This window comes from Ambystoma mexicanum, chromosome 3q (genome assembly GCF_040938575.1).
Source record: "Ambystoma mexicanum isolate Mex_15411 chromosome 3q, UKY_AmexF1_1, whole genome shotgun sequence".
NCBI lineage: Eukaryota > Metazoa > Chordata > Amphibia > Caudata > Ambystomatidae > Ambystoma > Ambystoma mexicanum.
The window spans coordinates 979,754,040-979,826,128 of NC_090926.1; positions in this window are offsets into that span (position 1 = coordinate 979,754,040).

Sequence of the window (72,089 nt, forward strand, 5' to 3'; positions counted from 1 at the left end):
CCACTTGGAGCCAATGCAGAGATTTCAGTGCTGGAGAGATACGATCCCTGGGCTTGAGGCCAAGGACAAGTCTTGCAGGTCTGTTCTGGATGAGTTGCAGAGGGCGGAGAGTAGAAGCATGGAGATTTAGAAAGGGGCTGTTGCAATATTCCCGCCTAGAGAGAACCAGAGCTCTGGAGATTGTGAGTTTCTGGGGGAAGGAGAGGAAAGGAAGAATACCTCTGAAGAGGTGCAACTGTTAGTGAGCCTTCGTAGAGATGTCAGAGATGTGAGGAGAGAAGGAGAGTGAGGAGTCAAAGATTACCCCAAGGTTTTTGGCCTCACAGTTGGGAGTAGGAAGAGGGCCAAGAGAGGCCGGCAGAGAGTGACAGGAAAGGAGAGAGCGGGTGCGCTGATGGGAGAATCCTCGTCTTACTGGCATTAAGGCAGAGGTCATTGGCGGCACACCACTCCTGGATGGCGGACAGACAGTAAGAGATGGATAGAGCCATGTTCACCAATGCCATCTGATTATTGGTGAACATGACTCTATCCATGGGATTCTACATATAGGTTGAAAAGTAGTGGTGACAGCAAGGAGCCTTGCAGGACCCTGTATTTGTCTGGTGTGGGATCTGATTGATAAGGAGGCATGTAGGCAAAGTGTATCCTATCAGTGAGGAAGGAAGGCAAGCAGTCAACAATGGTGCCTGTGATTTTAATCCCGTGGGTTAGGATGTTGAGTAGAATGGTGGGGTTGATTATGTCATATGCTGAAGTGAGGTCAACGAGTATGAGTAGTGCTGTGTGTCCTTTGCCATTGATGTTATGGAGTTAATTGATGATGTGAAGTGTGGCTGATTGTAGTTCTTGGAAGTAGTGGATGGCTTTGGAATTGCGTATGGCTGTTTGTATTTGTATCAGCAGTGTTTGAAGGATGTCCTGGTTGTGGCGACTGGGTTTATTAAACAGGCTCTTTTTTAGGTGTCTGGCTTATTGCTTGACAGAGAGAAGGGAACTTTTGAACCCTGGTTTATGGTGGCAGTAGTGGAATTTTGGTAATTTAAGGGGGCAATATTGCATTGTTAAGTGCCTGTTTGATGATGGTGTTGTAATTGTTGAAGAGAAGGGAGGGATGTGTGCGTGGCGAGAAAAGGTTAGGTATTAGTGGTGCTAAAGCTGTATCTGTATTGTGTTTGCTTTGTGTAGCTGGGTGTTGATGGGAATGTGTGGGAGATAGGGGGATTTTGTGTGGTAGAGTGAGCCTGAAGGTTATTGCAAAGTGGTCAGATTAAGTCACCCAGATTTGATTTTCCAAGGAGATATGTGTTTTTGCTTGAAATCAAGAGAATACCTACACTTAATTGGAACCTGCCCTCTATCAAACTTCTCGATGATGACCTTTAATAAGCCTGTTTTCTGGGAAACAGAGTCCTTTACGTTATCGTGTGTCCTGTCAGTGAGGAAGCAAGGGAACCAGTTGATAATGGTACCTGAGTGTTTCATCCTGTGGGTTAGGAAGTTGAGCAGAATGGTGAGGTTGATGATGTAATTTGCTGCAGAGAGGTCTATGTGTCCTTTATGTTATTGTATGTCTTGTCAGTGAGGAAGAAAGGGAACCAGTCAATAATGGTGCCTGAGTGAAATTAAAAGGTCCAAGGTGTTACCAGCTGTGTGTGGTATGTAAGTTATGTGAGTGATGAGTTTTGTGAGGTCATAGGGGGGTGAGAGGAGTGAGTAAACTGTTTAGTATGCAATTGCTGTCTGGATGGGAACTATCAGGGTAGAAACCTCCAAAGTAGATATCGGTACAGTAAAGTCAGTCCAGTCAGTGTGGAAGTTGGGATTGTCTGTTGGGGTGTGGTAAATGAGTTGGAGAAAAGGGGGGCTGATAGAGGGGAGCAGGTGAAAGAGTGCTACAAAGGAAGTGCATGGGGCTTGTGGGGTTGCTATGTTTGAGTGAATCGTTGTCTAAGATAGCAATGCCACTCCCTTTTTTGTGGACAGTTTCTGTGGTTGATGAGATAGTGTGGTGGAAGCCTATCAGGAATAATGAGTGTTTGGTGGGGTTCCAGATATATCTCTAGTAGTAAAAGTATTCTGGTGAGTGAAGGTTAATTAAATTATTTTGTGTGTGTGTGTGTGTGTGTGTGTGTGTGATAGAGAGAGAGAGAAAAAGAGAGAGAGAGAGAGAGAGGGAGAGAGAGAGAGAGAGAGAGAGAGAGAGAGAGAGAGTGTGTGCAGGTACAGAGTGGCAGTTGGGCAGCATGCATGTGGTTGTGATTAGTTGGGTGAGTAGAGTGATGTGATGAAGTCTGATTTCTGATTTCATGTTGTTGTTGCTTGAGGCATGTTTTGTAACACCCAGTGGCAAACAGGGGCTCACAAGGGACAAATAATGAAAGAGAGAAAATATAGTTCCAAGAGCCATGAGCTCTATTTTCCCTTAACAGGGACAAGCAGGGAACAAACATAAACAGGTAAAAGGAATTAATTCCTCTTTTGGCAGTGAAAGCAACTGCAGCAGAAGCACAGGAGGTAAGGGGCTGGAGGGCGGACTGTAATGGGAGCCTCAGGCTGCAAAATGGTATCCCTGAAGTGGGATTAAAAAATCTGCCTGTGGATACACAGCAAATAGATATAAGCATAACATTGAAAATTAACTCTAAAATGAGCAGGGAAGAAAGTCTGGCAGGGCTATACAATTGGTTCAACAGATAACGCTTTAATAAATATTTACTAAAACTATAAATGTGTTACATATTTTAATGCAAATAGCCAAGTTATTGTTATAGTTATTTTTACATCTAAAATCTCTCTCAAAATGTCCATGTGGGTGTGGGTATCTAGTGTTTCTACTGTAAGTAGTACCTGATCGGCTAAGATGTCAGTAGGATATGAATAGATCTGCAGTATGCAGTTTTTTGGGAAAGGTATACATTTTATTTCCACATCAAAAGAGAAATAAGGCCTCTGCACATCAAAATGTGAACCCTGTTGTCCTGCGTACGCGAGAAGTTTTCTGCAGTCGGGCCCAACTCAGACATTCCGTTTTTTAATTGCTAGGTACTTTTTTGATGATGGTTTCGTATTCAGGGTTTTCTGTGCGCACTCACCCTGTCATGTCTTCCGCGCACACCTTCGGGGACTATGCAGGACATTCATCTAGTCTGTTCCTAACTCCATGAAGTGTGAATATGTGAAGTAGCCCATACCTCGCTTTTTGTGCAGCAGACTGCAATACAGGCAGGGAAAGGGGTATGGCCCCACCATCACAGACTGAGAGATGAATGACACGCAGCCCACAGGCTGGCCCTGCTCCACTTCCCAAGATGTCCTATTGATACACTGCATTGATTCTGACTAATGGGCCTGGTATCAAGCACCAGGTTATTGGAGAGACTCCCAGGCCGCCATCCACAGTTCCTGCTTGTATACGGGACACGGTACTCCTGCAACAATGTCTGGATCAATCTGGTGTGGTGAGCGGAGCATGACAAACTGGACAACTACACTGTCCGAGTGACTGCATGCGAACATCAACCTAGTCTTTATTTACGTTGCAGTGACACACATATCTAGGAGGGTCACTGCTGTCAGATGCAGTAGGTGGAGTGACAGTAGCACGCAACTGGTGCACTGCTGTCAGATGCACAGGATGCAGTAACAGAAGTCTCTAGCGAGGGTCACTGCTGTCAGGTGAACATGGTGCAGTACCAGATGTCCCCAGCCAGGGACACTGCAGCCAGGTGCACAAGATGTAGTGAAAGACATCTTCAGCAGGGGTATCTGCTCTCAGAATCATAAGGTTCAGTGCCAGAAGAGCTCAGCCTGGATCCCTGCAGCCAGATGCACAAGTTGTAGTGACAAGACGTCTTCAGTAGGGGTCACTGATATCTGATGCATAAGGTGCAGGGCCAAATGTGCCCAGTCAGGGAGACTGAAGCCAGATACACACAGTGTAGTGACAGACATCTCCAGCAGGGGTCACTGCTAAACAGTAAGAATGCCATGCTCCATGACCAGCTGCCAGTTTCTGAACCATTTTATAATATTGTACTGTATGCAGTGCCTTGAAAAGCATGATACAAAGCATATGTGCTGCTTTACTTGCGGTCTGCTGTAGAATGAAAAGTCTTAATGACCCCCATATACCTAATGCGGAGGAAAAACAGCTGACTCTACACATGCATCCTGAGTCAAGAAACCTGATCATTTAATACACCTGAAATGTCTCTAGCCATTAATAGGAAAGCCAAAGAGAGTAGTCATTGTGCCAAGCCACCAATGTAGCTCAGTGGGTTAAAGTAGCCGCTGCAGCCTGTACATAACCGGCGAGTCACAGAACCCATTCACAGAAGGTCCAGCTGCCTTTCATCATCACAAGAAAGATGAAATTAGTGCTTGTGGGGTAGAATATAGCCCCTGAATGCCAGAGTGATATATAAATGCCCATTTATATATAAGGCCAGCACATAAATGGTGATGTCAGACATGATGCCTATTTAACCAAAAATAGGCCTAAATCACAAAGGAAAGAAAGAGGGCTTGGATTTCAAAAGTACAAATATATACGCAATGCATTTTGGCAAGGAAAAGAAAGACATGAGTCTGACAATGCTGTTTTGACTCAATCCATGGAGAGCTGCACTTTTACTTAAAGGGACAGCGGTGCATACATTATCTTCAGTGTAATACTAGATGGTGCTCTAGTCATTGAACCTGAATTCAAGCTCATTGCATTTACAAGAAATAAAAGAATTTCCTTTTTGTTTTTCCTCATCCAAATGACAGTATGCAGAGAAAAGTGCTCACTAGACTTTCAGAGTGGGAACATGGTTTTCTCATATAACTGCCCTATACATATGGACAAGACCCAGGTGCTTTATGTCATGTATAATGCATTGTGTGTGAGTTTAAAAGGCCATTGCTTGCAGGGTACATCTCCATAGATGAAACCTAACCTCTAAGACCTTTCCTCTGCTGCCCTGAAGAAAGAGGCCTGGTTGTCAACCACAAATCAGGGCCATAACTTCAAAATATAGAATGAAATACAGTGCTTAGATGTAAACCACAGTAAAGAAAATAAGATCATGCCTGTTCTTTCAGCAGAAGTGACCTTAAGATCACAATTCACATAAAATGTCCATTATAGTTGCTATCAGCTGTTTTCCACTAGGGTCCAGCTAAACGCGGTCCTCGCATGCATTCCCAGAAGCAGCATTCAGCAGTTCCTCATCAACAGTGATCCTCGTGCCATCGGGCGCATTCCTGCAAAATCGGATCAGCAGTTTTTGATCTGTTGAATCTCGCGCTCCCTGCGCGTACCTTCTCCCTCGTGAACCCTGATGTTTGGAGACAGCGCTGATCAAGCATCCAGCTGCAGCTCCTCACTGTACAGAGGTAAGCCCTGGGGCCCCCTCGCTTTGCCACAGCCCCCCCCTATATATTGAGAGTTTTAGTGATGAATGAAAGTACTGGCTGCCAAAAAGAAGATCCTGACTTTAAAATGGAATTGACATTTCAATAACTTGGAAAGTTGCATTTAGTGTTGTTGCACACGTGTCCCTGCAGCCCCTTCTTCGCTAGAGAAGCACATTCAGATGCACGTGTTTTTCTCTCCAGACAGAGCTGTTGTGTGCCCCTAACCTACTTTGCTGAGTGGCCTGTCCTCCATTTTGCTGCACTTGGAAACCATTCAAAGATGGCTGCCTGATTTCTCAATGCTCCCTTTGTTGGCTGAACTGAGCCTTGCTGATTGGCTCACCCCTTCTAAACCTTCCGATTGGTGGGCCCGGGAGGCGTAGAGCCGGCCTGTTTTCAAAGGCCCATTTCTGGCCCCTTTACTATCCACAGCAGTTCTACTGCACACAGCTTTCCCTGCGCCCCTAGATGTGCACTCTCTTACATAGGCCTGCTTTTTTCCCCTTGTCCTCGCGCTCGTGCATGCACTGCCTCTGCTGATCAATTGTTTTCCACCAGGGACCATCTACATGCACTCCTCGCCCTCGTGCGCGCACCATCCCAGCTGATCAGCTGTTTTCCACCAGGGTCCAGCTACACGCTGTTCTCGCGTGCATACCCGAAGCAGCATTCAGCAGTTCCTCGTGCCATCGGGCGCATCCCTGCAAAATCTGACCAGCTGTTTTTGATCCGTTGGATCTCAGGCTCCCTGCGCGCACCTTCTCCCTCATGAACCCTGATGTTTGGAGACAACGCTGATCACATGCCCAGCAGCAGCTCACCTCACCCTGCAGAGGTAAGCCATGTGGTCCCCTCGCTTTGTCATGGCCCCCCTATGTATTGGGAGTTCTAGTGATGAATGAAAATACTGGCTGCCAAAAAGAAGATCCTGACTTTAAAATGGAATTGACATTTCAATAACTTGGAAAGTTGCATTTTGTGTTGTTGCACACGTTTCCCTGTAGCCCATTGTTCGCTAGAGAAGCACATTCAGATGCATGTGTTTTTCGCTCCAGACAGAGCTGTTGTGTTCCCCTAATCTACTTTGCCTAGTGCCCTGTCCTCCATTTTGCTGCACCTGGAAACCATTCAAAGATGGCTGCCTGATTTCTCACTGCTCCCTTTGTTGGCCTTGCTGATTGGCTCACCCCTTCTATACCTTCCGATTGGTGGGTCTGGGAGGTGTGGAGCCGGCCTGTTTTCAAGGGCCCATTTCTAAGGCCCCTGTCTGCTTCCCTGTCCACTGACAGGCCGCTACAGGGAACCTCTACAGCAACCCAACCCTCCTTGAGGTTTCAAACCCTGGACTACCATGCCTCTGCTACCTCACTCTGCATGGGTTAGTTACCTCCTCCTGACTACTCTGTACCCTCATCTCTGCCTGTACTCTCAGCTTCTCCCAGCTATATACTATTCAAGGCAGCTCTGTACCCACCTCTAGTCTCTTACTCTCACTTCATTTCCTGAACAACAGGGCCATATATGAAACTTGTGAATCAAATCTGGCTGTATTTTGCATTTAATTTGATTGTCAAATCTGGCTCTATTTTGCCTTTAATTTGATTATCGAATATGGCTGTATTTTGCATTTACCTTTGCCCATTGATTGTAACCTGCTTGCCCAGTGACTGTTGCATAACGCTGTACTTGCACACTCCACCCTCTCCCTCCTCTCTCCCACCCATGGCGCTTTTGTGTTTCACTCATCTTTTCCAACTGCTTCTCTATCAACTATCCTTCACTTCTCTCTAAGTCTGGTAAGAAGAAGTTTAAAAATGATATCTTGGCCTCTAACCCAGGTCTCCTTATTGCTGATACCTATTCCAGTGCCTCTTCCAGACAGACCATCAACAACATCCTCTTTGTCATTCCTTCGCTGGATCTATGGAACCCACATATGATCTCTGTGCTTTGTCCTGTATACTCCTCTCCCATTAATGGTTGCACTTGCTGGGATGTCCTGATGGCTTACTTTGACTCCTCCAGAGACATCCTTAATGTCTACCTTAATGGCACTGTCATGGCCCAAGGCCCTCAGGGCATTCTCCTACTTAACGATGGGCATTTCCCTTGCCTAATCAACTCCCTTTCCTCTCCGGCTGTACCTTTTTTTCATTCCTTGGCTACTTTGCCCACTCCTCCCTCCTCCTCTGCCTCACTTCAGACTACCTCCACTCCTCCACAGGGCGTACCTCTGATTTGTTACCCTCCCTGGAAGGTCTTTAAGGCTGCAACCTTCTGTATCTTGCCACTCTCAACTCTCGCTCTGCCGTCAAACACCCCTCTGACATCCCTCGCCTGCTCGAAGAACTGGACCTTGAAGTCCTCTGTCTTAACGAGACATGGTTCATGGCCAACTCTGTCATGAGCTTTGACACTCTCCTCCCTGATGGCTACAAGATCCTCTCAATGCCCAGATCCACCCGGCCCAGTGGTGGTGTAGCCCTGATCTTCCCTGAGTGGATTCCTGCCACTATCATTCCCACTGAGATCTACTCCTCTTTCGAATGCCTTGTCTGCAGGCTCTCAATTTCTCCTACTCACTCTCTTACTGTGGCTACTCTCTACTGGCCACCTGGTCAAATCACCTTCTTTCTCTCTGAGTGGGCGGTCCTTTCCTCCTCCCTCCAGGCTGCAACCACTCGACTCCTCTTCCTTGGTGACTTTAACATCCATCTTGATTCTGCCTGTCCCTCTTCTTTGCTCTTTCGCGACCTAAGCCATTCCATCTCTCTCTCTATTCTCCCATCTGGCATGAATCACTCTGTTGGTCACACAATTGACACCTGGATCTCCTCTGGCCTCCCCCTCTCGATCCCTTTGAGCACTCCACTCTCCTGGAGTGACCACTGCCTCCTCTCCTCTCATCTCTCACTCTCTTCCCCAGAAGCCAAGCCTATTCCTACACTGCCACCTACCTTCTCGGACATTCGGCCGATAAGCACGTGTCAGTTGAGGCTTTTGCTTCTACCTTCTCTAGCCCCCTCCTCCACCGGCTGACTCACACCCAGACACAGCCCAATTCCTCCTCTATTCTTCCATTACTAATACTCTTGATGCTCTTGCCCCTGTAATGGGGATCCGCTTGAAGTCCAAAGCCAAGTGAAATTCTTGGTTTGACTCCGACCTAGCTACATTCAAACGTAAGTGTAGGGCACCTGAGAGGAAATGGGGGACTTCATGCTCATCCTCAGACAAAATAGCCTGTCGCCTGCTCCAAAGGCAATACCGACTCTCTGTCCGCACCAAGAAGAGAGTCCACATTAAAGCTTGTGTCTTAGCGGCATCAATCAAATCGGCCAAACTCTTTAAAATATGCAAGGAGCTAGCTAACCCTGCTGCAGTCTCTACCCCTCCTGTTGCCTCCCAGGCTCTTTGCGATGCCCTTGCCTCTCACTTTATCTCAAAAACCCAGGACATCCTGTCAACACTCTCCTCCTCTTCCCCTCCTCTCCCCTTTCCATCTTTGAGTGTAGAACCTCCCTCAGCCATTCCCCCACCCCCTTCTAATCCTTTCCTCTTTTCTCCACCAATGAGGTCGCTAGACAAGTCCGATCTATGAAAGCCTTGTCAAAACAGGTTCATCCCTGTTCCTCCAAAACCATCAAGGACCACATTGACACCCTCGCTCCAGCCCTTGCCAATTTCTGCAACCACTCCTTTGCCTCGGGATCCTTCCCCTCCCCTCTAAAGCACTCCCTTGTGCATCCTCTTCTCAAGAAACCCACAGCGGATCCTTCTTGTCCTGCCAATTATCGCCCAATTTCCAATTCTCCCTTTCTGGTCACACTCCTTGAAAAGCTGCCCATCTCCCAGCTTAACCTTCATTCTGATTCTGTTGGCTGTCTCCACGACCACCAATCTGGCTTCAGAGCTGCCAGAAGCATGGAAATTCCTCTCCTGAACATCCATGAAGACCTGCTCACCAACCCTGACTCTAGCATTCCCTCTGTCCTCATCCTACTCAATCTCTCTTCTGCCTTTGACACGGTCAACCATACCATCCTGCTGAACCGCCTCCATGATAAACTGGGTATCACCGAACTGGCTCTGGCCTGGCTGACCTCTTTCCTCTCTTATCGACCCTCCCAGGTCATATTGGGGTCCTTTCTATCATCTTTCTCTCTCTCTACCTGTGGTGTTCCCCAGGGATCTAATCTCTCGCCCTGGCTTTTCAACCAATACCTGGCAACTCTTGCCCGCTGCATTGCCATTTTCTGCTCAAATTTCCAGTGTTATGCTGATGAAACCCAACTCATTTTCAGGCTGCCCTCGACCACCTCATCTCCCTCTCTCATCACTGACTGCCTTACTGCCATTCAAGATTGGTATTCAGCCAATGATCTTTGTCTGAACGCCAGCACGACTGAGATCCTCCTCATCGGCACACCTTCTCCAACCTTTCCCCTCAGTCTCTGGCTGGCCTCCCTTGGCCCTCTCCCTACACCCACCTGCGTGGCTAAGAATCTCAGAGTCATATTTGATTCCACACTTTCTTCTCTGCCCAGATCTCTGATGTCTCTAAAAAATGTAACTTCCTACTGCACCTCCTCAGAGGTACTCTACCCTTCCTCTCCTTCCCCCAGAAGCTCACTGTCTGCCAAGCTCTGGTTCTCTCTAGGTTGGACTATTGTAACAGCCTCTTTCTAAACCTACCTGCCTCTACCCTCCGCCCTCTGCAACTAATCCAGAGCAGAACTGCAAGTTTTGTTCTTGGCCCCAAGCCCTGGCATCATATCTCTCCAGCTCTGAAATCTCTCCATTGGCTCCCAGTGGATGCAAGGATTACATTCAAAACCCTCTGCATTGTCCACAAGGCCTTCTGGGGCCTGGGTCCAAAATAACTTCAGCTTTCCCTCTGCAAATACCTCACCTCTCAAGCTCTTCACTCCTCTACCTCAAACTCCCTCTAGGTTAGTAGTTTTTAAAAGAAATGAGCTGGGGTAGATCTCTGTCTTTGGCTGTTGCCTCCCTCTGATACAGTCTTCCTGCCACTCCAAACCTTGAGGAGAACCATCTCTGGTTCCGCAAACACCTTGTTACCTTCCTCTTCACTTCTACCTTCGCCCACCCTCTCCCCTGCTAATCTGTTCTCTTCTGGCACTGTGCACCTGGCCACCCTCTTCCATCGGGCCCAGGATCCGGATCACCCTTCCACCCATACTGCCTCCGGCCACCCCTTGCACTGGGGTCTGTATCTGTACCCATACAGCCCCCCCTTTTTTCTTCCTGCACTTATCAGTCCTACCCTGTCTGCTGCCTTAAACCCAGCACTTGGTGGCTGCACTACCACTGTTTGTTGCCTTTATTATCTATGTATTATTATTTATTTGTTTCTCCTTAGCTCTGCACTTTCCTTTTCTCCCCCTTCCATGCACTTTTCCACTCTCCCTGTCCCATGCACTTGCACATTCTCAATGTCACTGGGCCTACTAAGAACATCGTTTTGTTCTCACTTGTTCCCCTTCCTTGCCTTGTCACACTCTGAAACACTTTGTGTACGAGTGTGATATAAATAAAATATCATTATCATTTATCAGGGCCTCACAGGCCTCGAAGGGGGGGGGGCATAAACATGGGCCAGCCTCTGCCTGGTCACGTGCCTGAAGGCAAATGCAGCTTAGGGGAACAACGTCTGCAGTTGAATTAATAGGAAAATACATATTATAGCATAAAAGGGGCAAGAAAATACACCACAACGGTCCTTCGAGACTTTTATTAAAGGTGACAGTCACCCCCGTTGAACCACTCTAAAACGATTTTGGTGTGATAAACATAACTAAAGTTATTCATGAAAATTTGATTTGGGCCTTCCTTTGATTGTGAGAGATTTGAAAGTTGGTGTGAGGGCGAAGGAAATAAGTAACATGAAAACTATTAAGTGACATAATTTTCACTGATACGGCTCCTAAGTAAATGAAGAAAAACTGTATCTCTGCTTAGCAAGGGCGTGCCTACTTCAGACTAGCATCATCTGATTTGTCTTAAAATGTAGTTCTGAAAAATACATTCATATATGTAAAGATTTTAAAATGTAGGCCATGCGGATAGATTTTTAGAGTTTTGAAAATGCTGAGCCCACTGTCAAATTGGGATGTCAAAGCTTTCTCCTCCAACACTTGTCCTAACTCAAACCCCAATCTCTTTGTCCTATTAGCACACAGGTGTGAGGTGGGTAGAGAAAACCAATGGATCCCTTTAGCGGGAATCATGACAAATGTGTGATGTCATTTGCCTTATAAGTAGATCAGTTTGCATTAGATCTGGGCTTTTCCATGTATTCTGGGAGGCAACCTACAGCTGGAATCTTGCGAGAAACATCCCTGCAGAGAGGCCTACATCTTGCATTGGAGACAGGATCCAGGAGACATAGAAGCTAACTGGGTTCCCCTTGGAGGATTAGGAGGAGACAATCCTTGATTGACACCCTTGCTGTCCCAGCTGTGACCTGCTGTTCACTGATGCCCATTCCAATACCTCTCCTGTAAATACAACTATCCCCAAAGCCATAGATTGTGTAGTCCTTGCACTTTTCAAGTATTGCTCTAGTTGTTTCCCCATAGCAACATATCCTGTTTGTTTGTGTAGATCCATAGGATATTTAATTAAAGTAAATTAATTAATTCCCCTCTAGAATTCATGGGAAGTATTGTGTGGCATTTGAAACCAACAAGCTCTTTCCAGTGTGTTTTGAGCTGGTATAGAGATAAAGATTTGCCAAAAGAAGGAATCCCAAAACCCTGTTTCCAAGTGAGTATGCAGGGTGCAAAAAAAAAATTCCTATTTGACCCCCTTCATTTTAAATCAGCAGTGTGAAGCTTGGTATTTTCTTTGCATGTGTGGTAAAAACGAAATTCCCCATTGATCCCCTCCATTTTATATCAGAAGTATGAAGCTTCATAGTGCCTTTGCATGTGCAGGGTGCAAAAAGAAATTGCTCCAATGTTCCCATTCTGCTCTGACCAAAACCACAAAGCCCTGCCTGTTCCTTTTAGGTGTGGCAAAACGAAATTCCCATTGCTTGTCTGTCCCTCATATTGCATCTGGGGTAAGAAGTAAAAGAAAAACGATTTTGCCCTTTCAATCCCTTTTTCCAAAGAGTCCTTTTTATTAGAATCCCACAACAATTTTCCCATTGTGTTCCCACCATCTTCCACTGGCCTTCAATTCAGAGGGGTGAAGTCTAAGTGATGTTTGGAGGGTGGGGGTCGCTGGGAGAAAAAGTATCATAACCAAATCAGCAATCACTGTGTGTATTGAATTGTTCTTTTTCTGTATTGGTGGCTGATTTAAAAATAATTAATTGTGACTGCATATCTCAACGTTATATCTGTGTTGGTGCCATTATGGAAGTCATTTTTGTTTTTGTGTTGCTACAGCATTGGTGGCTGATGTTAGTCTGTTTGTCAAATTTTGTTTAAATAAATTAATAAATCTATATTCTTAATACACACCGGGCTGGTTCCTAGTCCATTGTGGCACCAATATTTGTTGGGGTTGAGTGCAAGACGGGTTGGAGGCCTTACCAAACTGAACCGAATCAAAAGATAGTGATTTATTGTGCGCCACATTCATTGGGGGGGGGGAAGGAAGTCCCCAAGTTGAGTGTGACTGTGTAATAAACCGCGACAGGCTGGGCTCGGCGATTTATCTTAGAGTAAAATCAAGCACATTTTCGGGATATCCATAATACTAATCATTGTGAAACCCAAATTCACTTTGCTATTTGGCCGGCCAAAGAGATCAGCCCTGGATATGCACCATCGATTTGGATAAAATCACTACTGGGTTTTGGCAGCTATAAAAGAGCATCTTATAAGAGGATATTATAATCATAGATAGGCATTGTCATTGTTTTAATTCCGGTTTCATCCGCAGAGGCCTCCCGCCTCTTGTGTTATTTGCAGACTCAATTTTTCAAATGTCTGGTGAAAGTTGCTCCTCCTGTCCTAGCTTTTGACCTGATATTTCTTTGCATTCTGGTACTTGAAGCCTGTATTTACAATAAAAGCGCACACACAAAAATCCAGTTACCAGCATACGAATTAAAGCCAGGTCTGGCTTAACCTTTCACATCCGATGGGACTCGGCTTAGGACCTTTTCGGTTTAATACCGGTAGAAGCCCCAAAACGGGTCCACTGGGCAGGGACGATCTTCCGACCAGTGGCCATCTTTTCTCAGGAGGCCTCGTGCAAGGGCCACCATCTCCTCTAAAAAAGTCCTGCACCCCAATCCTGCTCTGTTCGATAAGAACATCTCTGAGAACATTTACATGTTGTCTGTGGTACTTTTTCACACCTAAAGTCCTTTTCCCAGCTCAATACTGTAGTTATAATGCGTGCCCTCTGTATCTGACATTCTTCTTTTTTGTTCCTGAAGAAATATACATTTTGTTTAATAAATCTCATTTCACTTTGGCTAATACTTCATCCTAAAAAAAAGATACTGTAGGATGTGGGTCCAGTTCATGGTCAAATATTTCCGTGTGAATGAGCATGCCTTTCCTCCATGGTTCATCCTTCAGTTCTTGTGAAACCCCATTTGAACTCTGCATACTACATATAGCATTACATACTTCACTTCAATTCCATTATGTTATTTAGTTTGGCCTATTATGTGGAGATAAAGAACCACCTATGATTCAATGTGATTGCATTATAGTAAAGCTAGGGATATAATGAGCAATACAAAGGTTGTAGGTGGTGTTGTTCGGTTCTTTACCCACCCACTGACGGCCCATAGCTATGCAAATCCATATGACCATGCACACCTACTTCCTGCCCCTCCCCACCCAAAAACATCCTGGGGATATCTTTGAGCTCCCTGTTTAAAGCCCTACCATCAAACTTTGCATTAAAAACATCTGCCAGTGTTTTTTTTAAAACAGTGAAGCTGTAAAGTCAATGCTAGTGTAATAACATTTCTTAACCAGGTCTGCCTTGCGCCACGCGATTTATAAGCACTATGTGTTTCCTTTACTGAAGTCATGTTAAAAGCAAGCATTGGAAAAGCCAGCAGTTTGGGCTTGTGTGTACATATTAGCCCTGTGCAAGGCTTTGCTCTTATCTGCCCCGCTATGTCGACCATTTTGCAGCTACTACCATCAATGGTTAGTTCTTATCATTAGGGTAGTGCCTGGCAAATGGCGTTCACATGTCTACACAAAAGCCAAAACTGTTGGCATTGCCAATGCTTGTTTTAATTGGGGCTGGACCTCAGTCAGAGCCTGACTGACCCTGACCCCGAGCCAGCAATGTGGGTAGCCTGGGGGAGAAAAGGGGCACCAGGGGCAATCCAGGGGTTGTTATTGACCCCCTACCCTAGCTCTCCCTGGTTCCACCACTGGCAAGGAGAGTTGCTGGCACATTGTCTTGCTACAATGCAGCCATTTAAGGAGCTTTGGGTGCTCGTTGGAGTTCTGAAAAATGTTTTGCATGCGAGGGCGACTGCTAGAGAGCTAAATATTAGACACGGAAATTGGTCTGTCTGTATTCCAGACGAGCCCAAGGCAGCGGCCCAGCGCCAACCTTACCTCGGAGCAGAATTTAAAGGCCACCCAATTAAAGGGTGTGATACGTCCACTTCTAAAGCTGCGATCTCCTGTAGCTAGTCCTGCCAGTAGATGGGGCGGCCTGTCCAAGCCCATCAGCACGTGGAAGAGATTGTCTGCGGCGGGCGCCGGTATTACATTTGGACGAAGTTGCCTCAGCTTCGCTCTGTGCCAGCGGCCATTTTGCGAACATTAATGGGGGAGTTTCTCGTGCCAGACTGCCCAGCCTAATGAGGTAAGCTGGCATCCGGCTGGCAGTCAAACGAGGGCTGTGTCTCGACTTCAAAAACAATAGGAGTTCTGAGTCTGAGCTGTTCTTCAGTTTGGCTGATGTGTATCCATACATGCCAACATTGCTAGCAGCTGGAAAAGAGATTTCGTCAGAGAAATAGAGAGACGTAATTGTTCCCATAGGAATGCGTTGGGGCTAGAATTATTATAAGCGGCAGACGCGAAAAACAGCAATTTTATTCACTGAAAAGTCAGGAGTCCCTACCTAAATCGAGAGGGTTGGCATGTATGGTGTATCTGTACAAGCATGAGAGTTTTATTAGACACTATTTTGTGTCTGATTGACTCAATAGGCGCTGCACAATTTAAGTACTATGCCGTCATTTGCAGGTTTGTTTCTGTCACCAATTGTTTTTATGCATATCTATGCAATGGGCCCTCAACTCTATTCACGTTCAAATCACCTAAAACAATTACGGATAAATAAACACTGAACCGAATCAAAACTCTAAAATACATAAAATCTAACGCAAATATCAATCGGGCTGGGGGGCGGGGGCAAACAGGAAAACATCGGATCTTGTTAGAGAGCGGATTAGGTGGCAGAGCAGGACCCCTGACAACCTGCACTCAACATATATATTCCAGAAGCCCCCATCACCTATATTGTGTGAGTGCGCAAGCTGTGTACAATATGTTTGCCGTGTGCCCTGCACATGCCTTGTGAAGGTACACTGCACAGTTTACTTGTGTGTTCCGTTTCTGAATATATGTGTGGGTGTGCATATCTCCGTATGTGTTGTACATGTGTGTTCTGCAGAACTTCTGCTCTTCAGTATTGGAACAGATGCGCGCCCATCTGTCAGAACGGGTTCGCAGGAGGCCTATTAGGGTTGAGGTTAAATATGTAATTTGAGAAATGTGGTTCCATGATTTCAAAGACCTTGCTAATTTTGGCAGATGAACGAACTGCCATAAAAGTAATCGGGCCTAGTGGGGTAGCGAGGATTAAAACGTGACTGACACTGATGTGGGGCAGACACACTCAACGATATTTCATCTTTGGGGTTCAAACTGTGCATATGGGTGCTGCTGGAAATCAGAGCTGTGTAGTTATGTCCAGTGTAACAAGCCAAGGAGATGCCAGCCGTGACATAGTCACTCACATGTGTTTTGTTTTCTATCTGTCCACATATAAGTGGTTTCCTTTTTTTGTACACACGTTTTGTGTGTTCAAAAGCAATAAAGACATTTCTGTGAACAGGTATTCCAACATCTATTGTAGTCTTCGGCTGGCACATGTTTCGCGCTTGAGCGCACTTTATCAAGGCTAGTTGAATTCATGCACATGGTGATGATTCTAAGAATTGCAAGACTTGATTCGAATTACAAATGATCCTTTCTCTGGAAGACTTTGCAGAGTTGAGAGCAAGAGAGGTCCTCAATTAGGGTAGCTACGAGCACATCATAAACTGCCAAATATACAGTAGAGGAGATCCCCTAAAAGTCACTGAAACGTCACTCTGGGGAAACAGAAGTCTTTTCCGCTTTCCATGGACACATTAAGAGGAGGCGGAAGTGTGCGTCTTTCTCGGCAGAGATGGCCTGAAGAGAAGCTTGTCAGGGCTCACATCTTCTTGATGTTAACACATCATCCTACAATCATCTTTTCAGCCAATAGGCTGCTCCCCTACTGGAAAACTCAGGTTATATCTACATTGTCATATGGAAGTGGTGTTCAAACATTTTTATGCCCGAGCCCCCCACCACTTTGAGAAAAAATATTGTTGCTGGGCTCCCCTAGATGCTATATCTGCTTGTATGTTCTATTAAAAACAGTCACTGTACTCCCTTTTGAAAGAACCTCCCACTCCCCAGGACATCCTTCAACCTCCCTCCCCCACGGGGACCATCTCCACATTTTGAAGAGCACTGCTGTAGCGTGACCAGATAACTCCAACTCTCTGGGACATCCCTTTTGAACCATGGGAATACGTTTATCAAACTCATGCATTCCAGGACTGTTTTACCTTAGAGTCAAGCATCCAACGTTCAGGGGCATTCCAGTGAGGGGGGGTGTTTGAGGTAGTCTAGTATCCTCCCGACAACAACCTCCCCCGAGGTACCAAATGTGTGGCCATGGACCAGTGTCCTCGTGACTTGGGTGCCCCCATCATAGTATTCTGCTTTGCTCCCAAATACATTTCCCTTCTGTACGTGTTGCAGAGTGCTGTCATTTAAAGCTGATTGGTCCTTCTGGGCGTCCCAGTTGGCAGCACGTAAAAGGCAAAGGGCCGCGGAGGTAAGGTAAGCAACCCTTTTAGGTGAAAAGATCAAAATCTTTTTGAAAAGTGCTAATGCCGCTTCCATTTTAGCCCTTGATGGGCCATATGCCTTTTTAAAGTCAAATCCCACAACAGCCAAAGTGTATTGCGTCAATGCGACAAAAAGAGGTAAATAACATACGTTTTGGGAAACTGCCTATTTTCGTCACACAATGCACACCAAGCTGAATTCCTGATCCACACACTTAAGACAAAGAGGTGTCCTTGACTTTCTTCATAGTCAGTCCCTATATCCGGATTATATACATCTCAAGCCATCCCATGGCATGTGTGAATTCAGAGAACTCCGCTCTCCTTGTATTCTATCACCTGCAGACAACACTTCAAATGGATAAGGAACACAACAAGTACTGGAATGCCAAGGAAGAAACAGTAAAGGGTGCAAAACTCACAACACCCACAGGGGTTGGTAAGGTCTCTTCGGTTGCCACATTACTGCACAATGTAAACATGTTTTCCTTTGCAATCTTTCAGATACAGCCATGCACGTGCGTTATGCTAGGTCAGGTTATATAATATGATGGACATATTGAATGCTGAAAAATTAACAGCACCATGATCCTCAAATTCTTGACATTATGTCACTGCTTCGTAACCAACATACATCGTTAGTAGGTTGTGGTATTAATATAACTGCTAAGCAGCCAGTCTGCGAGTTTTAGCCCACTTCTAATTTGAGGATATGAGAGTTAGAACATATGGAACATGTAAAACTACAAGTTCCAGAATGCAAACTGATTTTGACTACGGGCTACATGGTGGGTCAAACATGTCATGTGAATACTTGGGGATACTTAAGGTGGTATTAGTATTGAGTCCCCTCGCTGTGGATAATTTATGCTGTCAGATGTCAAGTGTGAGATATTCTGAAAGTCCTGGATTCCGAGCCCAAATACATTGCATATCAACTTCTTGCAATACCGAATAAGAAAGCATAATGATGTCAGTCAAAAATCATGCGACAGGCAGAACATCTAAAATCTGACGTGGGACACCACAGGAGCTCTGTTTCTACATATTGTTTGAGAAATGAGTGTAAGCAAGGATTAGTGGTGAATGCCAATTAATGTCAGTAGTTTAGCAAAAAAACTTGATTCGTTGCTCTTCACAATTTTCTTACTTGGCCGGTAATTCACATACAGAATAACTTTGTGTTAACAAACAAGTGTGGACCTACTACTGCCCCCACACGGCTAGTAGAGACACCTTTTCATAATGACACCCCACAAAGCTTCTGGCCACAACGTGGCACTGGGAGTGGTTTATAACCCAGTAAACTGGGATCTGCCTTTCTTTGCTTCCCTACAAGCTTGGGGGATGAGTTATAGCAGATGGATGCGTGTGGTAAACAAACCATTTCAGTGTACGTAGAGCCAGCATATGTTTCTATTATAAACACGCCCAAGCATTGATTGCCTCAGCATTTCATTAACAGGTCAGCACTTTAAGTAACTATGTTCCAGGCAGCCACATCACCTACAAAGTATTCAAACCCAAAACTCCTCAATACCAGACTGAAAAACTCACAATACCCAGATGCCAGCGCAACACTAGAAGCCACTACGTCGCCAGGTGGAATTCAAGAAACTGCAAGAAGGAACAACTCAGGATACAGGCATTGTCCAGATACGCACCATGCCTCTGGGAAATGTTGACAATGCAGACTGGCCACTTCCACCCTACACCTCAGCAAGGACTTAAGACTTTACGCGTCAAAGAACATCTCACCAACCGCTGATGACACCATTCAGCCTTATTCTACTGTAGCCATCCTCCTCTGCTACCCCTGTACCTTTACTTGCAACACCCCGGGTGTGCCCATTAGGTACAGTGCTACATTGCCTCCCAGCGAGGTTTGTGCTTTAAAAGTCCCATGTATAAATACAATAGGTGATATTATTGTATAATATAATAGCAATTGTTTTATTAGGTCTGGAAGGAAACGCCCATCAGCACTTCAATGATTCATGCCTATCATCTCGAGAGCACACACTTCTCTGCAGCAGGTGCTCCACTTAGTACATTATCTCCTAACCACTGCCTGGCATGTTAAGTTATATGCTGTTGCATAGCTTTCAATACAGCATGCTAGTGAATTGATAAATAATCGGGGTAATTCATAGATTTCAGCGCAGAGGCAGCGCACGCGAGCAGCGCAGAGAGGGAGCGTGCGCCAGCTGTGTGCGCTAGACAGCATTCTGGCGCACCGCGTATTCATGGAATTGGCAAGCCATTTTGAGCGCTGGCACAGAGTATATCCCGCAGTGGCAGTTACGCCCCCAAAAACGCCCCTTGCACAAGGAAAAACCATTCAAATCCCCAATGCAGCGCAAAGGGCCGCGCTAACCCTGGACCAGCTAACAGGGCCGCTACACTGCAATCGCGCGAGCGGGGAACGAGTATTCCTGGGGTGCGCAGGGAGTCTCACACGCGATAGGCCTTTGGCGAGTGGGGTATGTGTATTTCTGGGGTGCGCGGGGAGTTTCACACGCGATTCCGCTTGCAGAGCGGGGTTCATGTATTCTGAAGGGTGTGCGGGTACTTTCACATGCAATTTCGCTTGCAGAGCGGGGTACGTGTATCCAGTGGGGTGCGCGGGAAGTCTCACACGCGATAGGCCTTGGGCGAGCGGGGTATGTGTATTTCTGAGGTGCACGGGTACTTTCACACGTGATTTCGCTAGCAGAGGGGGGTACGTGTATCCAGTGGGGTGCGCGGGGAGTCTCACACGCAATAGGCCTTGGGCGAGTGGGGTACGTGTATTCTGAGGGGTGAGTGGGTACTTGCACACGCGATTTTGCTTGCAGAGCGGGGTATGTGTATTCAGTGCGGTGCGCGGGGAGTCTCACACGCGATAGGCTGTTGGGCGAGCGGGGTACGTGTATTTCTGTGGTGCCCAGGTACTTTTACATGTGATTTTGCTTGCAGAGCGGGTACGCGTATCCAGTGGGGTGCGCAGGGAGACTCACACGCGATAGGCATTGGGCGAGCAGGGTACATGTATTTCTGGAGTGCGTGGGTACTTTCACACGCGATTTAGCTTCCAGAGCGGGGTACGTGTATTCAGTGGGGTGCGCGGGGAGTCTCATACGCGATAGGCCTTGGGCGAGCGGGGTATGTGTATTCTGAGGGGTGTACGGGTACTTTCAGAAGCAGAGAGGGAGCGTGCAAGCGAAATCGCATGTGAAAGTACTTTATTTATTTTATTTATTTATTGCATTTATTACTCGCCCAAACCCTTGGGTACCACGGCGATGTTACAGACAGCTTGGTTAAAACATTTCTTGGACTTTGCCAATCGGGCGCAGTGCATGTGAATACAAAAATAATCATACACGAAGACATTAAATGCAGGGTTTCAGTACACTGATATTTCCTGAAGCATGGAGGGGTTTTTTTTAGTCTTGGTTAAATAGCCACGTTTTCAGGGATTTCTTGAAACCTGAGAATGTTTGCTCATTTTTGATGGAGAGGGGAAGAGTGTTCCAATATGTGGGTGCGAGGTATTGGAAACTACTGCCTCCTGCCTTGGTTGTCTTGTAGCGGGGGATGGCTAGGAGTAATTGACTGTTAGATCTGAGGGGCCTCTTAGATACTTTTCTGGTGATGGCGTGGTTGAGGTAGATGGGGACACATGCGTGGATGCATTTGAATGTGACGCACAGAGCTTTGAATGTGACCCTGGCTTTGATGGGGAGCCAGTGATGGTTTCTTCTAATATTTGAGATATGATCTGACTTCCTTATTCCAAGGGCCGCCTGAAGGGCTTTATTTTGGATGAGCTGTAGTTTGTTTAGATTGGCTTTTGAGGTACCCAGGTAGAGTACGTTGCAGTAGTCGAGCCTGGATAAGATTAAAGCTCTTGCCAGCGTGATACAATTGGTTGGTGTCAAGAATTGGCGACTGAGAGCAATAAGTTTTGCGGTGTAGGATGTAGAGGAAGAGAGGGCGTTGATGTGCTTGGTCATGGTGAGGTTGGCATCAAGGTAGACACCTAGTGTTTTCACTTGTTTGAGTACTGATATGTTTGTGCCATCAATGTTGATGGATGAGTAATCAGGATGGAATGCTTCTATTTTGGATTGGGAGCCCACAATGAGAATCTCAGTCTTCTCATCGTTGAGACAGAGGCTATTTAGTGCCATCCAATTTTGGATTATGGCATATATTTTGTTGATAGTGTCGGTGTCTTGAGTGTAGTCTCCCGATAAAGGGATGAGGATCTGGGTGTCATCTGCAAAGTTGGTGTAGATGACACCCATGTCGTCTAGCGCTGAGAAGAGGAGTTTGGTGTATGCATTGTATAATGTTGGTGAGAGACAGGAACCTTGGGGAACACCAATGGGTACTATGATGGGGTTGGCGGCTTGTTTACCTATGGCGACCCTGGAGGTGCGGTCAGCAAGAAAGGATTTGATCCAGGTAGTAGCTTCGGTGGAGAAGTTGAAGTCTTTCGCTAGTGTGGCGCATAGTTTATTATGGTCTACTAAATCAAACGCTGCGGAGAGATCGAGTAGGAGGAGGATGCAGAGTTTCCCTGAGTCTCTAATGGTATCCATCTGGATTTTTAAGTCAAGGAGCGCCGTTTCTGTGCTATGGTTGGGGCGGAAGCCTGATTGCCTCGTGCCAAGGAGGTGGTTTTGTTCGAGGTGAGTTTGGACTTGGTTGTATGCTAATTTATCCAATATTTTGAGGAGAAATGGGAGAGTTGTTATTGGCCTGTAATTAGTGGGCACAGTGGGGTCTAGTGTAGGTTTTTTCAGGAGAGGGGTGACCCAGGCTTCTTTAATGCTAGCTGGTACTAGGTTAGCATTGAAGGATGCGTTGACGAAGTTGGTGATAATGGGGGTGAGGGTGTGAGCGCAGGATTTGACTACTGATGCGGGGACAGAATCGCCTTTGCAATTGGAGGCTTTAAGTTTGGCGATGGTGTCAAACACTACATTTTGGGATACAGGTGTGAAATGGAATGGGGCGCTGGTGAATTCCTGATGTGGTCGATTTAGGTTAAGGAGGGCAGGTTTGTTGGCTAGTGATTGTTTTTTGGATGTGATTTTTATTTGGAGTAGTTCAATTTTGGCTGTTAGTGCGTCTTGTATAGTGGTGCACCATTCCTTGCTGGGGATGGTTGAGTTTATGGCTGGAGTGGGGTTTTCCAATTCTTTTAGAATGGCAAATAATTCATTGGTATCTGAGGTAGCATTGCTGATCCTATTATTATACGCATTAGATTTGTAGGTAATAGTAGCTGTTTTATAGGTTTTGTTTATTTCTTGGTAGGCTTTTTCTGCCTCTGCAGTAGGATGCTTTCTGTAGGCATGTTCATACGCGCGTTTGGTTCTTCTGAGGGCGATAAGATTATCATTGAACCAGAAGCTAGATCGCTTGTCTGTGCGTTTTGCCTTGGTGGTGAGTGGTGCTATAGCATTAATGGTTGTGGTGAGGCAGTTGTGATATATGTCTGCTAGGAGACAGGGGTTGTCACTGGTGATCGAGGTAGAAGCTAGGATTTTTGAGAGAGGAGGCGTGAAGTTTTCTGGCGTGAGTTTGCGGGCGTTTCTAGTTTCATAGGTAATCATAGTTTTAGGTTTTTTTTGTGTGGGTTCGGAGGGATTGATTGTAAATACAATGTTATGGTGATCGGTCCAAATAAGAGGGGAGATGACCCCAATGGTTACGGGGGTATTAAGGGAGAGGATCCAATCAAGAGTCCTGCCTTTGATATGTGTGGGTGCATTAACTAGTTGGCTGAAACCCATGTCCTTCAGGGCGGAGTGCAGTGATTCTGCTTTGGCATCTTGGCTGTCATTGAAACCTAGGTTAAGGTCGCCCAGGATGATGTATTTCGAGCTGGGTTTTATTAGTGGAGCTAATAGCAATGGAATTTCAGTCTCTGGGTGGTTGTTGGGGCTAGGTGCTCTATAAATTACTATTAAATTAATAGTAGTTTTGGCATTTATGGGAAATTTTACGAGTAATGTTTCATACCCTTCAATACTTTCAATGGGACAAGATCTAAGCTGTAATTTAGTCTTGGCTATAATAGCAACACCGCCTCCTTGTGAGTGGGTCCTATCTGTTCTGAATATGGTGTAGTCGGATGGGATTGCCAGAGTTAGTAGTGGACCTGATGCTTGATGGAGCCAGGACTCTGTGACTACTAGTATGTCGAGCTGTGATTCCATAATGAGGTCGTGAACTTCTATAGCACCCGCACACCCTTCAGAATACATGAACCCCGCTCTGCAAGCGGAATCGCGTGTGAAACTCCCCGCGCACCCCAGAAATACACATACCCCACTCTCTAAAGGCCTATCGCGTGTGAGACTCCCTGCGCACCCCAGGAATACTCGTTCCCCGCTCGCGCGATTGCAGTGTAACGACCCTGTTAGCTGGTCCAGGGTTAGCGCGGCCCTTTGCGCTGCATTGGGGATTTGAATGGTTTTTCCTTGTGCAAGGGGCGTTTTTGGGGGCGTAACTGCCACTGCGGGATATACACTGTGCCAGCGCTCAAAATGGCTTGCCAATTCCATGAATACGCGGTGCGCCAGAATGCTGTCTAGCGCACACAGCTGGCGCACGCTCCCTCTCTGCGCTGCTCGCGTGCGCTGCCTCTGCGCTGAAATCTATGAATTACCCGGATTATTTATCAATTCACCTTTGGGCGAGTTGGGTACGTGTATTTCTGGGGTGCGCAGGTACTTTCACACACGATTTCGCTTGCAGAGCGGGGTACATGTATCCAGTCAGTGGGGTGCGGGGAGAGTCTCACAAGCGATAGGCCTTGGGCGAGCGGGGTATGTGTAATTCTGGGGTGCGCAGGTACTTTCACACGCGATTTCGCTTGCAGAGCAGAGTACGTGTATCCAGTGGGGTGCGCGGGAGTCTCACACGCGATAGGCCTTGGGCGAGCGGGGTACATGTATTTTTGGGGTGCGCGGGTACTTTCACACACTATTTTGCTTGCAGAGCGGGGTACATGTATCCAGTGGGGTGCGTGGGGAGTCTCACACGCGATAGGCCTTGGGCGAGCGGGGTACATGTATTTCTGTGGTGCGCGGGTACTTCCACACGCGGTTTCCCTTGCAGAGCGGGGTACGTGTATCCAGTGGGGTGCGCAGGGAGTCTCACACGCATAGGCCTTGGGCGAGCGGAGTACGTGTATTTTTGGGGTGCGCGGGTACTTTCAAATGCGATTTCGCTGGCAGAGCAGGGTACGTGTATCCAGTGGGGTGCGAAGGGAGTCTCACACGCGATAGGCCTTGGGCTAGTGGGGTACGTGTATTCTGAGGTGTGCGCAGGTACTTTCACATGCGATTTTGCTTGCAGAGCGAGGTACGTGTATCCAGTGGGGCGCGCGGGGAGTCTCACATGCGATAGGCTTTGGGCGAGTTGGGTACGTGTATTTCTGGGGTGCGCAGGTACTTTCACACGCAATTTCACTTGCAGAGCGGGGTACGTGAATTCAGTGGGGTGCGCGGGGTGTTTCACATATGAATTTGTAGTGTGGGTCCTCCCAGGGGTGCCCTCTACCCACTCCACAGCCCCTGCAGGCAGCCCACACCACAGGGGACTACCCTGCACCCCTGGTCTTGTCCCACAGGCAGCCCATCCACCTTGGGCATGCCCCCCAGCCAGGCCACATGTCACCTTGTACTAGTGATCACCAACTCATGTCCCTCTGCACCCCCACCCCCCAGCATTGACGGGCACCTGCCAGCAGGCCCAGACTTATGTCCCCCTGCACCCTCACCCCCCCCAGCATTGACGGTCAAGCCCCGACTCATGTCCCCACCAACACGTCATGAAGATGCCCAATCATGGACCTCATGTCCACCAAAATCCCACAGCACGCCACCCCAGTCTTGAGACGCAATGAATTTCCCAATCCACCCCACACTGACATGCCTATCTCATGACACAAACCAAAAGTCAACTATATACATCAACACATGTCTGTCACAAACACACACTGGGTGCCATTGATTGTGTAAACACACATTTTGACATGCATGAACCCAGTGAGCGAATCCCGCACTTGGAACTAAAATATAAAAATGTATTATGAACAAAATTTATGTAATGAAATGAAAGCATAAAAAAATGTCAAACATGAAATGAAATGCATGTCCAAAACATAATAAAATGAAATGTAGAACCAATCCAAAGAAATCCAAAACGAAAAATCCTCCAAATTCTCCGTCCACCAAAGCAAATCCAAAGGAAACGTAAAATGTAAAATCCATTGATCCATGGTGATTTCCCCAAAAAATGTTCTCGAAAATCCAATGTTGAACTATGTACAATGAATATCCAAAGGGTCCATGAGCCCAAGGAAAGAAATGAAACCTATCAAAGAAACTACATAACAAATAACTATATACAAAAGTGTGGGGATTAGTCCAATCACCCCAAAATAAAGCAAAACAAAAATGAAACACTAACTATATACAATGGCGGCGGGCTAGTCTGACGGCTCACTTTCCGATTTCCCAGGCCAGGGCATCATCGAACTCATGCTCTATGTCCTGGAGGCCGTCCTCTTCCATGCCCCCGAGGGTTCGCAGGGATGATGCCATGTTCAACTCCAACTCTGCATGGAGTTCTCCGCCCTAACCATTGTGAGCCGTGCCTCTTCCGCCAGCCGCTGCTCCGCACCTATGGCCTGGCCCAACCGCTGCCACACAGAAGACACTCCCAATCCTGGGTCCTCCTACACTCTGGCCGATGCCTGCCCCTCAGATGTTGATGGCCCCGGCCATCATCGCTTCCACCTTGTTGCTGCTGCTGCTGTGCCCTGGCTCTTGCTTCCTGCATGTGCTCCTCCGGCTGAGGTGCAGTTGTTGTGGTGGCCACCCCTGCTGGATATCCGACTCCTGACTGTGGCAGGGATGTGTCCTCCACCAGCCTGGCCGCTGGGTCAGAGGCAGCTCCACAGGGTACCCAGGTGATACATGGGTGGGAAGATGGCATGGAGGACGACTGGCACATAGGGGGTTCAGGTAACCAGGGGGTCGGAAGAAGGTCCAGCACAAGGAGGAATCCAGCACTGGTGACCCGTCCCAATAGGTCAACATGGTGAAAGAGGCATCCGAGATGATGTGCAGTGTCTTCACGAAAACACTGCAGGTCACCTTGCATGCCCCGTTGACGCAACGCTATCCCAGCCAGGACAAGTTCAACCCGGTCCCAGATTGCCATGTCTGCAGGGAGAGGAAGGCCAGTTGTTGTGCGCTCATCCCCTCCCTGAAAACGGGTCTGAACGTAGGCATCCCTGCTGGTGCTTGATGATGCAGTCACAGGATCGGGGACAGGATTACACACAGGCACCTCCGTGGCGGCCTGTGCTGCCTCCTGTCCCTGCCCCTGCACTGCACCACTAGCACCAGTGGAATCCCCACCTCCAGACCCCGTGTGTGTCCCTTCCATGGCCTCCTCCTCCACCAAACCCCCCACCAACCTGGATGACTCCATACCATCTTCCTCTGTCGGACCCTGTGGGGTCTCAGCTGCCCCTTCTGCTGCCAAGAAGTCCACCTCCGACCTCCGTCTCTTGGACCTACCCTCGGCAGCTGTGGCCTGGGATGCGGCACGAGACTCCTCACTCCCCGACGAGATGACAACATGGGAGGGGAGCCGTGCCTTGTGTCTCCGGCTGGTGGTACGATCCCTGCCGCTTTGCTCCACAGCACCCTCTCTGCCCTCTTCATCAGTTGACGCTGCAGACAGGGAGAAATCGAACACAGGCATCAGGGCACTGTACAATGGACTGATACACACATGACAGTTGTACATGAGTGGCAGTGTCAAACTTCAGACATGGCATTACACTCCCCAACACACATGTCATTTCAAATCACACACATAAGCAAATCAACAGGAATATTGCACCAGGCAGGACCATCCATACACGAACAACAGCACAAGCAGCCGAAGGTGAGCCTGACGTCACATGCAACACGGGGAGTGCAGATCACATGCACAGACGCCACCAGACTTACATGCACCTGTACATCTCCACCACCTGTTGCAGTGATGACATCGCCATCCATGTCACATCTGGCATTCAGCCTTCTACATGTCAGTGTCACATGCATCCACGTTGCATCACAGTTGCACACTTGTGAAATACACACAAATGAACATGTAGATAGTGCAGATACATGCAGCAGTAACCAGCATCCATGTGTGACACCACAACCATGCTACAGTACATAAATATAACTTTTAGATGTGTGCACCCACACATGCATTTTCCCATCATGCTTGCCAACACATACACCATCGATGTGTCTCACACATGAGAGGAATCACATGTGGCAGGTACATGACCCTGTACATACGCATCCATACATGGCCCTACAAAGAAATATGTGCAACCTGCACACTCCTGGCACACCACAACACACACAGCGTCAAATCAGTACCCATGTACACTTACCGCTCGACTCCAGACGGGTCTGGCTCTCAAGGACCTGGAAGTGGAGCGCTGGGCGTATATATTCCAGGACCCTCATTTGGTTGTCGGTTAGGTGGACCCGGCACCCCTTGGTATCCGCTGCCTTCAAGAGGCACCAGGCCTTGTTGAGGGTGCTGGACCTGAAGTCCTCCCAGCGCATGTAGAATGTCACAGACTGCCACCCCCTCCTCGTTGATAGCAGTCATGATGTCCATCCAGATCATTTTCCGTCCTTCATTGTCGGTGCACAAACTTCCAAAGAGGGCATCATACTGCCCCAGGACTTGCTCCACCAGGATACCAACTTCACTGGCACTGAAGCTGGTAGCCCTCTGCCTCTCTTGCTGGGGGTTACCAGTGGTGCCAGATGGTGTTGTGTCCGACATGGCAACCCCAGAGGCAGGTGTGGGTGGGCAACTGGGTCCTGGGGCTGGGCTGTGGAGCGATGGTATCCCAGTCGGGAGTCTTCTGTTCCAGCAGGGGTGGTCACAGCAACTGCACCCCTGCAGATGGCTCATGTGCAGGCACCAAATAGCAAGGCACGTTGTCAGCAGGCAGGCAGGCAGCAGCAGATGGCAGGTGGGAGCATGCTCGGGGCTCTGGGGGGCAGGAAAATGGCCTTTTGGGCAGGAGTGTGGTCTTCCGTGTGTTGTTGCGTGGCCAGCTTGATACAGAGTTATTTGGCAGATGAAAAAAGTGCATGTCAGCGTGTAAATCAAGGAAAGGACCCAAGCGTATCTGTGACGTTACGCGCACAGGCGTTTCCCACAACACGGGTGCATGTTTATGGTACATGTGAAAAAAGTGCACATCCGAGTGTCACTGCGTGTGATTGGAGGAAAGGCCCTTAGCGTGTAGGCACCTAAGTGACGTTGCACATGTGGGCTGGTTTAAAGGGTACGAGTAGGATGCAATTTTCTTGTATTTGCTTTTTGTGGAGAGCGAGGGTGTGATACTTGTACTTCTTGACGGTTCACACGCTATTACTTCACAACGGTTCCAGTTCGTACTCCCTGTTTCCTCAGACTGCGCTCATTTCTTCTTTTGGCGGGGGTTTTGCCAACGCACACACGCGCGTCTTTTTCACGTTCTTATTCCAGGCAGACGGTGAGTCGCGCACGTATTTACCAACTGTGGTTGCCCCCGTGTGCTGCGTACCCCTTCAGAGATCATTGTAGACTTCGTGTAACACGCGTACGCTTATTTTTGTGTTTCTGGGTGCCACAGCGTAGTGCGGGTTCATTTTTCCACCCACATGGTCTACCAGGGGTTGCGTGCACGTTTACTTTTGTTTTTGGGGTGCCTGTGCATTGCATGACCCATAATCTTCCCCCAGGGGTCACAGACAGCCTTGCTAGTGCACTAGGGTATGAATTCCATCTAGTACCCTACCCCTTTCACCCAATTGCCCAGGACAATTATTTACTGCAACTCCCATATGCACAACAACATCAGTGCCATGGTTGGGAGGCAACCAAGCAGTAAGGGAGGCAAAGGTGGCTGACCTCCAAAAGGTGGCCGCGGTAGGGGACGTGGCCAGGATGTGCAGGGTGCCCCAAGAGGCCAGTGTGTGGAGGACCAATCAGGGCAACCTATGCCCCCCTGATGTTTGTGGGAAATGTTGCTGACACCATCCGAGCTCAGCCCTTGTTAACCAGCCCATTTTGTCAACTGAACCGGCACAGGATGACTCCTAGGCTGACTTCCAGGTCACCAAGTCTAAACCACATGTGGCGGTGAAAGTTGCTGTCACCAGGCCACGTGGATTTGGGCATGTCACCTGCTGCCCCAAGTACCCTGGTGAGGAGGTCTGCAGGGGCAGCTGCAACTCAATCCACCCCAGCTCCGAGTCTCCCAGCTGGGACAGTGTCGGTCCAATCCCATAACACCGACGTTGGTCAGGCCAACATCACCCTGCAGCCAATGCCTGCGCCGAGACCTTTGGTCATTGTGCCTTTGCAAACTTCAAGTACCCAGTCCACCTGCGCTTCTGCCCCTACCAACCAGAGTGGCGTAAGCCACTCAGGATCTGCACTACCTTCCAAGAAGAAGAAGGGTGCTCTTGCACTACAGGCTGGGACCCCAGACACGGCTGCAAACTCCAGCACGTCAAGGAAGCCTAGCTTCAATGACGCCGAACTAGATGCACTTGTGGCCTATGTGTTGGCACATAGCCACAAAATGGTGGTGACTGCAGGGTGCAATAATACGGCTGCTCAACGTAGGGCCCACTGGTAGACCATTGCAGACCACATTAGTGCCCTTGAATTTGTGAGGTGCACACCTGATGATTGCTACAAGCGGTGGAATGACCTGAAACGCAGAGCAAAGAACAAGCTGGCTTCTAATCATGCCTCTACTCTGGTGACTGGCGATGGGTCTCCACCAGAGGACGACCAACTCACTGAACACGAGTCTGTCGCTGGAACCTTCGTCACAGAGGAACAGATCCGAGGCATGGGAGACCTACCAGATCTAGAAGCATTGTCAGGTGAGTGCCCATGCATGTGTGTGTAATCCATGGGTATGTTGCTTGGGTGATGTGTTCTGATTGAGTGCCAGGTGAGGGTGTGTAGTCATGACTGGTATGGGTCACCCATGTGCTTCCTCCAAACCATTCCACGGCCTTGGGTTTGGGTATGACAGTATCCCTTCTGACCACAGTAGCCAATTTGCACCAGATTACTGCAGTTGCCCTTCAACTGTCACCTTGTAACAACATTGTTCATGATGTTTTCCAGTTCATTCAACCTGATTGTTTCAATCCTTGCCATTTTTACGACACATTTTTCTGCCATACTGCCACATATGTGACATACGTCTGTAATAGATTACACCCCACAATGGCCATCATTTATTACCTTATTATGGGAATGATTTAACCATTCAGGCTGATTGAGTAATGGCTTGCTCACAATAATTTCTGGGCCCTGTTTGAATGTAGAACATGACGGTTGTCTTCTGTCATGTTGAAGTAACCAACCAGTGATGTGTCCATCTGCCTGCCATCACTGTATAATTAAAAACTGGATGTGTTGCTGTGTGTAGCACATGCATATTTTGTCACACTATTTTGCATGTTTCATCTCATCATGTCCATATCACATGGATGGGTGACAGTACTCATTCACTGACATGTGGCTGTAGTTGTCAAATGTACCATGGCTATGCTATGTGACATCTGTCTGATGGCATGTGTCATGTATGTGTATTGGACATGCCACTCACAGGCTAATGTGTGCTGCAGTGCGATCCAGCATGCTGCACATGTGTTGCCTTTCCATCTTGGAGTCCTCAGTGTGTGTTTTTTGCCTCCCCTTCCAACTCATTGACAGTGCATGCATGCCAGAGTTATATTCATGTGGGACATGTGCAATTTATGTACTGGATCTCTGTCTCGTCAGGCCTATGTGTGTGCTATGGTGCTCATGCCTGTTTCCATTTGTTGTCTGTCATGTTTTTGCAGGTGATGAGGCACTTGATGCTGTTGAGGAGGAGGGGATGGTGCAGACCCAGGAGGGAACTCAGCCACAACCGGGCACCAGTGGAGGACGTGGGGTGGTGGTAGATGAAAACCCATTCCTCCTGCAGACCATACTGTCCATGAGTGGCGCTGGGTACACCTCAGCAGACCTCTATGATTCAGGTGCTGAATCGGACAGTGAGACATATGTGCCATCGCAGGTGAGTGTTTCTGGCAGGGATGCTGTTCTGTCCAACCCACCTGCACCAGGGGTAGACCCCTCTATGGGGATGTCAGTGTTGGAAAGTCCGCCTGTGGCGGTTACAGATGCAGGGTCACACTCCACAATGTTTGCTCCTGGGCCAGCAGATCAAAGGAATAATGCAGTACTGCAGCCTCAGGCAGTGCCATCACAGCAAGGTGCAGATCCCCTTGCCCCAAACAGGTGTGGTGCCCGTCAATGCGGTGGCCGTGCATCACCAGGCAATACAGTGTGGGAGAACTCCATCTAAAGTATTGCAGCACAATAGAGAGCATCATGTGAAATGATGGCTCAGGCAATGGATAGGGTGGCCACTTCCATTCTCCCACCTGAGAGGCAGGTGGAGCTCAAGCAGCAGGCAACAGACTCCATTTGCCACTCACACAGGGAGGACATGTTGGTGTCCAACAGGGACCGATGGGCTGGACTGGAGGCTCTGCGCGAAGCCATATCTGTAGTGTCACAGGCCCACAGGGAAGTCCTGAGGTTAGAACACAGGTTCCTCAGAGATACTCTGGGTGAACTTGAGGCTTCCCGGAATTTTAGGTCAGAACAGCAGCTGGAGCAGCTCACACGTTCACTCTCAGCTGAGCTCCAGGCAACCCGTGCAGAGATCTGGGCATCACACAAGGTTATGCATGCAGAAATGCAGGCAACCCGTGAGGTGCTGCATGCAGATCTCTGTACCATTATCCTGCAGAACCAAACCTTCCAGACCTACATGCTTGCTGCCAAGGAGGACCATACCAGGGCTTTGCGTGGGCTGCCTCCCATATCACGGCCACCTCCTGATGTAGCAACAGAGGGTAAAGAGAGCGATGGCAGTTCTCCCACTGTAGCGTAGCCGTGCAGGCCATGAGCCCATGGAGGTATTATTTTATTTCCAACATCCATGCATGTGGGTGTTGGGATGCACCCTGTACTCATGCCTCCTGGGTGGCCTCCCCCCCCTGGTCCACACCAGGCCATTTTTGATTTTGAATTTTTATTTCTTCTTCTTTTTTTTTTACAGTGTGTTGCTTTGTGTGGCTTTCGTGGGCATCCACTGTGTATTCCAGCTGGGCACATGCAGGCTTGTCCTGTCTTTGGGTTAGATTCTTGGTTTCCGGACATACACACCCCTCCTGCTTCCACTTTTCATGGGCTTGCAGAGGGTGTGACCAAGTGACAGTAACTTACACAGTGACATTGGCCTCCCATGAGTTGTATGGGCAATCTGTAGTAATCCCCCTAGTGGGGATTGTTGTTGTATTCTACAATGCATGGTGTATTGATACGTGGTCATGCATCCATGTCTTTCTCCTTATTTACATGTAGGTTCTTCATGACTTCACAAGGCCATCTCCTTTGCAGATGCAGTTCATGTTGTATGCAGTACACTGACACATTTGCCTGACAGCAGGTTGTGATACTTGCAATACTTTGATTTTTTTCCTGTCTTATATTGCCATGCTTTCTTCCTGTACTGATGTTTGTGTTGCAACGTTGTGCAGGACACATGCTGTCACTATGATCCTGCACGCTACTGGGGACACGTATAGCAGCTGCCCACCAGAGCGTGTTAGGGTTCCGAATTGGCATCATCATGTAGGTGCTCAGAGGGTAGGCACTGTCCCCTGGGGAGGTGATAATGGTTCTCATTAGTGGGGTTTTCCCTTTTCTCAGTTTCTGATATGCATGCATGTGCAGAGGCGTTTATACTCACCAATTAGCCATGTGTCGCCATGCCGCCCAGCTTCCAGGTCCCGGTTTAGGGGTGACATTCTGAAAATGAATCTATCATGGCTTGACCCTGGATAGTTGGCATATACTGAAGTGATTATTCCCTTGGCATCACATACAACCAGCACGTTGATTGAATGCCAGTGTTTGTGGTTTCGATATATGTGCTCAGTGGCCCTGGGAGGACGTAGAGGCACATGGGTACAATCAATGGCACCGAGCACTTTGGGGAAGTGTGCCACCCCGTAAAAGTCCTGGACCACGGCCTGCCTTTCTGCAGGTGTTCTGGGCATGTATATGTGCCTGCAGACTGAGGGGTGTGTAATCATGATGGCCAACACCTGGTGTAGGCAGCGTGACTGCGTGGCCTGTGACACACACCCCAATATGGCAATTGTCCGCTGAAATGACCCAGTAGCCAAGAAGTGCAGTACATTGAGCACCTTTTCCAAGAACCTCAGTGCTTGTGAGCACAGAGTGGGTGATGTGAGGTCATCCTCCCACTCCCTGACCAGTTCTAGGATTATGTGTGGTGGAAATCTGTACCTCCCATACACCTGGGAATCAGGAATCCCAAAAAGGCTGGTCTTGGGTAAGAAAATGCGGGGTCTGGCTATCCTCCTCCTCCTGTGGTGTCCCACGACCAATGCTGCGAGTAACAGTATATTCATCGTAGCGTCTAAGCTTGTTTGTTGTTTGCGCACAATGTTATGCTGCGCGTGGCCGCTTACGCCTGCTTCCTGCTGGCGTACGTGTTTCCGGATTAGGGCGTCTTTTTTGGTGCACGCCTTTTCCCTGTTCGATTCCATGAATACGTGTTGTTGGCGCTCATGTGGGCATTGCAGGCATTTACCTCCTGTACTTCCCCCGTAATGCCCACATTTTGTGGTGTTGTTCCCCATTCCGCGTGTTACGTCCCGTGTTACGCCCACTTTTGTTGTGTGCGCTGCGCTATGTGCACTTTCCCTGTGCACGTAGCGCACGCCATTTAATGACATGTGTGCTTGCGTGTGCCAACCACGATTTTAGCGCACATCCCAGGAATTACATGCGCAGAACATATTCCTGTACTGGTGTTTTGTGTTGCTGGGAAGTATTTGTTCATGTGTAGTGTTTCTTATTGATTACTGAAAGCATATTGTCTATGGACTGTTTACATTTGGAACATTGCACTTTGTGACACTTGTGTCATGTGTTGTGCATTCATTTAGTTGCTTTCCCATAGCATGCCATGCCACGGTGTGTTGGGTAGCTGAGATGAGGAGGGGTTGGGTGACATGGCAATATTTTGATGTGGTATTTTGCGTGGGGATAATCTTTCCTGCTGCATGAATGTGTGTCTTTTTGTGACACAGCATTAGGTGTCTTTGAGTAGGTAGGGATGCACACAATGTAACACTTCCAGGTGAACAATCTCAGGCTGGTATGGTTGTGACAGTTGACTGTCCCTTTTGCCATCATCATTGATTGTCAGCTGGTATGTGCCAGGGCTGTGTGCACTCCGCAGGGGTGTAATTTTAGGTGAAGTAATTTGCCATAATCTGGGTACGGGCTGTCTCACCAAGTGCCCTTTCACCTCCCATGCGCAGCGGCCATGCATGTGGTTGGGGATGTGGGGGCACCACCATGTCCACCGGCACGCCCGGCATGTTGCAACGTTGTGCAGGACACATGCTGCCACTATGATCCTGCACGCTACTGGGGGCGCGTATAGCAGCTGCCCACCAGAGTGGTCAAGGAAGCGAAAGCATGACTTGAGCACTCTGAATGTGCGCTCCATTATGCTCCGGGTTGCAATATGGGCTGTGTTGTATCTTACCTCGGGTGGTGTGGTGGGGTTCTGAATTGGCATCATCATGTAGGTGCTCAGAGGGTATGCACTGTCCCTTGGGGAGGTGTTAATGGTTCTCATTAGTGGGGTTTTCCCTTTTCTCAGTTTCTGATATGCATGCATGTGCAGAGGCATTTATACTCACCAATTAGCCATGTGTCGCCATGCCGCCCAGCTTCCAGGTCCCGGTTTAGGGGTGACATTCTGAAAATGAATCTATCATAGCTTAACCCTGGATAGTTGGCATATACTGAAGTGATTATTCCCTTGGCATCACATACAACCTGCACATTGATTGAATGCCAGTGTTTGTGGTTTCGATATATGTGCTCAGTGGCCCTGGGAGGACGAAGAGCCACATGGGTGCAATCAATGGCACCTAGCACTTTGGGGAAGTGTGCCACCCCGTAAAAGACATCGACCACGGCCTGCCTTTCTGCAGGTTTTCTGAGCATGTATATGTGCCTGCAGACTGAGGGGTGTGTAGTCATGATGGCCAACACCTGGTGTAGGCAGCGTGACTGCGTGGCCTGTGACACACCCCCCACTATGGCACTTGTCCGCTGAAATGACCCAGTAGCCAAGAAGTGCAGTACATTGAGCACTTTTTCCAAGGGGCTCAGTGCTTGGGAGCACAGGGTGGGTGATGTGAGGTCATCCTCCCACTCCCTGACCAGTTCTAGGATTATGTGTGGTGGAGATCTGTACCTCCCATATACCTGGTCATCAGGTATCCCAAAAAGGCTGGTCCGGGGTAAGAAAATGCGGGGCCTGGCTATCCTCCTCCTCCTGCGGTGTCCCACAACCACTGCTGCGAGAAACGGTATATTCATCGTAGCGTCTAAGCTTGTTTGTTGTTTGCGCACACTGTTATGCTGCGCCGGGCCGCTTACGCCTGCTTCCTGCTGGCGTACGTGTTTCCGGATTAACGCGTCTTTTTTGGCGCACGCCTTTCCCCAGTTTGATTCCATAAATACGTGTTGTTGGCGCTCATGTGGGCGTTGCAGGCATTTACCTCCTGTACTTCCCCCGTAATGCCCACATTTTCGTGTGTTGTTCCCCATTCCGCGTGTTACGCCCCGTGTTACGCCCACTTTTGTTGTGTGCTCTGCGCTGTGTGCACTTTCACTGTGCACGTAGCGGACGCCGTTTAATGACATGTGCGCCCGCGTGTGCCAACCACAATTTTAGTGCACATCCCAGGATTTACACGCGCAGAACATCTTCCTGTACTGATGTTTTGTGTTGCTGGTAAGTATTTGTTCATGTGTAGTGTTTCTTATTGATTACTGAGAGCATATTGTCTATGGACTGTTTACATTTGGAACATTGCACTTTGTGACACTTGTGTCATGTGTCGTGCATTCCTTTAGTTTCTTTCACATTGCATGCCATGCCATGGTGTGTTGGGTAGCTGAGATGGGGAGGGGTTGGGTGACATGGCAGTATTTTGATGTGGTATTTTGCATGGGGGTAATCTTTCCTGCTGCATGACTGTGTGTCTTTTTATGACATAGCATTGGGTGTCTTTGAGTAGGTAGGGATGCACACAATGTAACACTTCCAGGTGAACAATCTCAGGCTGGTATGGTTGTGACAGTTGACTGTCCCTTTTGCCATCATCATTGATTGTCAGCTGGTATGTGCCAGGGCTGTATGCACTCCGCAGGGGTGTGATTTTAGGTGAAGTAATTTGCCACAAGCTGGGTACGGGCTGTCTCACTACGTGCCCTTTCACCTCCCCTGTGCAGCGGCCATGCATGTGGTTGAGGATGTGGGGGTACCACCATGTCCACCGGCACGTCCTGGCATGTTGCAACATTGTGCGGGACACATGCTGCAACTATGATCCTGCACGCTACTGGGGGCGCGTATAGCAGCTGCCGACCAGAACGGTCAAGGGAGCGAAAGCATGACTTGAGCACTCCGAATGTGTGCTCCACTATGCTCCGGGTTGCAATATGGGCTGTGTTATATCTTACCTCGGGTGGTGTGGTGGGGTTCCGAATTGGCATCATCATGTAGGTGCTCAGAGGGTAGGCACTGTCCCCTGGGGAGGTGATAATGGTTCTCATTAGTGGGGTTTTCCCTTTTCTCAGTTTCTGATATGCATGCATGTGCAGAGGCATTTATACTCACCAATTAGCCATGAGTCGCCATGCCGCCCAGCTTCCAGGTCCCGGTTTAGGGTTGACTTTCGGAAAATGAAACTATCATGGCTTGACCCTGGATAGTTGGCATATACTGAAGTTATTATTCCCTTGGCATGACATACAACCTGCACGTTGATTGAATGCCAGTGTTTGTGGTTTCGATATATGTGCTCAGTGGCCCTGGGAGGACGTAGAGCCACATGGGTGCAATCAATGGCACCTAGCACTTTGGGGAAGTGTGCCACCCCGTAAAGGTCCTGGACCATGGCCTGCCTTTCTGCAGGTGTTCTGAGCATGTATATGTGCCTGTGGACTGAGGGGCGTGTAGTCATGATGGCCAACACCTGGTGTAGGCAGCGTGACTGCGTGGCCTGTGACACACCCCCCACTATGGCACTTGTCCGCTGAAATGACCCAGTAGCATAGAAGTGCAGTACATTGAGCACCTTTTCCAAGGGGCTCAGTGCTTGGGAGCAAAGGGTGGGTGATGTGAGGTCATCCTCCCACTCCCTGACCAGTTCTAGGATTATGTGTGGTGGAAATCTGTACCTCCCATACACCTGGTCATCAGGCATCCCAAAAAGGCTGGTCCTGGGTAACAAAATGCGGGGCCTGGCTATCCTCCTCCTCCTGCGGTGTCCCACGACCACTGCTGTGAGTAACAGTATAGTCATTGTAGCGTCTAAGCTTGTTTGTTGTTTGCGCACACTGTAATGCTGCGCAGGGCCGCTTACGCCTGCTTCCTGCTGGCGTACATGTTTCCGGATTAGCGCGTCTTTTTTGGCGCATGCCTTTCCCCTGTTCGATTCCATGAATACGTGTTGTTGGCGCTCATGTGGGCGTTGCAGGCATTTACCTCCTGTACTTCCCCCGTAATGCCCACATTTTCGTGTGTTGTTCCCCATTCCGCGTGTTACGCCCCGTGTTACGCCCACTTTTGTTGTGTGCGCTGCACTATGTGCACTTTCGCTGTGCGCATATTGCACGCCGTTTAATGACATGTGCGCCCGCGTGTTCCAACCATGATTTTAGCGCACATCCCAGGATTTACACGCACAGAACATCTTCCTGTACTGATGTTTTGTGTTGCTGGTAAGTATTTGTTCATGTGTAGTGTTTCTTATGGATTACTGAGAGCATATTGTCTATGGACTGTTTACATTTGGAACATTGCACTTTGTGACACTTGTGTCATGTGTCGTGCATTCATTTAGTTGCTTTCACATTGCATGCCATGGTGTGTTGGGTAGCTGAGATGGGGAGAGGTTGGGTAACATGGCAGTATTTTGATGTGGTATTTTGCATGGGGTTAATCTTTCCTGCTGCATGAATGTGTGTCTTTTTGTGACACAGCATTGGGTTTTCTTTGAGTAGGTAGGGATGCACACAATGTAACACTTCCAGGTGAACAATCTCAGGCTGGTATGGTTGTGACAGTTGACTGTCCCTTTTGCCATCATCATTGATTGTCAGCTGGTATGTGCCAGGGCTGTGTGCACTCCGCAGGGGTGTGATTTTAGGTGAATTGATTTGCCACAAGCTGGGTACGGGCTGTCTCACCACATGCCCTTTCACCTCCCATGCGCAGCGGCCATGCATGTGGTTGGGGATGTGGGGGCACCACCATGTCCACCGGCACGCTCCTGCATGTTGCAACGTTGTGCAGGACACATGCTGCCACTATGATCCTGCACGCTACTGGGGGCGCGTATAGCAGCTGCCCACCAGAGCGGTCAGGGAGCGAAAGCATGACTTGAGCACTCCGAATGTGCGCTCCACTATGCTCCGGATTGCAATATGGGCTGTGTTGTATCTTACCTCGGGTGGTGTGTTAGGGTTCCGAATTGGCATCATCATGTAGGTGCTCAGAGGGTAGGCTCTGTCCCCTGGGAGGTGATAATGGTTCTCATTAGTGGGGTTTTCCCTTTTCTCAGTTTCTGATATGCATTCATGTGCAGAGGTATTTATACTCACCAATTAGCCATGTGTCGCCATGCTGCCCAGCTTCCAGGTCCCGGTTTAGGGGTGACATTCTGAAAATGAAACTATCATGGCTTGACCCTGGATAGTTGGCATCTACTGAAGTGATTATTCCCTTGGCATCACATACAACCTGCACGTTGATTGAATGCCAGTGTTTGTGGTTTCGATATATGTGCTCAGTGGCCCTGGGAGGACGTAGAGCCACCTGGGTGCAATCAATGGCACCTAGCACTTTGGGGAAGTGTGCCACCCCGTAAAAGTCCTGGACCACGGCCTGCCTTTCGGCAGGTGTTCTGGGCATGTATATGTGCCAGCGGACTGAGGGGCGTGTAGTCATGATGGCCAACACCTGGTGTAGGCAGCGTGACTGCATGGCCTGTGACACACCCCCCACTATGGCACTTGTCCGCTGAAATGACCGAGTAGCCAAGAAGTGCAGGACATTGAGCACCTTTTCCAAGGGGCTCAGTGCTTGGGAGCACAGGGTGGGTGATGTGAGGTCATCCTCCCACTCCCTGATCAGTTCTAGGATTATGTGTGGTGAAAATCTGTACCTCCCAAACACCTGGTCATCAGGCATCCCAAAAAGGCTGGTCCTGGGTAACAAAATGCGGGGCCTGGCTATCCTCCTCCTCCTGCGGTGTCTCACGACCACTGCTGTGAGTAACGGTATAGTCATTGTAGCGTCTAAGCTTGTTTGTTGTTTGCGCACACTGTAATGCTGCGCGGGGCCGCTTACACCTGCTTCCTGCTGGCATACGTTTTTCCGGATTAGCGCGTCTTTTTTGGCACATGCCTTTCCCCTCTTCGAATTCCATGAATACGTGTTGTTGGCGCTCATGTGGGTGTTGCAGGCATTTACCTCCTGTACTTCCCCCGTAATGCCCACATTTTCGTGTGTTGTTCCCCATTCCGCGTGTTACGCCCCATGTTACGCCCACTTTTGTTGTGTGCACTGCGCTATATGCACTTTCCCTGTGCGCTTAGCGCACGCCGTTTAATGACGTGTGCACCCGCGTGTGTCAACCATGATTTTAGCGCACATCCCAGGATTTACACGCGCAGAACATCTTCCTGTACTGATGTTTTGTGTGGCTGGTAAGTATTTGTTCATGTGTAGTGTTTCTTATTGATTACTGAGAGCATATTGTCTATGGACTGTTTACATTTGGAACATTGCACTTTGTGACACTTGTGTCATGTGTTGTGCATTCATTTAGTTGCTTTCACATTGCATGCCATGCCATGGTGTGTTGGGTAGCTGAGATGGGGAGGGGTTGGGTGACATGGCAGTATTTTGATGTGGTATTTTGCATGGGGGTAATCTTTCCTGCTGCATGAATGTGTGTCTTTTTGTGACACAGCATTGGGTTTTCTTTGAGTAGGTAGGGATGCACACAATGTAACTCTTCCAGGTGAACAATCTCAGGCTGGTATGGTTGTGACAGTTGACTGTCCCTTTTGCCATCATCATTGATTGTCAGCTGGTATGTGCCAGGGCTGTGTGCACTCCGCAGGGGTGTAATTTTAGGTGAAGTCATTTGCCACAAGCTGGGTACGGGCTGTCTCACCACGTGCCCTTTCATCTCCCATGCGCAGCGGCCATGCATGTGGTTGGGGATGTGGGGGCACCACCATGTCCACCGGCACGCTCCTGCGTGTTGCAACGTTGTGCAGGACACATGCTGCCTCTATGATCCTGCACGCTACTGGGGGCGCGTATAGCAGCTGCCCACCAGAGCGGTCAAGGGAGCGAAAGCATGACTTGAGCACTCCGAATGTGCGCTCCACTATGCTCCAGGTTGCAATATGGGCTGTGTTGTATCTTACCTCTGGTGGTGTGTTAGGGTTCCGAATTGGCATCATCATGTAGGTGCTCAGAGGGTAGGCTCTGTCCCCTGGGGAGGTGATAAAGGTTCTCATTAGTGGGGTTTTCCTTTTTCTCAGTTTCTGATATGCATGCATGTGCAGAGGTATTTATACTCACCAATTAGCCATGTGTCGCCATGCTGCCCAGCTTCCAGGTCCAGGTTTAGGGGTGACATTCTGAAAATGAAACTATCATGGCTTGACCCTGGATAGTTGGCATATACTGAAGTGATTATTCCCTTGGCATCACATACAACCTGCACGTTGATTGAATGCCAGTGTTTGTGGTTTCGATATATGTGCTCAGTGGCCCTGGGAGGACGTAGAGCCACCTGGGTGCAATCAATGGCACCTAGCACTTTGGGGAAGTGTGCCACCCCGTAAAAGTCCTGGACCACGGCCTGCCTTTCTGCAGGTGTTCTGGGCATGTATATGTGCCTGCGGACTGAGGGGCGTGTAGTCATGATGGCCAACACCTGGTGTAGGCAGCGTGACTGCATGGCCTGTGACACACCCCCCACTATGGCACTTGTCCGCTGAAATGACCCGGTAGCCAAGAAGTGCAGTACATTGAGCACCTTTTCCAAGATGCTTAGTGCTTGGGAGCACAGGGTGGGTGATGTGAGGTCATCCTCCCACTCCCTGATCAGTTCTAGGATTATGTGTGGTTGAAATCTGTACCTCCCATACACATGGTCATCAGGCATCCGAAAAAGGCTGGTCCTGGGTAACAAAATGCGGGGCCTGGCTATCCTCCTCCTCCTGCGGTGTCCCACGACCACTGCTGTGAGTAACGGTATAGTCATTGTAGCGTCTAAGCTTGTTTGTTGTTTGCGCACACTGTAATGCTGCGCGGGGCCGCTTACGCCTGCTTCCTGCTGGCATACGTGTTTCCGGATTAGCGCGTCTTTTTTGGCACATGCCTTTCCCCTGTTCGATTCCATGAATACGTGTTGTTGGCGCTCATGTGGGCGTTGCAGGCATTTACCTCCTGTACTTCCCCCGTAATGCCCACATTTTTGTGTGTTGTTCCCCATTCCGCATGTTACGCCCCGTGTTACGCCCACTTTTGTTGTGTGCGCTGCACTATGTGCACTTTCCCTGTGCGCATAGTGCACATCGTTTAATGACATGTGCACCCGCGTGTGTCAACCATGATTTTAGCGCACATCCCAGGATTTACACGCGCAGAACATCTTCCTGTACTGATGTTTTGTTTTGCTGGTAAGTATTTGTTCATGTGTAGTGTTTCTTATTGATTACTGAGAGCATATTGTCTATGGACTGTTTACATTTGGAACATTGCACTTTGTGACACTTGTGTCATGTGTTGTGCATTCATTGAGTTGCTTTCACATTGCATGCCATGCCATGGTGTGTTGGGTAGCTGAGATGGGGAGGGGTTGGGTGACATGGCAGTATTTTGATGTGGTATTTTGCATGGGGGTAATCTTTCCTGCTGCATGAATGTGTGTCTTTTTGTGACACAGCATTGAGTTTTCTTTGAGTAGGTAGGGATGCACACAATGTAACACTTCCAGGTGAACAATCTCAGGCTGGTATGGTTGTGACAGTTGACTGTCCCTTTTGCCATCATCATTGATTGTCAGCTGGTATGTGCCACGGCTGTGTGCACTCCGCAGGGGTGTGATTTTAGGTGAATTGATTTGCCACAAGCTGGGTACGGGCTGTCGCACCACGTGCCCTTTCACCTCCCATGCGCAGCGGCCATGCATGTGGTTGGGGATGTGGGGGCACCACCATGTCCGCCGGCACGCCCCGGCGTGTTTCAACGTTGTGCAGGACACATGCTGCCACTATGATCCTGCACGCTACTAGGGGCGTGTATAGCAGCTGCCCACCAGAGCGGTCAAGGGAGCGAAAGCATGACTTGAGCACTCCGAATGTGCGCTCCACTAAGCTCTGGTTTGCAATATGGGCTGTGTTGTATCTTACCTCGGGTGGTGTGGTGGGGTTCCGAATTGGCATCATCATTTAGGTGCTCAGAGGGTAGGCACTGTCCCCTGGGGAGGTGATAATGGTTCTCATTTGTGGGGGTGATAATGGTTCTCATTAGTGGGGTTTTCCCTTTTCTCAGTTTCTGATATGCATGCATGTGCAGAGGCATTTATACTCACCAATTAGCCATGTGTCGCCCTGCCGCCCAGCTTCCAGGTCCCGGTTTAGGGGTGATATTCTGATAATGAAACTATCATGGCTTGACCCTGGATAGTTGGCATATACAGAAGTGATTATTCCCTTGGCATCACATACAACCTGCACGTTGATTGAATGCCAGTGTTTGTGGTTTCGATATATGTGCTCAGTGGCCCTGGGAGGACGTAGAGCCACATGGGTGCAATCAATGGCACCTAGCACTTTGGGGAAGTGTGCCACCCCGTAAAAGTCCTGGACCACGGCCTGCCTTTCTGCAGGTGTTCTGGGCATGTATATGTGCCTGCGGACTGAGGGGCATGTAGTCATTATGGCCAACACCTGGTGTAGGTGTTAAGCGGAAACCTGTGCAGTTCCCTCTGGGACCACTGCAAAAGATTTAGGCCTACAGGTGTTTGGCAGTAAACCCACTTGGTAGCAATCTGTACCACACAGATTCACCTGGTAGCTGTGGCTGAGCAGTCAGACCTCTCTCAAGAAAAGTTAGGCAGTATGTGGAGTATACAAGATAGGGCAATCTACAACGTGGAACAAGCAGACGCGGAACAGAGCTTGGGTGTAAAGATGTATAATTATTTATTTTAAGGACACATCTATGAAAACACACTGGCACTGATACTGCAAACAACTTCAATTACAATTACTATAAGTATCAATCCCCTAACAATATTTCGACAAGTCTAGGTTCAACGGCACCACTTATTTGCAGACAGAGGTGAATGCTTTAACCTAGATGGCACTCTAATATTCGTTAGAACGGGAGAGAAAAGGCAGGGTATGAAACCAACTCGGTACCAACACTTTTACAAAGCAAATGCAAGGCCCGTAAGGCAGGGTCTACTGTGGATCACAAAGTTCAGAGGCCAGGCCCACTTGGAGAGAGGCAAGGCGATATGTCCCAACAAGTATCACGGTGGAAACGCACTTCGAGTCTTTGTAGCAAATTGTCACAGAAAGGTTGGACCAGTTTAGAAAAAAAAGTTAAGAAGGTCTGGAGGCGACCCAATGGAAAGGTAAGGATTTAAGACACCCCACGCTAACCGCCACAAGGGACACCAGGCGGACACGGTACCTTGTAAGTGAAGAGCCAGCTCTGGCGGGGGCAGTTGTTCCTGGTGGTGAATGCAAGTCATGGCTTTGCCAAGAGATGAGATGATCTCGTCGTCGAAGGAAAGTTGAAGATCGTTGTACCACCAGGGAAGAGACCAGCCGTGGAGTGCTCCGTCACAAGGCACCACCTTTTGGTCACGGTATGGGCTAGTGGCTATCTGGTTGCCGGGGTGCTCAGCATGGGCAATTCGACCACTACGCCCTGGAAGCGAAGAAAAAGCAAAGGGACTGGTTGTTCCCACCAGTCAGGGGGAGAAGATTCTCCAGCAGGGAGATCTCCTCTGTCGTTGGGAAGTGGTGAGTCGGTTCAGCAGGGCTCCACCGGAGGTGTCGTCGTTGCTGGTCGGCTCAGCTTTACCCTCGTCGGCTTCTTAGGTCCTGTGGCGACTTCTGAAGATCCAGTCCCAAAAGCCCTGCTTTAATGCAGCAAACCCCCATTCATTCAGCCTAGCTGTCAATCAAAACACGCTAAATGGTGAGCGGGGTGGCTCACCACTTGGGCCAATCACGCCAGAGTGTGACTTGAGTTGGCAAGGCAACTCAGTCCAGGGTGCCTAAACCCCCTCCCACACCCGCTGTGGTACCCAGACAGAATGGCACCACTCTGGAGGGCTTCTGTGTAGAAGCCCGCCAAAAGTGGAACAAAGGGCTCAACCTTTGGTTCGGAGTTACAGAGGTGAACACAGGCGCCATTTTAAAAACCGAGTTCTGGCAGAAAATACCAACTGGTAGATTTATTTAAGACAAATAAACCGACGGTATGTTAGAGACTAATGGGTGAAAGTATTAGCCTCCAACAATGGGAAGAATCCCATAGAGTTATATTCGGGATCGAATATAACAAGTAGTTTCCACTGCCACCAGCCAAAACTCGACGAGGGGGGACGGGACAGTGCCCCCTCGAATAACAGACCCAGGGGTAATCGAATTAACCCAACTAGTATGCCCACAATAGGATGGTTTGTACTAGTTATGTTAGTAAATTTAGGTCTAGTAAAGCCAATGGTGACTTTACATGCCCTGGGAGACAGTAGTCAGTCCCAGGGTATGGAGTCAATGATAGGGATCCTCTAGGACACCCCAGTGTTACGGCACGGAGGGTGCGGTGTAACACACATAGTAAAACACATGAGACCCTATGGAGTAAAAGACCCCATAGCCCATAGAACACATTGACATTCACAGGAATCAACCACATTCATATCCAAGAGGGGGAGAAAAGAGTCCAACTCTTTGCAGGATGGACAAAGCTGCTGGGGGACTCACTAGGTTAGGAAATTCAGCCTAAACAGAGAACTCTCCCTAACAGTAGGCAGAGTGACTGCGTGGCCTGTGACACACACCCCACTATGGCACTTGTCTGCTGAAATGACCCAGTAGCCAAGAAGTGCAGTACATTGAGCACCTTTTCCAAGGGGCTCAGTGCTTGGGAGCACAGGGTGGGTGATGTGGGTTTGTCCTCCCACTCCCTGACCAGTTCTAGGATTATGTGTGGTGGAAATCTGTACCTCCCATACACCTGGTCATCAGGCATCCCAAAAAGGCTGGTCCTGGGTAAGAAAATGCGGGGCCTGGCTATCCTCCTCCTCCTCCTGCGGTGTCCCACGACCACTGCTGCGAGGAATGGTATATTCATCGTAGCGTCTAAGCTTGTTTGTTGTTTGCGCACACTGTTATGCTGCGCGGGGCCGCTTACTCGCGGGGCCGCTTACTCCTGCTTCCTGCTGGCGTACATGTTTCCGGAATAGTGCGTCTTTTTTGGTGCACGCCTTTCCCCTGTTTGATTCCATGAATACGTGTTGTTGGCGCTCATGTGGGCATTGCAGGCATTTACCTCCTGTACTTCACCCGTAATGCCCACATTTTCGCGTGTTGTTCCCAATTCTGCGTGTTACGTCCTGTGTTACGCCCACTTTTGTTGTGTGCGCTGCGCTATGTGTGCTTTCCCTGTGCGCATAGTGCATGCCGTTTAGTGACATGTGCGCCCGCGTGTGCCAACCACGATTTTAGCACACATCCCAGGATTTACACGCGCACTTAATTCCATGGATGGATGTGCGTGGCTTTGGCAAGCGTGCGCTGGGATTTTCATGTTAGCGCTGCGATTTTCCCCTTTTCAGCGCACATTTATTTCATGAATCAGCCCGAATATTTCAAAGTATATATATTTTACCCAAGTGTTTCTACTTCTCAAATAGCCACTCACGGTTAAATGTGGAGGGCTCGGATTTTCTAATCGAGTGAGTAAGTGATTGTGATGATTTTTATAAACCCACTATCGAGTGGACCGCCTCTAGACACTCGTCCTCACTGCACAGTTTCAGGAGAGGAAGACCAAAGGATTAAACACTGAAAGGTTGCGTTTTAATGATGGATCACAAGTGCAGGTAGTTGGCGGTCTACTCTCCCCCAGCTGTTTGTTCCAGTGTTGTGATGCCAAAGACATCAGACCACCTCTATCTGTGGTCCTAGCAGGTTTAGCAGGGGATAGAAAAAAGGATAACCTGCGGAAAGCGTGAAGGCATTAGGAGGTGACTTTTGTTGATTATATATATGGGGTCTGCCTTGTGTAGACATACCTGGATGAAACACATCACTTATAACTGGAGTCTGTTTGTTAATGGATGCAGGCATTGGGAAGTATAAGCAGCCGCTACCTATGATGTTTTGAAACGACTAAGAGAAAAATAAACAGCCATGTTCTGAATAAGCTGTAGTTTATAGATTGTGATGGCTGCAAGGTCACAATATAGGGACTTGATATTGTCTAGATGTGGAGTTCAGAGGTCCCCCACTATGGCCTTTCCTGTCCTGTAAAGGACATTTCAACTAAGCTGAAAGAGGCATAATTTCTTCACTCTGCTGATGTTATGAATGGCAGAATGTGATGGAGTGTTCCTGGTGTGGAGTTCCAAGCTGCTTCTATTTTTTCTCTGTCTATTGGACTGAGCGGAGTACACTCACCATAACTACAAAAACCCATTTCAGTCGCGGAGTGTGAGGGAGAGTTCCTAGTGTTCGTGGTGGTTGTGGCTGGTTGTCCAGCTCAGCAGCCACCGGAGACACTGCTCGCTATATGGAGCTGAGAGCCGCAAATCCGGAAGAAGTACGGAAACAATGTGAAATGGCAGCGGGGACCCGATCCAGGGTGCGGCTTTGGAATTCCGTGCTGGATGAAGGCATCACTTCTTGTAGCATAGACTCACGGACTGACCCATGCAGAAGAACTCAAGCAAGTGAGCCGCTCCCCCAAATGATTCCTCATGCAGCAAATGCAATAAATGTAGAAGGGCAGCTTCAAAAAAACAGAATGCCAGTCTCTCCAGTTTGTGCGAGTGACACGAGAGGCAGGGTGGTGGAGACTGAGGGCATAAATTGTATGGGGAGGAGAAGGGGAGCGGAGGGGGGTGATCTGACCCCCGATTACCAATGTAATCTGGATGATCAAAGGAATGGCACTATTGAAGATGTTGGGAGTGGGGGGTACGAGGTAGACGTGCTCTTGAGTGACATGCGGCTGCAGACACAGCAGAGGGAAGCATTGCCGTATGTTCTGCAGCTGGAGGCAGAGGTCCAACATGCTGCTGGTGGAAGTGGGCTAACAGAGGGCCTGTTAAGAAAATGTCCGCCTACCTCGTTCTCTGGCCCCCCGTCACCGAGATTCTTCTCGTGCAGTGAGAGCCTGCCCGCGGCTCCCGGGTGTGACTCTTCCCCGCCTGGGCGGCTTCCCGGCTGGGGCAGTGTGGAGGTGGGCACGGGAGGCCTGCCTTTGGCTCCTGGCGGTGTCTCCTCCCCACCTGAGCGGCGTCCAGGCTGAGGCGGTGTGGAGGCAGGAGCAGGCGGCCTGCCTGTGGCTCCTGGTGGTGTCCCCTCCCCACCTGGGCGGCATCCGGGCTGGGGAGGTGCGGAGGCGGAAGCGAGCGGCCTGCCTGGGGCTCTCAGCTGTGGCTCCTCCCCGATGCAGTGGCCTCCTGCCGTGGTCAGGGAGGAGGAGACTTCAGATGCGGGCTCCAAGAGGAGAGACTGCCCAAGAGTAAGTTCCTCTATGTCTGCAGGTGGAGACCTCTGCCGACAAGGCAGTGTACTGTGGCGTGATGAGGAAGTGGATGAAGGAAGCTATGGGCAAAAATATGGAACTGGCAAAGTCAATGTAAATGGTATTAAAAGTGATGATTTGGGCAATGAGGTTTTTAGTCCCTTTGAGGTGGAAATGTATCAATCTGCAAGCAAAGATAAAGAAAGGGAATGGCAAAACACCATTCCAACCAACAGACTCCTTAGCGGTGGCGCACCAACTAATAAAAGACCTAGCTGTAAAGAATGAAAAAATAAACTAAACTCTCAAAAAAAATGGGAGAAATAATGGTGGTGTCAAACGAAAGTCACGCATTAAAGAAAATGAATTTAAAAATAACTGGAAAAACACAGGAAGAGGAGGCAAGAGAGGCTCAAAAAAGCTTCTCGGAAAGGGAAAAACCACAAAAAAGAAAGATAGTGGAGTCAAGTCCTCAAAATAGAATGATATACTCACAAAAAAGAGCCTCACACAAAGAAATTGAGATGTTTCTGGGAGATAGAAGTGGAAATAGGACAAAGAGGAATTCTGTAGATAGTTCGGCCTCAACCGACTCCCCGGAAGAAATTTCAACAGACTTGTCCCTTGTTTAAAGAGAGTTTCCGAAGCTTAGGAGAATGAGACAAAAATTTAAAAAAGAGATCTCTTAAGCCCGAAGGAGCTGGTGGAAGAGAAACTGAAGAGAACACTACTCTGAAAAATGGCCAAAAATATTGCAAAAGATTTAATGCCCAAAATAATGTCCGTTATTGGTATATCTACGGCCCCACTAATGAAGCTTTACGAACAATTCCACGAGATGTATAAGGACCAAAATACAATGTTGGCTCTCATGATATCCAAAATGACTCCGGTTTTTATGTCAGTTCTCCTTGCTTTTCAAATAGCTTCAGGTAATGTTCAGTCCATTGTTTTTCTAAGACCATATTCGTCATCAACGCTCCTTGTGGGGTACATTCGTTGTTAATTAGTGCCCAGAACTCTCTCAATTGTTCTAGTGATGCCAGCATCTTTTCTGCATCTTGTTGCTGCATGTTATATTTGTGGCCCCTAATCCACTTCTTATATAGGGACTTTAGTTTCTTTTTTGCCTCTCTGGCTGCTCTTTGCTTTAAGTCTCCGAGGCTCTTATTTGTTGTCTCAATTCCCTCTTCCTCAGCACTATTGCACGATCGTACGCATGGCGTTTAAATTCGTTCTTTAAAAAATGTGTGCTTTATACTTAATAAAAACCCAGCTCATTGACAAAATGTGTCCCATTATCGGATCTTAGTATGTCATACACACCCCACCTCGGAAATACTTTGTGCACTAAAAACCTCACTGTGCAAGTGGAATCAGGGTGTGTACACGGACCTGCCTCGATCCACCTAGAAAAGGGACACACCACCGCTAATAGATACCTATATCCATTATATGTCTGCATCCTATCAACAAAGTCGATATGTAATGCTGAAATGGACCATTCGGTTGAGGAATTACTCTCTATTTATTCTCAGTGTATGCCCAGCAGTAAATCTTTGACACATGATGCAATTCACCATAGATAGTGCAACATGTTCCAACAAATTAGGAATGAACCAGTCTTCTGCAATATTGGCAGCAAGACTTTCTCTAGTTATATGCGCAAGTAATGCAGCTTTTCAAGTGTGACTTTTAATAAAGTTACTGGCATCACTGGCTTCCCAGTGCTGTCCTGTCACCATAAAGCTTCCGTGGGGATAAAGAACATCTCCTTTGCTTTCACAGTTCTTGATCTTCCTGCAGTGCGCTTCCCTGAATCTCTATTAATTGGGTTATCGACAACTTATTAAAACCCTCTTGCATTAACATCGTTTTTACCGAATTCTCTTTAATATGCTCAGTATCAAGACTCAACCTTTCTGGAGAACATGCAACCCTTTTGGCTCCTTCGTCTGCGGCATCATTACCGCAAGAGCCAAAATATGTTTTTTTGGTATGCGCTGTGCATTTTATGTCCGCTATGGCTACTGGGAGTTGTAGTTCCTGAATAAGTATCTCCAATAAGGATGCATGCTTCACTGGAGAGCCATCTACGCAGAGATAGCTCCTCCTCTTCCATCGTGCCAACTCTGCGTGTACAGTTGACATCACATAGGTGGAGTAACTGTACACAGTCACTTCCTGTCCATGTTTTACAAGTGTGACAATATGCGCTATCAATTCTGCACTGAAAAATGAGATGTAGCCTTTCACTTGCTACCACCTTTAATTCCCCATTTAATCTGTGTCTTTCTACTGTGGCGCCTGAATGCCTTTCCCCAGTGTCTGATCAATTTAAAAAAAAAAACATCAATAAAAAGAATCTCCCCTCCCGCTAAAGGATTCTCCTTCACACGGGGTATATCATCATAATATTGAACATAATTGGCACAGTCATGCACATGATCACTTTCTTCTTGAGCTATAAATGTGGCTGGGTTTACTATTTTATATCTTACAAATATTAATCGTTGGGTTAGAAATTATTACCTCATAAACTGAAGCTCCTTGGGATGTCAATGTGCCCTTGGATTTCTCAGAAAATTGCAATAAGAGCATGCGCCACATACAGGGTTATAGAGGAGCCCATGACAATACTTGTGGACTTCTCAATTGCAAACGCGGTGGCTGTCAAAGATTGTTTGCAAAGGAAGTTTTCCCTCATAACTGGATATAAAATCCCACCATAATATGCCAAAGGTTTGCACCCTAATGTGGTTCTTTGTGTAAGCACTGCTGTCATTACTGACCCATCTGTATGTGAAAATAAATAACATTCTTCACCATAATTGGGAATTCCTAAACCTGGGGCTGTACAAATAGCTTTTTTTTCAATTCCTCAAATCCTCCATTTCTTCGGTCCATTCTAGCTTTGTTTTACCAACGTGTGGTTTTTTTAATGCTTGCAGAAGTGGCTGTGGTACGTACTACAATCAAACACCCATGTTCTAACATAATTGCACAAACCCAGAATCTGTTTGTATCTGTCTCAGTGTTTTCACATTTGATGTTTTCATGATTGCCTCAGCTCTCTCAGGTGTCAATTTTTTCCTTCATGTGAAATCAATTGACCTATGTATAACACCTCTTCTTGACAGTACTGTAATTTTTCGATATCCACCTTATTTCCTTTACCTGGTAAAGTAGTCATTAATTGGATAAACTCCTGTCTGTACTCATCCTCTGTTTCACTGCAAATAAATAGATCATCCTTGTACTGTATCACCACACTTTCGAGATCGTTATTGCCTAGATCATCTCTAGCACTCTGTTAAAGATTGATGGAGACTCACAGTACCCCTGAGGCAAATCAGTATGTTTTACTCTTTTTTGGTTAATGTAAATGAACTCAAGTCTTGTTAGTCCTTATGCAATGGGATCGAGAAAAACACATTTTTTAAATCGATCACCTTGAAGAATCGAGCTTCTACTGGCATCCTACACAATATTGTCACCGGATTAGGAACTAAAGGAAACTCAGAATCTACAATCTGATTAAGAGGCCTAAAATCCTAGATAAATCTCCACAACCCTCCTTTAGGTGTTTTAATCGGATACACCGTGGTATTACACAATGACTTTGAGGGCACTAGAATCCCTGATTCATCAGTGCTGAAATAATCTGAAATATACCTTCATCTGCTTCTTGAGACATAGGGTACTGTTTTGTTTGGGGTAAAATTGTTCCTGGCTTAAACTTTATGTTAATCTCTCCTAACCCTTTCAATAAACCTACATCATAAGGGCCTGTGGTGCTTAGGGCACAGAGAATTTTTTCAAGATCCGCCTGAAAAAATGCTGTTCGCTGCCGCATTATTGTCATTCTTTATGGGACTTCCCTTTTCTCTATCCTTATCCAGTATGTAATGCTCATGAAGAATACTACTTCTTTATCACTTCTTCTTCCCTGAACATATCATCCTCAGTTAGGCCGGTCAATCTGTACCCCTCCTCAAGAGCTATCACTGTGCTCCATGGTCTATCCTCATCATTTATCCCCTCGAGCATTGTCATCTTTTTTTCGTACTATGGCTGCTTCCAACTCTATAGGAATAGTTTGTCCACCCTCATCATCCATAGGTATGTCCAAATAAAAACTCACCAGGTATCCTCACAATCATTCCTACTGGGCCAAATAACCATGTCAGCAAAATGGTTACCCCATATAGCAAATTTACAGATCTACTTGAACACCTCAAAGAGCCACTTGCCCTTTGAGCACCAGTATGAACTCTCCCACATTAAAATAATAGTGTATTCCTGGAGTTGAGCACACTATTCCTTGATCAGTAAATGAAATTGTCATGTTAAGTTTCATCATTAAATCTCGTCCTAAAATGTTAACTGGTGTCTGTTGTCAATATAACAGAGGAACGGACATGCCACATTCTCCTATGGAGACTGGTAATTTATCAGTAAAAGAAACTCGACTCGTAGCTCCAGAGAACCCTTGAGTATTTGTGGTAATACCTGGCATTGAATTTCACTCTCGTATACAGAAACAAATTGCTCCAGTGTCTACAAGAAAAGAAAAGGATTTAGCTCCTATTGTCACATTGACCCTTGGTTCCTCTAAGGATATGGAGTCACAGATATTACTGAAGATATCAAGTTACCCTGTGAGCTGTCCTATTGTGGATACAAGTTCATCCCTGTCCCTGTGAAATTACTTTTTCCTACCAGAGTGAAACCTCCTATTCTAGGTGTCAACACTTTTCCTGTATTCACATACAGCTGTGTCTGCATAGGGCCCCTGTGGTGGATTCATTTGTGCTTGTCCCTGCTGTTGCACCTGCTGTACTTGCAGTGCTTGTGCCTGATAGGATGTGTGATCTTGGGCCAAGCCCTCTCCGGTCTGTGTGCTTTATGGTGGAGGATAAACTGTCCCCCCTCTGGAAAGTTGGTAATTTTGTACATTCCCTTGGCTCCCACATACGCGCGCAATATGTCCTGTCATTCCACAATTCCAACATACAAGAGGATTCCTTCTGTTAATCCGTCCTTGGTTATATCCTCCCTGAACACTCTGGTTCTCATTCTGTGTGTTTTGAAACCCACCTTGGTTATTCTGAAATCTGCCTTCTCTTCCCCTATAAACCATACCTCTGCCTCGTGGCGTAACCCCATACCCACCTTGTTCCATCGGGCTTGGGTTAGTTACCTATGATATACCCATTGTTTCCTGCATGCCCATTCATTCTCCGCTTGTCATTGGCGCCCCTTCTATGGCAACATTTTGACAACTTCTTCTGAACTAATTTGGCTTCCTCAATCTTTCTTTTCTCACTTCTCTGCCTGTTCTTTTCTTGTAGTAAATGGTAATGGAGTACTATTGTCAACTGTATCTCAGCCCATGGCTTCGCTTCCATCCCCACTTGTTTTATTCATCTGTCTCTGTACTGGCTCAGGCAACCCCTGACATAAAATGTGGTAAAATATTGTCACTGTCTTTTCCCACAACTCGTGTGTTTCAAGCGGCCATTTCTCCTGAATATCTTGAATATAAGCAATGGGGTCTTCCTTGTTCTTCTTTTTACATTTCATAATTGTGTCAGGATATTGTACCCTGAGAGCTCTCCAAACATCTGCTCTCAATTATTAAACGGTGCTCCATCACATGCTGTGTTTTGTGCAGTCACACTTGAATATCCCGCTCTCCGCAATATGCAATCAGCCCTCACTCCAAAAATGGCTGCCAGGAATCCTTTTATGTACCCTATGGCCAGCGTATTTCCTCCTGTCATTTTTCTCTAATTCATAAATCCATTTCCCAGCCCCTGAAGTCTAACTAGGGAGGTTGCAAGTTATCCTTGACCATCTGTGGCCATGGAATGCATTGTGGTCTTGCTCTCCCCTTCACTAACAAGGGGATCTGCTTGAACCCCATCCCATAGTTGGATCCCACTATTAGTCTATCCATGGCAGGGATAATCATCCCTGTCTGTCTCCTTGCCCGTAATGACCTTAACCTGCTTACATATGGTGGATACTCTCCCTTCTCAATATGTGATCATCCTCGGGGACGCTCAAGATATGCTATGGGATCTAGCATTCTATCTGTGGTTTGTTCCATATCCAACCATCTCACGTCCTTATCCATTTGCGGGCTTCCTTCAGGGGTGCACGGTTTTCCTCCCATGCCCCAAGACCAGACTCTCTCTCCTAGTCTGTCATGTCTTGGCCCCAACTAGTGTGACTTTCATCCCCCTAACCCTTGTTTCAGTTCATTCTGCTCAAAGACAATGCCGATGTTCATCAATAAACAGTGTTCGTTCCTCACTTCATGATTGGTGTACTGGGTATCGTTCATCTTTCCCTCAAGCTCAATACTCGCTATCTCATCTTAACTGTTGATAGACGTTATCGATCCTTTCTCCAATACTTTCTGCATTAAATCTTTCCTCTTCTAGTGCTACTATAGATATGGCTTGTGTTACTTCTTTTATCAGAATTATCTCTTCCACTCAGCCCCATCATATTTCTGGGCTTGGCCTCCTTTGTTCTATATGAATGAGACGGGCATCTTCATCTACTTCCCTTTGCTTTCTTGCATCCCTTCTAATTATTTCTTCCTCTTGCCCTTGTTCTCCTCCTCTCCTTACTCCTTCCCTTCTTTTGTCTCCCTCTCTTTGTTTGTGTAATCATTTGTCGCTTAGTTTGTGCTTCTTCCTCCTCTCTCTTTCTTTCTTTTCTGTTCCTTTCATCTATCGCTCTTTGTCTATGGTCATACTTTCTCTGTTTTTCTGTTCGTTCTTCAATTTCTCTTGCTCCTCCTGATATATCAGTTCTCGTCGCTTCATACTTTTCCTTCTCTGCTCCTCCTCTTTTAATCTCTTCTCTCGTTCCTTATCCTTCCTTTCTTGTTTGTCCGTATGTTCTCTTTGACTAACTTCCTCGATATTTTCCCCACCTATCTTGAGTAATATCTGTCCTCCGATCCATTCATTTTGTACGAGCGCTGCTTCATCACAGTTATCTTTTTTTTCCTTTCCATCTCTTAATATCCCTGTCTATTTCTGTCAACAAATTTGGCCGCTCATTTCCTTCCTTCTTTGTCTTCTATGAATTTAAAAATAACTTCCTTTCTTTTATTCTCTTCCAGACTACCATAAACTGGGGTTCACATATCGGATTACTATACCCCGTCGCTGTTCCTTATTCCTTTAAAGGATACACTCCTATCTCTTCAGTCGCAACACTCTTTGCTTCAGACAAGTTAAGGAAAGCTGAGGGCTCAAAGCCTTCCCCCTTATGCTGATTAAGCATCCACTACTCAGGTGACAGGTCTTCTCTTTACTCTTGATATATTTCCCAATTTTCTAAGATTGCTAACCTTTTCTCTAATTTCTTTCCTGTGTTTCGCTGTGCAAAGTATGTGATCTTGTGTTGCAATACCACTCTTGACAAGTATCCCCCTTGTGGCCACGGCATGAACATTGTATCTTCTGTGCCCTTTACCAATTCTGCACTTTACTGTTTGAGCTTGGGCATGTGTTTTGGCAGTGTCTTGAATAGGTGCATGAGAGGAGTATCCCCCTTAATGACAACTCTCAATTGACTGTCTATACCTACCATATCGTTAAATAACCCTTTTCTCTAATTTCTTCTGTGTGTACGCAGTGTGCAAGTGTGTGTTCATGTGTTGCAATAATGTTCTCGACAAGGATCCCCCTTTTGGCCACAGCATGAACATTTTATCTGTTGTGCCCTTTACCCATTCTGCACTTTACTGTTTGAGCTTAGGCATAGGTTTTGGCAGTGTCTTGAATAGGTGCATGAGAGGAGTATCCCCCATAATGACAAATCTCAATTGACTGTCTATACTTACCAAATCATTAAATAAACCGTTTACCTTGACTTAAATCACCATTTAAAACATTTTAAAACAACAAATATGAGCAAGCACCATCAATCGTTGCTCAATCCTCTCATTTCACTGCCCTATCTATTCTTTTGATTGGTGCCAATCATTTAATTACACTTTGTAATGGGTTTAAAGACAGGGCACACCCAGACAAGGACACTTTCCACTGGTAAGGGATGTAGTGCACAATAAAACACTTTTAAATGTATTAATTTCAGATTCTGCTCAGAGAAGGCAACCAACCCGTCTCAAACCCCCCCTTGACAAACACCCTGTGTCGCAATGGACCATGAACCAGGCTGGTGTGTAATAATGAAATATGTATTTATTTTTAAAATCCAAATGCAAAATAAAACAAATCAAATTTAGAGTAGCAATCGCCAGTGTGGTGATACTATACAGCAAAATGTTATAATACAATTACTTTCACTTTCTAACATCAGTTATAGAAGTGGAGGTGGAAGCAAGATCAGTGTTTGTCATACTTTTAGATTGCACTGAGGTTATGCACTTCCCTGCAACACTCCCCCAAACACCTGCTGATCATGTTTTGTGTGGATGGAAAGGAGGAGCAAGGAGTCAGAAATAAGAGGCAAAAATCAGATTTGAATTCCTATCTACCACTCCAGAATGGGAGGCCAAAACGAAATGAAAAAACCCTTGAAAAATGAGCAAAATGGCATTCGGAATTCACTGGATAGTTATAGGTCAGTTTAAATGTGCGGTAGAATGAATAAGACTTGAATTTGTGTGGCTGGGCTAAAGAGGCAAGAAAGCTTACAAGCTACAAGGCAAGGTACTAAACAACACAAATAAAGGTGACGAAATCAACTTGGGACGGAAAGCAGTGCAGCAAAAATCACATGTGCAAGAATTGCAATTTTGTATCTTTCACTGGATTAAACAGCACACAGCTAAGGAAATGGGCTAAACAGTCCAAATTGAAAATTGTTTTTTTCTGATGAGGTACAAAGGCAAATAACAGGTATGATACTGAAGTGTATGGCTTACTCTTATGGGGTGACAGTATGAGTTTCTTCATAGGAACGGAAAATTGGATTTTAGAATGGAAACACTTTCACGGGCAAACTCGCTTCTGTTAGCAAAATGATTCGTTTTACTGAGACTATATTTTAGTGGCTAGATTATTAAAGAAAAACACTGCACGCAAGGAGGTTAATTTGCAATGTTAACCTATTCTCGCCATGTTCATCCTTATGGGAAATCAATTTATTTATTCAAAAATAGTACTAAGGACTTACACAAAGGACTGAAATAATTTGAAAAGAATTATGCTAACACAGAGAGACTAACACAGATTCTCCTTAGGACAGGATACACAGAGGATGCTGACATTTTGGGAAGTTACTAGTGTTCTTATAGGATTTGTATAGGGTTGTACAGAATGCAATGAAACAGAGCAGTGTATGCAGCTTTTTGTAACTGGGGAGGGTGATACTTACAAAATGCACTTGAGTTGAGTAATTTGGACAGCTAACCGGGTCTCTGAACACCGGGACAAGGATCTGGTCACCTGTGCAGCAGCTGGGCTCTCCTTTAAGGGAACAGCAGGGCAACAGGGGCCTGCTCACTGTGGACAGTGGGATATATCAGCTTGCCAAAGAAAGGTCTGGTCTCTGGAATCTCCCAAAGGGATCAGCAGCCTTACCTCCTTTCTCACTGAAATATTGGGATTTGTGTAAGGTTTAGTGCTGGATAGGTGGTTCTGCCTGGATAGGAGGTTCTGGTTAGGTGTTTCTGAATAGGTGGTTCCGCCTGAATCTAGATCAGCTACCTCTGGCCTGGCTCTGGAGTCTGAAGTCTTGGAGGTTGAATTTTGAAAATTGAATCTCTGGATCCCCCTACGCCTCCCTCTTGTATAAGCAGGATGACATCAGAAAATTGTTACTATGTGGGCGGAAGTAACCTGGACATACCTCTTGGATGAGATAGGCCAGGCTATTCCTGTCACCACCTCCCTCTGAGCTGATTGGACTGAAGGAAGTGACATCAGTTTAAGTAAGTGTGTTTTATGACTCCTTTTGTTCCACAAGCCACATTTTCCACAAACAGAGTTATGGAATACAACTGCATATTTTCAATAGTCACTATTATACAAATCAGATAGGCAGATCCCACATTTCACAAGAAATATGCCATTTCAAACGCCAAGTCTGCGTGATGCTGCTTTGCGCTTTGGCCACAATTTGACTGTTTCCATATATACATATTAGGATTGGGCATATTTTCCTTAAGTTTCATGTCTGTACCATTTATAATTCACACCAAAATACATTTTTTCTGCCATTCCAGTTCGCTAGGTGCTACTAAAACACACCCATTCTCATTCTGTGTATCTAAAAATCCCATAAAAACTGTTAAAAGTTTGCATTAATGCGTATTCAGAGTATTGAAATACATGTCTTAATGTAAAAATCTCCACAGCCAGCATGCCCCCTCTGTGTCAGTTCTGAACAACAGGGTACCCATAACAAGTTCACCCTTTAGCCTGGCTCTAGTAGACCTCCCCAAGGTCCTGTCTCCTAGACAAACTATATTGGTTATAATTTGACTAGGAAGACAAAAAACTATACAAAGCTTGAGTGTTGGTCTAAGACACTACCATACATTATCTGTTGCCCCATGTTAGGTGTAATATGTGCGCACCTCCTGAATTCTGATACTTGTTATTCTGCTTTGTATGCATTTATAATGTTTTGCACTGAATGGCCAATCTGCATGAATTAATGCCTTTTGGGATTTTCCTTTCTTGTCTAGATAGTCCACATTGTTGGGATTGTTGTAACTGTTAGTACTAATTTAAATATGATACAGCTTGCATTGTGATCTGTGAACCCGCCCTTGTTCTTGCTTACATGGTTCACAGTTTTTATGTGTATGTTTATGTTCAATGGAGTAACTTAAGAACATCTATATTTAAAAATAATATTAAAAATAATGTCAACAATATGCAAAACTGACCTACATTAACTATACTGACTGTCTAGTTGTATTTCACAAAGCAGCGCATTACATGACAGAAAAATAGTATCTTGCTTGTATGCCGTATATTTGATTAAACCTGCATTTGAATAAGTTGCAATGGAAAATAATTTTGACAGGCAGGACCTCTCCCTGTTTTCCGCCTTTGTTAGCCCATAGTCCTGACCCTGATTTGGGTTATCCCTCCTGTTACCTCAACAGTGTTACCATAGCACTCTTTGAGCCTGGGCAGTTGAAGCTTAGAAGAGGTGTCAAAGTGATTCACACTTCTGTGACAGGGCTAGTTCCCATTGGTCCATTGTTCTTTGCAACAGAAATGCCGTCAGCCTGACGAGGTCACAAATTTGCACACCTTGGTCCTTTCACATTTGTAAAGGGGCTTCCTTTCCCAAGGGGGCTGGGTACCTTCAAAGTACCTGCCTTGTCAAACTGGTTCTGGAGTTTTCAAACACATTTTTGTTTTCTTTTTCTCTCTTTCTTCCCCAGAACCCATGTCTTTTTGTAAATAAATATAATATACATTTAAACCACCCCAGTCCCACACATATATACTGTTTCTGTGCGATTATTTGGGATGATTTAACATTTAGCTTCCAATGTGCCATTTGCAAAAGTGGATTTTCAAGTGTGTTTCTTAGCTCATGTACATTTTACAAAATGCAGGGTGTTTTTCATGTTTACTTTCTGAAAGCTTTCATAGCTCTGGCCAATTTATATACACAGGGAAATGCTTGGGAAATGGGTTCTTTGAAACTGACAACAGGCAAAGTAGAGAGAGAGCTTCTTTTTAAAGTGTTTTGCCTGTGTTCATTTGTTTCCAAAGTGAATGCTAGCCATGCAGACTGAAATTAAATTCCCTGCTCTTCACAGACTTTATTTGACAAAACAATGCTGTTCAGGGAGGGATGGACCTCATTTCATGGTGTTCAATCTGAAATAGATGGACACGGCTTTGTTTTACTAGAACAAAACTGTGTGATGTTTAAAGATGAAAGTAGCAACAGTGCAAGGTTGTTTTAAATACAGGACATTTTCTTGTGCTTTTAAGTTTTTGAGGTGACAGTAGAGTAGCACAAAGCCATTCTGCCTTTGAATTCTCCACTTTGGATTCACATGAAGAAAATAAAATGCAGCCATTCTTGGGGTATATATGTTCCATCTGGCCCCATATGTGCTCAGCAGACACTACGCAGCCATAATTTTTGTAACTGCTAAAATTCAGTTTGGTGATGCTGGGGAATATGTGCTCACCAGAAACAGCGCAGCCATTATTTTTGTAACTGCTAAAATGCAGATTTTTGATGCAGGGGATTTCTGTTGGGCTGGTAAATGTACCCCACAGAATCCCCCCCCCCCTGCTTTACTGGGACGTCATGTTGAGGGAGAGTAGGGCACCATGGGGTTCATCTGGGGGAGTTCGTCTTTCATCAGGGAGCGGTACGCCAAGATCTCCTTCCATCTTTCGGTTGGCGAGCGTAGAGCGGCACCCCCTTTCCTTCCCTTTCCAGGATCCCAGGGAGTTCCTCATCAGTCTAGGAGGGAATGGAGTTACTAATCGAATAGGAGATAGATAAAAAAGGTTTTAGAATCTTTCACTGACAGTCTCCCCGGAAGAATTTCAACAGTGGAACGATGCATACATTTACAATTATCAGCGTCATTTGAACAATATCATCAAACAAATTACTTAACAAGGCGAAGACATGCGTGGACCTTTATACCATAGTTTCATTATACATTTTTCTTGCAATAACAGTAAAGAAAAGTACTACCTGTTAGATAGATCTACCTATTGACCTATCTATTCCCTTCTGCTTTTTCCTTTTCTTTCTTCTCATTCTCCAGATGTCTTCTCTATTTGATTTTCCTGTGGCTCATTAAACAGATGCAAAGTGTGTATGGGGTGACACCTTTTTAAATGATTAATGTGGACCCATATCTCTTCTGACAGCTCTTCTTTGGGGATGAGGATTATGTAGGCGACAGGTGAAATTTTGGCTACAATATCAAAGGGACCACGCCAGGAGGGGAGGAATTTTCTCTCCCTGGTCTGGTTCCTCTGAAAATTGTACAAGTATACCCTGTCTCCTACTTGGTATTCTTTTTTGTTTGTCTTTAAGTCAGAGTGAGCTTTCATCCCCTCTGATGATTTCTCCAGATTCTGCTGAGCATACGCAAAAGCATGCTGAAGATATTTTCTTAGATTCTCAACACATTCATGTGCTGTGGAGGCGTTTATCATTGTCTGTCCTCGTGTTCTATACAGCAGATGCTGAGGGAGCACCTTTTTTTTGTCCAGTCATTCGCTCAAATGGAGACATTTTGGTGGCAGAAGATGATGTAGATCTGATGGCCATCAGGACAAGCAGTATTCGGATGTCCCAACTTGGCACAGAATCTGCCACAAACATTTTGAAAAAGCTCACAAATGGTTTTATTGTACCTCTCAAATCACCCACTAGAGTACTGGCAGTATTCAATATGAAGCTTCCTTTTTACCCCAAGTATCTCCCACATCTTTGTCACCACTTCGCTGGTGAATTGACTTCCTCGGTCAGACTAAATCCTTTGGGGTAGCCCAACACGTGCGAAGAGGTTGTTGATCATCAGGGCATCTGCTGTTTCTGCCTTGCAATTTGGGGCTGGGGACATTCCACCCATTTGGTGAACAAGCATTTTACTGTTAACATGCACTTGTTCATCCTAGAGGAGCAAATCACGGGCCCCGTGAAAACTACTTGTAAATCTGACCAAGGCAGTGTCATCCCCCTCTTCTTGTGGGGAGCTTGGTCTGTGAGTGAACTTGGCTGAAATTGTGCACACACAAGACACCCCTTCGAGGTCCTGTCTCATGTTTGTCCAGTATGCAACCTCCCGTAAGATTTCTAGAGTAGTATGAAACCCCTGATGACTGGCTGTGGCCTTGTCATGGATGTGACTTAGCATTAGGCTTCAGAATGAGGTAGGTACCACCCACTGGTTGCATCCAGAGATGAATCTCCTTACCAACAAACCATCTTGGATTCTGAACATTTTGGGAAACTTCATCAAAACCCTGAGATCCTCTTTCCCAATGTAATCGGTTTCCGTCAGAAGAAAGTTCACAGGGACCTCAATATGTTGGTAACATTTCCCAATAATCATATACCCTTTTTGTGCTGTGATTAAATCAGCATCTGGGGTCTCCTTGCTCCACTGGGCAGTTGAGAGTTAATTGTGAGCATTTGTCTGGGACCTAGTGATAGCAGTGACCTGAATATCCCCCAACAGGGACTCGATCTCAAGGAGATCCATCGGGATGGCTTTGGTTTTGGCCAACTGATCAGCCATGGTGTTTACAGTTTTGTCTGGCCCCTCTATTCTGGAATGACCCTTAATCTTTTTCCAATAGATGGTCAGCCCATTAGAGATGACCAGATCATCAATATTTTGTATGAGCTTGCCATGTTTAAGTGGTTTGTTATTTGCACACATCATGCCTCTGGTTCTACAATTGATCAGGTGCTCCATGAACCCATTCCGGACATAATCTGAATCATATTATGATCAGTTCGCAGAGTCGGTGTTGCACAGCAGTGAGGATGGCCTGTTGAACTGCCATCAACTCTGCCACCTGACTACTGTGGGAACCGATCTTGTACCCAGCGGAGGGCTCCGGGGCATCATTCATGCAGGCATTCCCAACCGCGGCCACCAGTTTCTTTCCCCCATTGTTGTCAACATGGTAGGAGCACCTGTCCACATAAACTGTAGGCATCCCTTTTGCACTTGTCTTCTTCATAGACTTTGTGCAGGGAATTCAGGTACGCCTACATGTTGTCTTGGGTTTTGAGACTTTCGTCCTGTGGGATGTATTTACCCATGCATCCGAGCCCTACCTCAAAACTGTGCAGTACTGACATGAAAACATCATGATGGCCAGAGCTTCCCAGAAAATGCCCAGGGAAGTGCATGAAGAAAAGGCTGCCACTCATTTTTGCCGATGTTATGGGCACAGAAGGACACTGCCTAAAACCACCATTGGACTACCCACACAGTAGTCTGAAACCATTGGGAGTGGCAATGCTGATTGCCAAAAGCAAACCCATAACTGTTGGGAATTCATTTTCTTAAATCCCAAAAAGGGGTGCAGTACCAGTACTCACCACTATCCAAAAGCCGGCATTTTAAAACAACACCAGATTTTACTTGTTGTAAACTGAATAAATGAACCCAAAACAGGCCAAAGAAAGACTTACTGAGAGGTGGATCCAATGTAAAGTTATATTCTGAAGTGACTTGAAGGTTTATAACAAGACTGGCTGAGCTGTGGATTTCAGCAGTTTAAGTAAATTTGGACTGAAAGACACTAAAAAATGTAAATGTTTAAAAGAAATGAGTGACCTACTTTGAGTGTCACATAGGTTGCAATTGTTTAAATGTCATAGTTTTAAACTTAGAATCAGCATTCTAGCTGCATATGTAAAAAAATGTCTTGACTTAAACTGGGTAACAAAAAGTGACATTTTTTCTGAAACCTGGCTTAAGGAACTGAATTCTGCCTGGCAACTACCCCCATCAGGAGTGAAACTTGAGTCACAGCTGTGTTCCCAGGCCTATCTGCCTTTTGCTGGCCACACTAAGGATATGCCATCTCTCTGATAATTGAATTAAGGGGAGCCCCCACAGAATACAGGAGCTCTGACCAAAGCCCTGTCCTGACTCAGGCAAATGTTTTATTGCAGATGTCGTAAAACAGCTTCCTCTTGGCAGAAGCTGGGAGGGGCAGGGTCTCTGAGCTTGGCAGAAACTGGAAAGACTGGTTTCTGTACCATGTGACCTGAAAAGACACACCTCTATAGCCAGAATATGGTTTTAGAAAAAGATGAATAACTCATAGTACGGACTTGTGAAAATTATTTAAATGACACCATAACTCTTGTGATTTTTCTGCCCACATTTTAAGAGGTTTTTAGAACCGGTGGCATGTTCAGGGGGGTTTTAGCGGAAAAGAGGATATTACTCAAAATGTGTGCATGTGAAAAATCTGACACTTCATCAACTAATGTCCATACTCCTTGCGCACATGTGTGTAAATTTGGGGTAATGTCCGGTATTGCAAACCAGTTAAAAAGTGCAAAATATTGCCATTTCTGAATGCAAGCTCCCAGGAAGAGCAGAGTTTGAACAGGGTATACCTCCTGTAATGCATGATGGGTGCATATGATTTTAAAACAATATGTACCTCTGCAAATATGTATTTGGTTCAAATCTAGATTTGTGTGCAAGTTAACAGGAGGAGTGGACTTTCTACAGGCTGTAAAATGACATCACTCTGACACAACTTAGCTCCCCCAATCAGGGGAGAAATGAAAGCTTGGCCAATGATAAGTGGAGAGGGGTAGGGTCTAGTGATGCTGCACACACACCCATTTTCAAAACACATAAAAGCAGAGAGACAGGACAGATAGGGACCTTCAAATCCATTTGCAGCTGGAAGCTCTGCCGGGAAAATCCATACTTTACCTCCATCAATCTCCAGAGAAAGCTGTGCAGAAAGGCCCAGAGAAAGCAGAGCAGTATCCAAAACCAGAGAGAGCTGAACCGGAGTCCAGTCCAAAACCTGACCAGATCTGTGGGAAGGCATATTTCTAAATATATTGTGAGTACATAGCAAGACTGTGCAGAACCAATCTCTTAGTTAAGATAATATAATTCAAGCTATTTTAATCTAAGTAGAACTGCCTCCTAACTGTCACCTGTGATTTGCTAGTTGCAAGCTGCACTTGTCTTTGTGAACTTTAAAATTTCAATCTGAAAAACGACCTTTATTCAATCGCTCATATCTCCGCGACCGATTGTGCTAGAGACTTGCAGTAACTTTCATCTGGAAGCTGAGATCCTAGACTTTCCTAGGACCCCAAAGCCTTTGTAGTTCCTCTGTAATCGCGCCAGACGCATTCGCGAATTTACCGCGATTTGCAAATTTCTTCACGTGTAAAAATCTGCTGCTGCTTGCCTTTCAGTTGCCAAAAATTCGTTTAACCTGCTAGTTACACCCTAGATCCTTGCTAAAGTGAGCCTGGACTAAAATTAACTTGATTTCACTCACCCTGAACCTCCTAGAGGGAATTAAAAGCATTTTAGCATATTTTTTTCTACATTGCCAGCACATTTAAAAGCATTTGGGCCTGTGTTTTCAACTTCTGTAGTCTAAGTTGCTGGGTGAACTGAATTACATTTGAATTGCATTTCTGAGAATTGTGTGCCTCCCTTCCATTTCCTTGCATTGCATAAAAGGGGGGGTGAATTGTCCAAGAAAGTGATTACATTGTCTTTTGCTGAAATCCTATCAAGTTATTTTCTGTACTGCATTTCATTCCACATTGCATCCATTGGAAACCATAAAAGTATTGTTGCTATCTTATCCATTTCATGTCAACTCCTTAGTGATTATCAAGAAGTGTGCTAGTGCCAGATTCTCTGTTGTTAATCGTTATCATATCAGATTAAGTGTGATATTCAATTATTAATTTATTATAAAGCGTGATATATATATATATATATATATATTGTTTAAATTATCAATTAAACCTTTTAACTTGCAAAACAGAACTACTTCTTGGCTCAGTGGGGTCAGGGGGATTCCAAGGGAGGGGTGTTATATAGGGGTAGTCATCCAGAACGCATGAACTGGACATAAAGATATATCAATAAGGGTTTTCATTCAGTATTCTAGACTAGGCGTTGACTTGGCTGTAGTGCTGAATTGAATCCTCTTACAGTCCTCAAGACAGTTTTCTCAGGCACAATCATGCAAGTCAGCCAGAACTTGCGCGAGGGGACTCTTCTTGTTTTGGCCATATCTGACCTCCACAGGAAAGCCCTGTATGGACAGAATCTAGTAGGTAATTCTGGAATAACTCACATTTCCTGTCTGGATTCTGTCTCTATGGAGGAATGCAAAGGCTGGTGCAGAGTCTCCACTATGATGTGCTCCCCCTGGATGAACGGGTGGTAATTTTTCAATGCCAACACCGTTGCCAGGAGTGCCTTCTCACTATAATTGAATTTGTCCTCTACAGAGGATAAAGTCTTATTTACATGGAAGATTATTTTATTGACCTTGTCATGCTTTGGTATAATAATGCTGTCAAGCATGTACTTGAGAACCCCGTCTCCAAGAATAACTCCTTGTTTTTGACTGAGTAAGCTAGACAAGGCGCTTGTCGAGACTTCTTTTGAATTGTTTACTGCCTCTGTTTGTTCTGGACCACACTTCTACTTGACCCCCCCATCAACAGATGGACCAGGGGTCTTGTGACCTCTGCGTAATCCTCAATGAACTTCGTACTGTAATTACTCAGTACAAGGATGCTCCTTAGTTTACGCAGAGTTGCGGGGTCTTTCAGTTTTAATTGTGCTTCAATTTTATTTGCCTGGGGACACGGCTCCTACACCACAGTGCCTTCTGGAAGGACAGTTCTGATCTGACATCCTTCAACTGGGTCAGAACATAGCATATTTCCAATATGTGTTCCTCCACAGTTGAGCTTTTAATCACGACATCATCCACACACAGGCCAGGTTACCCCTTTCACCCAGGTCGTACATGGCCTTGTGTAGGAAGATGTTGAATGAATTGCTGGAGTTTATGTATCCAAAGGGGGTCTGGGTCCATGTGTACTGCTTCCACAAGAAGGTAAAGGCCAGCTTGTACTGGTCCTCCCTACTGATGGCCATGTTCCAGTATCCATTGGTGAGGTCATTGGTGGTGTACACCTTTGACCCCTGGACCTGAAGAGGCTATCGAGACATGTGGACCTATTTGTTCAGCTCCCTAAGGTCTGCACAAATTCTCCTTTGGCCATTTGGTTTTAAAATCCCTTGCACAGGATTATTAGAGGTACTGTGGGCTGGACAAAATATCCCATAGTACTGTAGGTTTTTTATAATTTCTGTCAGGGACTCCATAGACGCGAGAGGCAAGAGATATTGCTTCATGAATACAGGAGTCATTCCAGGGTCCGTAGTTATTGAGGTATTATGTATCTCGGTGCGACCAGGGTCGTACGAGTCCACAGCAAAGATATCTTGAAGATCTAAAAACACCTGTTTCAACTTTTGCTTTTGTTCCTCAGGCTCACAGGCATCAGCGAAGTTGACCTGCTCTTTAAACATCTGTCTGAAGCCTGGAAAGACTTTGGGTTTCGTGAACTCAGCGGCCTCCTCCTGCTGTGTTGTGAGGTCTCTGGTGAGGGTGTTGACTTGGACAGAGGGTTTCAGATACGAGAGGCATATATTGTGGTCTTAGAAGATGACCTCATCCTTCCTAATGTCACAGGTCACCTCTCCCCCCCCCATAAGGGCAGGAAGAGTACACCAGGAAATTCCCCCCTTCCCGGGTGAAGATCTTTTCTGGTGGGATGTCATCATCGTTGTCATAGAAGTCATCGGGGATTGGTCCTATTAGTTCATTTCTAAAGTCCATGGAGAAATGCTGGTCATCAACCTCCATTCCAATAATGGTGCCTGCGCCCACAATGATACTCCTAAAATCGCTGTTATATCACCACTATTGGAATGGTGTTGTGTTCTATATTAACAAATGGTGTTGGGTTTATCCCCAACCGCTGTTGTTGAAGATGGGCATTGAGGTGTACATATGCATCTGGATTTTGTAGTTTCTGTCCTCTTTTAATTTTGAATCAAGTGGGAATTGCCAGGTCCGTCCTGGGATGGTGACCTCCTCTCCAATTTGAACTTCAAACGCATATGGCAACAATTGGGCTGACCGAAATGCTTTTTCATAATCCTCAAAACCCATGGAATTGCCCCAGAGTTGGGACCAGGCCTTTTAATTTCTAAAGTCCAAATTAATTGCAAACAGATTGAGAATCTCACTGCCTAAGTAGAATGCAGCGACCCATCAAGTATGCTCTATGCTTTTGTCACCTATGGACATTTTGAACATACACCTGCTAGGCAGGAAATGTTTGGAATTGGGAGTTTCCAGGCCCATTTCCCACTTATCAATCAATTTAAATGTGGGAATGGTTGGATCTTTTGGGAGTTTCCTGAACAGTGCTTCCCCGATGAAGCTTTCTCCATTATTCAGGCACACTCTGGTGAGAGCAGACTCCCTCCCCTCATTTCACTGAATACGGAGGAACAGCTACTCTCTTATTTTCAAATATCAGCCATGCTTTGAGCTGGTTTTTCTTCACTTTTGACTACAGGACTTGGATTTTCAGAATGGGGAACCACGTGGCATGTGCCATTTAAACTGACATAGTTGATGCTTTGTTTTAATTTTATTGGCCGGTTAATCTGAGTCCAGAGTACCTTATTTACACAGTCTATCAGGGGAGACAACCTCCAGAGGAGGTCATTACCTAATAGACATGGGGTCCCCTCTGGAGTCACGACTATGACTGGGTGTTTCAACTTATGTCGCCCAATTTTAATTTCCAAACCCGCCCTCCCCACGATGGGAATTTCATTCCCGTCGAAGTTCTGGAGTTGTTCAGGAAGAAGGGTGGGAGGGATCTGGTGTCTCTCCCCCATTCCTGAATTTAGCTGCTCAAAGGCCCTTTTGGACAGAAGAGTGACTTGGGATCCACTGTCCACCGCTGCTATAAATGCACATTGCTCTTGCACTCGGATGGGGGCATACAATCTACCTTCTTTCTCCTCCAATGGGCAAATGTCATGGGCATTTTTGGCAAACTGGGTGGTCAATTTCGTTATTTTGAGCTCCGACACACTGGGGTGTTGGACAGTTTTCTGTGTCGGAGTCTGGGAATCTGTAACACAAATTTGGCATCCTGAAATATGTGGGATTTCGAAATCCCCTTTTTCCCTTGGCTCTGTGCTGCCCCCGCTTACCTGGTGGCAGTCACTAGAACCCGTTTGTAGGGAGGATCCCTCTGTGATCATTACGTTCTCTGGATAACAATTCTGCGGTTCAGGGATGGCTGATTCTGAATCAGTCCCCACACATACCCAGTCTAAGTTCTTGTCTCTTGGGACCCATTTTTCTTTGGGAGGAATTTCCCTGTCCCTGAAGGAGAAGACTTTCTTTCCAGAATCCTGCCAGGATTCTTCCCCTTCAAACTGGAGGACACTGACTTCCTCCACAAAATGGGCCTTTTTGGTTTCTTTGTTTCTACTACCCACCCTCTGTTCCCTGGGTTGCAGATTTTCAGGTGTAAGAGATTTTAGTTCTGGTTCCAGGTTTTCTAGGGGCTTTTCACAGGTGAGGAAGGATGCTTCCTCTAGGGCTTTGCACCCCCCTTCCTCCCATGCTTCCTCCTCTGGAACCGGGATATCGGGGTTCTCACCCCCTCATTGTTCTGGGGTGCCAGATCCTTGGTTTGAGGGTTTCTGTGCCGCCATTTTCATCCGAGGGTTCTGCTGAGCGACTTAGATCCTGAGTGAGGTTCTGGACCTGGTGCTCAGTTGGGACACCTACTCCGGCTGGTACGATGGTCTTTGATCAAATCTGGGTTGTTCTCGGGAAGGGATACTATCCCTTCTCCCAGAGTACCTTGGGTACTGGGGATTCCCTTGGTAGCCCTCCACCCTTGGCCTCCCCTCTCCCGGATTGGGTGGTCTGGACTCCTGAAAGCAGAGAGATAAAGGAGGGTTGTCCTGCAGGTTGGGGTTTGGAAGGTACTGGGGGAAGAAACTTAACCCAGGATTTGGAAGATTACTGCCCTCCTGAGAGAAGTTAGGAGGGAAGATTCCTGGGGCAGTACTCACCTGATTGGATCCCCCCTGGAGCCGGGGGAGTCCACACGTACCCAAAGATATGTATTTTACCCTTATACTTGGAATTGATGTAATCCCTTTTGTAAAGGGGCTTCCTTTCCCAAGGGGGCTCGGTACCTTCAAAGTGCCTGCCTTGCGAAACTTGTTCTGGAGTCTTCAAACACATTTTTTATTCTTTTCTCTCTTTCTTCCCCAGAACCCAAGTCTTTTTGTAAATAAATATAATATACATTTAAACCACCCCAGTCCAACACATATATACTGTTTCTGAGCAAGTATTTGGGATGATTTCATATTTAGCTTTGAACGTGTCATTTCGCTGATTTGCAAAAGTAGGTTTAAAAGTGTGCTTCTTAACTCATGTACTTTTTACAAAATGTCTTTTGTTCGTATATACTTTCTGAAGGCTTTCATAGCCCAGGTCAATTTCTATACATAGCGATATTCTTCGGAAAGGAGTCCTTTGAAACTGACACTAGGCAAAGGAGAGAGAGAGCTTATTTTGAAGTGTTTTGCATGTGTTAATGTGTATCCAAAGTGAATGCCAGCCGTGCAGACTGAAATGAAATTCCCTGCTCTTAACAGACTTTATTTGACAAAACAATGCCGTTCAGGGAGGAATTGCCCTCATTTGGTGGTGCTCAGCCTGAAATAGATGGACATATCTGTGTTTTATTAGAACAAAACTGTGTAATGTTTAAAGATGAAAGTAGCACCAGTGCAAGGTCGTTTTAAATACAGGACATTTTCTTCTGCAGTATTAAGTTTTTGAGATGACGGCACAGCAGCGCTGAGCCATTCTGCCTTTGAATTCTTCTCTTTAGATTCACATGAAGAAAAAAATGCAGCCATTCTCGGGGTGTCTATGTTCCATCTCGCCCCATATCTGCTCAGCAGTCACAGTGCAGCCATTATCTTTGTAACTGCTCAGCAGACACAGCGCAGTCATTATTTTTGTAACTGCTAAAATGCAGATTTGTGATGCAGGGACTTTGTGTTTGGGCTGTTAAATATACCCCACAACTTCTTCAATCACTGTTACTTCTTCAACTCTTCACAATTTCTATTGCTCTCAATATTTTACTAAACAAAAAACATTTAGACTAGTCACACATTACACTTTATAAAACACCATGATCACCTCTTGCCTCACCTATACTTTTTACCCTGTACAGGGTTTTAGACATGACCTGTCCAGACAGGGCAATTTATATTTCACCCTCTGCCCGCTGGAGTTTGAAATGTCTCCTTCTAATTCCGTTGAATTAGGATTCCTATGCGGTATCCCAGTATCTTCACAATATATCCCTGTTACTCAAAATTATTACAATCCTGTCCCTTTATTTGCCATTCCTCTTAGTCTGCTCACCATTTGTTAATAGACTCGAGGCCTTCGGTATTGACTCTTCCTCCAATCCGACTACTTCGCCTTTCATCTGCAGAGCGCCCATGGAAACCGGGCAGGAATTTCTTCAAAGGGGGACCTGCCCACATTCTTGGTTCTTCTTGCAAGTTTATTTCTTTTTGCCAGTTCTCCACAGGAAACTCTGTGCTTTTCCAGATACTGGCAGAGGGATGCCTGGTCGTCTGAAAATCTGGCGCTGAACTAGTTGGGATATTTTAACCACCCGCATCACTACCACATGAGCTAAGGGAATCTTAGGAACATGCATAGGTAATGGATGGGATCACATAGATACTTTCCAAGTCCAAAAAACCGAAGAAACTCAGGAAGATGGCAAAGTACTGTTTTATTAACAAATATTTAAAACATGGAGTTACAATGACCATCAACA